The sequence below is a fragment of the Lycorma delicatula genome, chromosome 3, assembly GCF_047948215.1.
Source record: "Lycorma delicatula isolate Av1 chromosome 3, ASM4794821v1, whole genome shotgun sequence".
In the NCBI taxonomy this organism is placed as follows: Eukaryota; Metazoa; Arthropoda; class Insecta; order Hemiptera; family Fulgoridae; genus Lycorma; species Lycorma delicatula.
Genome location: NC_134457.1, coordinates 95870444 through 95931391, shown reverse-complemented (window position 1 = coordinate 95931391; position 60948 = coordinate 95870444). Strand labels below are relative to the sequence as shown.

The following is a 60948-nucleotide window of genomic DNA, read 5'->3' as shown; positions in this document are numbered from 1 at the left end:
AGGTAAGCATACATAATACATATACATATGCATCTTCAATGAAAATAATAGCTTGTTTTGGAGAGGGTCAAAACTGCATTACTACCGAATTTCACCCGTTTTCTAAAAAACTAGAGAAGGTACAGTTCTCGGACTCATTTTTTTCAATTTGTCAGATTGAATTTCATATGAAACCATCAAATTAGCTTACATTTTTGCGCTACAAGAATTTCTGTATGGCTTTATTTTACTGGTGGAGATGAAATGTGGGTGAAACTTTTCGCCAGCCGTAACTCATTAACGAAGCTTTACCAGACAGACCTTTGTTTAACTGTACTTTTTTCTTTATTTTTACATGTAGAATGAACTACTAAAATATCTGCATAACCTGGTAAATCACTCTGTATTATAGATAAAAAATATCAGATCCTTACTAAAAATTGAATCTGTTGCTGTACAGGAAAATAAAGGCAGCATAATGAGGATTTTTGTAGATAAAACCTACGGATATGGTTATATATATATGAGCCTGTTTGTATATATATGTATATATACAAACATGCTCTCTTTTCCTCTCTCACCCACCACCCACATGCACACACACACACACACACACAGGGAGAGAGAGGAGTACTCTTTAGTTGAGTGGAAGATTGGTCTTACAGTAGTAGGAAGCATATCTTCCGTTTCTTGATATGATTTATACAAAGTATTATTATTTACTGATCAAATATAAGATAAAAGATTTATCAATTTATTTATTTATTAAAATTAATTTGGAGACTAATTTCTTTCACTTGAATTTGAACATCCATAGATGTTAATTTCAGTACAATTATCTGGAGTTGTTCTGTTCTGAATATTGGATTCAGTAACATTAAATAAGTGAATAAGTTGCTTTAATATCTGATTTAAAAGCATATAAATTATTATTAATGCATTACTTTTTATTAGATATGTCAGATACTGAAAATGATTTTACCTGGTATAAAAAACAAAAATTTTCTGAAAATAACTGCTGTTTTGATTAGTAATGAGTATCACATGCAAGAATTATCAGGAAAAGTGAGGAATGAAATGTTTTTCTATTGCCTTCTAAGCATACCTATCTAGGCTTACCAAAATTTTGGTGGTATTCAGCCAGAGAAGAGAACACCTTCATTGTGTTCATAACAATCATTGGCTTTTTAATGAAACATTATCATTGTCAGAGAAAACAACTTTAACTAATATTATTTGTTCCTCTGGTGTTTCACATTTGTTAGCTTAAGATTATTTAAAACAATATCTTATATTTATTTATTACATTGTTATTAAAAGATCCATTATGTGCTCATATTTTATTTTATGTAATATTTATTATTATTATTGATTTGTGAGAGAATTTATTTAAATTATAAAATAAATTTTTATAATTGAATTAATTATTACTGATTATTGTGCTTATATGCGTTATGATGCTCAGTTATGCTGTAATTTATATTCTGTAGTAGTCATATATGCTGTTGAAGGACATCAATTCATTTTTGAATTTATTTTTTTCTTATTGTGCAGTAATACTTATTCTGAATTTTAAATTATTTCATACATTTTTTTTTTAAATAAACCAAAAATGCTGTGCACATCCTAATTGAATGCTTTTAAGCTAAGAGAAATATAAAAGATTAAGGAAAGAATGTTATACAATATTTTTAATATTTAATGACAATTTGAACTAGATTTTCTTATAATGAATGTTTTTTTTTTTTACATCATAAAACTGCTTCTTGATTTGCTCATTGAAATTTCACTGAGCAACAGTGAAATTAAAACAATCAAGCAAAACAGCACCACAGAAAACAAATAGAATTTTACTCTATTGTTTCGGCTGAAGTTATTGCTATTAGTTCTTCTGGAGAAGGGCTTAGGGAGTAGAAGGGCTTATATGTAGAGTGAGGTCACAAAATGTATTAGATATTTAAACGTTCTGTGTATTAGTTTGTATTTTTATTTGTGTAATCCATAATGATGAAATGTGTTGTTAAGATGTGATTTTTTTGTATATATGAGGTGCGACAATAACGTAATGACACTGATTTTTCTTTGCAAGATGTGGCAACCCTGCAGCTTGCGTAGGGACACCATCTTTGACCTTGGTCTATAAGCTATTTCTAGTCCAAGCGGCACATTGATGCAACTGCTCAGTCGTGAGTTGTGCTATAATAAGTGAACACGTGTTTGTGTCTCTCGTCACAGAAATGAAACCGCAAAATATTGCGCAATGGTATACCATTTCTTTTTGCGTTAAATTGGGTGAAAACGCGACGACAACTTATGGTAAGCTTCAGAAGGCTTTTGGAGAGGAGGTTATGTCAAGAGCTCAAGTTTTTTGGTGGCATAAAATTTTTAGTGACGGCAGAACGAATGTTGAAACTGAAGACCGCAGTGGATGACCATCAACCTCACGGACAGATGTCAACTTGACCAGGGTGCGTGAAATCGTACGATCTGATCGAAGATTATCTGTGAAAATGATTGCAGAAGAACTCAACATCATTCGAGAAATGGTTTGTCTAATATTAACTGAAGATCTTGGTATGAGAAAGATTTGTGCAAAAATGGTCCCCAAAAATCTCACACAACATGGAAAAATGTGGCAGCCGATCTGTTAGAGCAGACGAAAATCAATCCAGATTTGTTGAGCCGTGTTATCACTGGTAATGGTCCAATACGATCCAGAGACAAAACGCCAAAGTTCAAAGTGGTGCTCAAAGGGATCACCCAGACCAAAAAAAGCTCACATGTTAAAGTCAAAAGTGAAATGCATGCTTGTGTGCTTCTTCGATTCCAAGGGAATTGTTCATAAAGAGTGGGTGTCTCCTGGACAAACAGTTAACCAATATTTCTACAAAGAAATTTTAGAAAGACTTCGTAAACGAGTTCTTCATGTGTATGCCAACATTGCTGATAATTGGATTCTGCATCACGATAATGCGCCATCCCATACTGCTCTGTCAGTACAGCAATTTTTAACCTCAAAACAAATTTCACTACTACCACAGCCACCTTATTCACCAGATATCGCTCCGTGCGACTTATTTCTATTTCCAAGAGTCAAAATGGCGGTCAAGGGACACCATTTTCAAACAACACAAGATGTCCAAAAAGCTGTTACGAGGGTCTTGGAGGATATTACAGAAGATGAGTTCCAGAAATGTTACCATCAATGGCAGAAACGCTGGAATAAGTGTGTGCAATCAGAGGGGAACTACTTTGAAGGAGACAACACTAAACATGACTAAAACGGTAAGCAACATTTTTTTTCACATCAGTCTCATTACTTTATTGTTGCACCTCGTGTGTTGTATATCAAGATTGTTTTTAATGACTATGTATTTGTTTCTTTGAAGTAGTTGGCAAATGCTGATTGTTGTTATTATGGAGTACTTTTATGTGTTCATTGTATTTATGTTTGAGTCTGTATCCCATTTATTGAATAAAAAAAACTATACAGTTATAAAAAAGTGTACTGACTGTTGATTAGTGCATTCTACAAATCAAAATGAACTAAAGGTTTTCTATAAAAATATATAGATTTCTCATTTTCCTTCTGACTGCATTTTGTGATTTTTAAAAGAAAAACTTATATCTCAAGATTGGATTGACCAATCATTATAATATAGTACAGACATTTTCATTAACTTTCTGTAATAAATAAAAAAAACTTTAACTTTCTGTAATAAAAGGTGTAAAGATGTTCATATATTTCAAAAAGGCGGCCACATCATTTTTCTCATCTTTTATATTTCAGTAATTATTATTTTTTTTTTTTATCATTAACTAAAATATTAAGCCTTTCATGGTAAAATTAAATGAAATCTAATTTTTAATATAAGTATTTTTAATTAGCCATTAGTATCAAAAATATTTTAAAAAATTCAAGGTTATTTAAATTAATTAATTTATAGGAGTTATATGAAATCTGGCTGAAAATTATTTCATCAATTTTCTTCTATAACTTTGAAGTTTGTTAACCGATTTCCAGATTAAGATAATTATGTAATGATTAATCTGATATATCAGAACCAAGTTATAGATTGGGAGATGTGTATGAAGGAATACATATTATTCTGAACACAGTTAATTAATGGTAAAGTGTAGTTAGAAATATAAGAAATAAAAAAAAATAAAAAACAAAGGGATTAGATACAGAAAGAATAAAAAAGAATGATGCAAATTTAAAATTTTAACAAATCATAGGTTGAGCCCTAGAAGTTTGTAACAGAAGATTTAGTTGAAAATTAACGATTGAAGTTAAAATAGGAAATAATTAAGGTAGGAGAGAAGACATTATATATAATGTCTCCTCTCCTGGTGGAGACATTAAAAATAGTATTAGGCAAAAACTATAGTAAAACAAGTGAATGAATGCATAAAGTACGAGTATAAAAATTCTAAAGATGATGGGAGGCAGAAAATTTTATTAACATATAAAAAATTTAATTAGTTGGAAGGGTAAAGTAGGTTTGAAGATAAACAAGAATAGAAACAATATGTATGACAGAAAGAAGAATAATGAAGAAATAAATATCAATAAATGGAAACAAAATATATCAAAAGTGGAAAAATTGTATTGTTTTTTTAATAAAAATAAAGGATGGAAATTGGCACATGCAATACAGGAGATTTTTTGCAAAAAGTTAGTCTTCAAGTATCAACTATATATATTAAGAAAAAAATTGGAATAAATAAAAGATAGATATTAATAATAAATAATTTAAAAATTAAGATTACTGAATTAGAGATAATTGAAGATGCAAGAAATTCTTTGTAATTAAAAGATAGTGCAGAACAAAATTGAATAGAAATAATGTAAAAACAGTTAACTACCTGATAACTGTAGAAAACTCTACAGACTTCAAGTTTTCAATTTGAATTTGATCAGATGGCTAATAACATTTAGCATTTATCATTTGTATAAGAAAGCATAGAAATATTGGATTAGAAATAACTAAACTTACCTGCTCAATTTGTGAAATTTACAATAACAATTACTTTAATCATTTATACTGACTCTTATTAGTTGTTTTACAATTAAGTGTTTTAATTCATGTGTAGATGTAAATGGAGGATATGTAAGAATTGTTCTGTATTGGAGACCTAATTTCATTATTTCTTTTATTAACTACCATTTCATTAGGAGGAGGTAATAGAAAATGTATTGTAAAATATGCTTACATGACTTCTGTCATATCATTCTGATACCCCTATATGTGTGTATTCATAAAAAGATTTCAAATACTTAAATCGTATGATGAGTAGGGTTGTCATAATCTTGCAGAGTCATCCGTAACTAAGAAGTGCAACTTACAACAAAATATGTCTGATCGTACAACTATTTTTCTGAAAATGACCATTTTGTTATTACAGGTATCCTATTTTCTAAAAAAGTCCTCTATTTCACTTTGAATGAATATTTACAAATAAAATATACTAGTTCTGTTCATTCAAATAAAACATACTGTTTCTTTATCAAAAGTACCAGATCCTCAAAATTTTTCAGGTTTTGGTAAAAGGATCAGTCCCTATACATTATTCAAGCTAACATGCTATGTGTAAAATTGTACTTTTAGTTCTTTCTGAGAATGTACATTTAATTATAAATTTTATTTTCAATAAAAATTTCATTTGAATATGTATTTAGATAAAAAGAATATATTAGTTAATAATTATGCTAATAAAAAAGAAAATAACAGCACTAGTATTTTACTTCATAAGCACTAATTTTTTGTGTTATAATAAAATATTATTAAAAAATATTAGTTCTGCTCATAGTGTTCAAGATATGATGAATAATAAAAGTGTATTATTTTTACCTGTATATATTTTATTCGTTCTTTAACTACGTGATATTAAATGCTTAAAAGCAGTCTTTAGTTTATATTTACTTTCTATGAAAGTGTAGTTAAAAGTTAGGAATAAACTTTTTCACTAAGTCAGTCAAGCAATTTCTGGTACACCTGTCTTTCATTAACGAAAAAAATACTTGATTTATCTTTAGTAGCATTCAACATTTCTACTTCATAATATCACAATATCTCAACATCTACTAATAATCAAAAGACAATATATATATATATACTGAAATTTATTGTCAAAATATACATTTTACAACAAAATTAAATTAAATTAAAATGTTGTAAACATTTAAATTATAAATTCATTAAAAATTACTTATTATAAATTAAGAAAGTAATTAAAATTAACATTAGTGTTAACATACATATAACTAATATTATATTAATGTTAATTTAATACGTTGCTTTTTTCTCTAAATCTAAGTTGACTTTGGCTTATCTTGGGTACAATTGTTCATAATAAAATACAAGATAAATAAATGCTTTAAAAAAATAAATACATTTTCATCTAATTATAATTGTTATGTTAATAATACAAACTTGATCACAAAAATAATAATTTTGTAATATATTACAATTACTTGCACAAATTATAGTGGCTTGATAAACAAATAAAAGGAATATTCAGAATAATAATAATTAATTGTTAAATTATAATTCTTTATCCTGAAATTAAAATTATAATAAAATTAGAATTGATCAACAGTACATCTGAGTAGCAATTGTCTAAATTGAAATGTAATTTTAACAATTTTTGTAATAAAAAAACAATATTTAAATTAAAATTTTTTTTCTTTAAATTTTTGTTTCACAAAAAGTCACTTGTGGAAAATTTTGCTGTAGTTAGTTGCCTATAAATTATCATATACTTCTTTGTTTATATTGTGTTTTGATTGCATTGAAATGTTTTTATTATTTTGTTATACTTAGTAAAGTTTTATTTACCTAATTAATCATTAATTTATCTGATTATTTTCTCTTGAAAATTGTAGATGTAGCAAGAACATGTAGCTGTTTCCTACTTTAGAACTTGAACTGATGGCAATTAATTATCTATTGCATTTTATAATTAAGTTGGTGGAATGGTTTTAAAATGTGCAATAATAGAATATGTGAATATTATATTACCTATGCTTTTCGAACTGTAGAAACGGCATAGTTGAGGCAAAAAGTAATTTTTCCCTCCTTGTTTAATCCACAATGATTAACAATGAAAGTTATTTAATAATAATGCTATCAAGATTACTTATAATAAGTATATTAAAATTAAATTAATTACCAAAACAGAAAATTTTAAATAATTAATGAACAGAAAATAACACCTAATGAATGTTGAGATACTTTTTATTCCCCTGATTATTACATCAGTGTAAAGTGTGTAAGTTTTTTTTCATTTTCACTTCTGGGAAGAATTTTTTCATTCAGAAAACTGTAGTGCATACCTATGTATATGTCTTGTACCTCATACTATTAATAACCTTGTTTATATTTTAGGATCTAAACAAATAACTATTTATTTGTAATTCAAACAGCTGCTGATTTTATAATAATAGAAATAAACTGCATATTTCAAAATTGATTACACATTACCATTAAATTTATTTCATAACATTTTTACTCTATATGAATGGTAGGCTGGCAACCATTATTGCATTCTATCTTTCATATTCTTTATTAGTGTGTTAATAAATAAACTTGCTGTAGCAGATTTTACCAATAAAAATAGTCTCCCATTCCAGCCACTTTAACTGGAAAAAAAATCAACCATTAGCTTCATAAACAGAAAAAAAATTCTTGCATAATGTGTGAATTGTAGTATTCTGGTCAGTGGCAGCTTGTAGCTAAAATTAGTCGGGGTGCTTTCCCAGAAAATTTTTTTCTGGGCCTTTTCAAGGCTATGGTTAAATTTTTTTTGTAAAATAAAAGAACTTAAAAAAATGAATCAAATAGAATAGCTGGAAGTAGGATAATAATCTAATTCTACACTTTATCACATTCAAGAATATTCTACACAGTTTTTAAATACAATGTACTTAAAAACTGCATTCGGTTTAATTGAGTAATAAAATGTCAATACAGATAATATTTTTTAATATTATTAGATAATAACTTAATAAAATGTCTGCTTAAAAATACTGTTGTCCAATGGTGCTTAATTTAAATTTCTATGTACACAGAAATAATTAAATAATTAGTTTTTACTAATTATCTTCCCGTTTGCCCTTCCAGCATGTTTTTGGACAGATTTGGCAATCAAAAAGCCCTTGATTTCTGCCATCTTCTTATCACTACTGAAAAAAAAAACTAAACCACTTTCATATTCCTTCCACCGACTAAACTAAAAAAGGGAAAGAACAAGGAACATTCCATATACAGGTAGAGTAAAAAAAAAACTGTAACTGAAAACGCAAAACTGTAAGTAAAATGTTACTGCAATAACATTTTACAATATTATTATTAATTTGAAATTAAAATTTTTGTAATGACGCGCCAAACAAATTGTATAATTCTTAAAAAATTACTTCAAAATGTTTTCTGATATCTTTGTGACCATCCACTAATGTTGCTGTTTTCACAATCATCAGCTGATGTTACTGTTGGTAATATATTTTTGAATGAGACAGCCACATATTATGTATATGATTAAAAGGTGTGAGGAGATTTGAATTGTTTCTGTTTATTTAATATATAGGGTGTTTTTATATAATGGATTTGTGATAATTGAAAAAATAGATAATTAAAACTTATAAAGTGTGAAAACAGTAGCCTCAGTCACTGAGGAAGGTTGCTAAGTAAAAATGTTTTGATGTAAGCTTTTTAAGAATACTTTATTATATAATTTAGTTCAATGTGTTGTTACAAAATCTAAATTTCAAAATAATCTCATCACCAAATGTCATAAACTAGATCATAGAAAAAAATTGTTGTTATTATTTAATCATTTCTAAAACATGAGCTCTTTTTTTACAACTTATTGCTTTATATTAATAAACTTATACTTGTTAGATATGTGCTTGTTTAGATCCATATATTTGTTTCTTTGTAAGTATATTTAATTAGAATGATAAATCATACATTTTATATATTTCATTACATTTCCCTGAGGCATTACATCTTTTCCTTTAATTACAAATATTGTATACTATGAAGATATTTTAAGATTCCTTACACCTTCTTTAACTACCTTTAACCTTCAACCTTAAACCTTAAACCTTTACCACCTTCTTTTACCTTCTTTAACTGTAGAATATACAATAGTAAAAGTTGGCATGATGTAGCATAGCCGATATTTATTCTTAGCCATCGGTTATGCCAACATCTTGCCTGCTCTATACTGTTGTAAATAAATTCTTGATTAGTTGCACTAGGTGTTTAAATTTAATTACAGTAATGTTGTAGTCCAGTTTCTTGAATTCTTCATAGCAGTCAAGTTTTTTCTTAATTTTTTAATGTGATCATTATTTTTATCATTCTTATTTGATATCTGAATAAGTATTTTTTTACAGTACAGTATGAATACATTTTTTGAAAATTCAATTAATTCATTAACATACTGACCACTATGCTAATAAAATTTAATATTAAATGAAATATAAACCACCAAAACAGAGTAAATAGAAAAGTTAAACTTCAGATATTAATTTTAAAAATTGATTTTCGCAGGATACCGCAGATTCAATTGTTATTAAATTCTATCATTATATTAAAACATTTATTTATGATTTGTTAATTTGACAAATTTTTTTTACAAAAAAAAACAGACTTTAATAACAACTGAAGATGCAGAATCCCACAAAAATTAATTCTTTGAATTAATATGTATTTAACTTTATCTATATACTGTGTTTTGGTGGGTTATATTTAATTTAATTATATATATATATATATATATATATATATATATATATAACATTTTAAATACCATAAGCTAGTTTTCTAAATTGCATAAATGTTTGTAATATAATTATTTAAAATTATAAGAAGAAGTCAACTACTTATGTTTTCTAATTTGTAATTAATGATTAAAAAACCCACTTACCAGCAATTATTTGATGTATAAATTCTAGTGCTTTCAGATAATGGTGGAAACATTCATAATGACAGGACATTAAGTCAACATAATTTTAAACATTTGACAACCACTGTTATATTACGTTACGTATTCAAATTTACATGACAAAGAAGTTTTAGTTTTATTAAGATTATAACATACATTTTTTAAGTTCCTGATGATGGAATTTTATTCTGGAAGCGTTAGAATGTATATATAAAAGAATTGTTGGTAAGTGGGTTTTTTAATAATTAATTATATAATCATACCAATGGGCCATGTTTGATCAAATTAAAATAATTCCATTTATATCTAAAATTTAAGTAAAACATATATAAGTAGTAAAACCTACAGAACGTAAAAAAAAAAAACTAAACTAAATTTCTAACCAATAAAAAGTTTTCATTTATGAAATGTTATACAGAACACCATTAACAAAAAAAAAATATTAGACTGCATGAAAAATAAATTAGGGATTTATGATTTTAGCAACAGAGATCCCATTAAAACATGCTGTAAGCCGAATTTTATTATAAATTATGTTTAATTAGGAAACATACAAAGTAGCAGATAAAATAATATTACATCATGAAATATAAAAAAAATTATGTAAACTGTAGGTTTTGTACAAAATAAGGTTGTAAGCTATAGACAAAAAAAAAAAACAAGTAATATTTTTCAGTGAGAGTTTTCTTAAAAAAAACACAATAATTTATGGAAAAAAGCAATATTATATGAATATATGTAAAGTTATTAAGATAAAATTCTTAATAAGATTATGAAACATACATTCACAGTCTGTATAAGAAATTAAGTAATCCCACAAGTATTGATACACTAAAGTACAGAACCAGCAAGGAACTTACTTTTACAGTATCAAATTCTTGTTATAAAATATTAAATTCAGTTTTTTTATATGTTTAGAACAGTGTTAATTTTATAACAGTGAATGTTGTTAAATATATCTTTGATGAGAATGGTGAGTTTATACAGATAATGAAAGATCATTTTTTTGTCAGATTTTCAAGTACATTGGTTTGCAATAGACATAGTGTAAAAGTACTAATTGAGAAATTTAGGAAAATGGGATTTGAAGAATTATAAGTGAAAGTTTAGGAAGTAAGGAAAGTTTGAAGAAATATATGTGAAAGTTGGCCTGAAGAATAAAATTAGACAGACACATGGCAACTCATAAGAAGCTCAGTCATTTCATATAAAGTAAAAGTAAAAAATTATTGGCTATAGGCTGTAGAAAGCAAATTCAGTTCTGTGAATGGTTTCAACAGTTTCTAGTGAATAAGTCTGATGATATTTTGACTATGTTTTCTTATTGAAGAGACATGGTTCCATTCATTATGGTATATGCATGCACAAACTTCATGTTTATGGACTGCCAACAACCCATATGCTGTATATGAAATTCCTCTAGACGACCAGAAGATAGGGATGTCAGTAGCAATATCCAGAAGAAGAATAGTCGGCCCAGTATTCTTTACAAAAACAACAAATTATGAAGTTATTTGCTCGTAATTATGAAGTTATTTACCAGTTCGTAGGAGTGCTAACCAAGGATGAAATTAATAATGATTGAATTCAGCCAGGTAGCATGACTGCACATATAGCCAGGCTGTCCATGAAGTTAGTGCAAGAGATTTTCAGAGATTGAATCACTTCTAAGGGCTTCTGGCCACCATGTTCTTTAGACTTAAGCCCACTGGACTTTTACTTCCATGGTTATGAGAAAAGTAATGTTTATTGAGGAAACTCCCACCGCTCCAAGAACTTCAAATTGCTACTGATGATTTCACCAAAAACATTACACATGAACATCTTGAACATCTTATGAGAGTCTCGAGAATAAGAAGAAATGTGTGTATGATGTTCATAGGGACTATTTTGAACAACTAATGTAATCAATATTATGTATTGTTACACAAGTACAGGATAGATATATAACTTCTTTTTGAATCCACATGCTTCATTTTTTTCTCTACTTTCCCATTTAGTGGGAAAAGTTCAGAGCATTTTCTCCGGCATTATTGAATTATGCTTTTCTTTTTTTTACGTGTCTCTTCAAAATTCTGATTTGTTATACTGTTTCCTTAGACAAAAAAATTCTAAATTCATTGTCAGAAGATAGAAAATTCAACAGTAACTGATACTGATAAAGTTTAATTTATATGTAATTCCTTAAAAGAACAAACTAAATAAATTAAATTGTTTTGGAAGAAACATGATTTTAAATTTCTCATCATTTGACATAAACAAAGTTGCTGGAGGATTTGCTGGATTATCTAAGAGTAACAATATTTAAATTAATTTTTAAGTTTCATATCATAGGAAAATTGTCAGGTAAACAATGTTGTCAGTTATCCATGCTATACAAAAGTTTTTATATAAATTTATATGAACTATTACTGTCTGATTTGCTAACTTCTGAAAATGAAGTTACCAATTTTTCAAAAATCATGATACTGGTTGGAAAGTAAATTTTTTTGATACGTACTTCAAAAATTATTCTGTCTTTAGTTAAAAAAATGAACAATGATAATCAGCTAATAACCATTAGTTTTAATTGCTTTTGTTTATTAAAAAAGCAATAGAAAACTCAATCTACAATTGTGTAATATAGCATATTACACTATTGCTATGTTCATTGAATGGAAAATGAAATGTTGCTGAAGATAATGGTTGGAGATAGTGAAAAGTAAAACATGGAATGAGGGTGGAATAGCAGGAAGTGCATTGATGATTAAGCATGTGTGAGATTTGTGAAACTACATTTGATAACAAGAAGAATACTTTTGTAATATAGGTCATTAATTTCTGCCACTGAAAGAGGTTACTTAAAGTCAAGAAGAATAAAATAAATATTTTAAGATGCAAAATTACTTTAAAATTGATATTTACTTTTATGTTTAAATTTACATATCACTGCTATTCAGGTCGTAGATGGCAGTTTTAAATTTAGCTGCTTTTTTTTATTTTTTCTGCAGTAAGTTGTGGTGAGCGGAAGTAGCCAACATAGGTGAGCATGGTTAAGAATCGATAACGTATAATATATTCCATTAGATTTGTATTCAAGATGTATTTATTAATATGTTACCATAGTAGGAGATAATATTATTTGTTCATAATGTTTTATTATTTTTAATAATACTACTGTAAATGGTTACAATATTTTTCATTTAGTTTGCCGTCATGTCATATAAGTTATAACCTAAAATATTAATGATTCTATATGATATACACAATAGATTCATGTTAAGAATTTAAAATTATATAAGAATATACTGTTGTGGCTGGTGTTTATTTTGAATAATCTATGACAGTCTACTACTGTAATACCAGAAATGGTTCATTTTATTTTTTTATGGAATAAAAATTACCAATTTTTTGCTGTAAAATGAGAGTGTATGATTAAGAGGCTCCAATTAATTATGAAGGCTATAGTGGAAGCAATACTTGGTTTAAATTTTAATTATGGGCCCCTGTAATTTGTTTAATAATTCTCATATTATGATTATTTTAGAAACTAAAGTTTTTTATAATATAAAAAATTTTAGAATTGACTTGAAAAACTGGTGTTTCCCTAAGATAAATTTTTCAAAATGAGAATATTTTATTTTTAATATTATGTACTTAGATAATATAGCCAACTCGGAAGATTGATCTGCAAAAAATTATAATTAATTTCCTAAAACATAGTAAATCTTCCATAATTTATTATTTTTTTGGAGAATGACAGAATGTATACTTTTAGAAAGTAATATTTATTTTAGAAGTAATTTATTTTTTATATATCAAAGAATGAAAAACAAATATTACAACAGAAAAACAAACTGAGTAAGTTGAGGAAAGTTAACGATTAAGTAGTTTTATACAAGTCAGAAAAAGTGAGTGAGGTATGTAAAATCGTAATATCATTTCTTCCTTACTGACATATACAAAACTTAAATATTAAAAAAAAAATTATTATTTCTCTTTAATACTGACTTCTTAAAATTGGAAAAATTAAAACAATTACTACTTATTAATCTTTAATATAATGGAACAACTTCAATAAGTATTCAAAATTTAAATAACTGAAAAAGTAGTTGTGTACTCTTTAGCGTATGTATATATCTCAAAGAAGAGAAACATGCAAAAATATTGTAAAACATGTAGAGAATTATTGTAATATTATTGGTCACAGTTTATGATGAGGTAATTGTAAAAATAATAAAGATTAAAAATTACTTTGAAGGTAAACAATACTTCAGTTAAATTCAAAACTTCAGTTAAATTTCAAAACTTCAGTTAAAATTCGTATAATTTTGAATTTCAGCTGAAATTCTTACAGTAAATTTTATTTTACATTTAAAAATTTTTATTTAAAATATATATAGGACTATAATGAACTTATGAAACCCTAATGACAAGTAGACTGCTGCTACTGTGCATTAATTACTCTGGAATGCAAGAACATGTGTATATTTTTTATATCATAAGCTTTCTGATTAATTTTCTTCAATCTTTGTGAGAAAATTATTAGAATATCATAATGGCATCTGCCACTATATCATTTTGCTACAACAGTTCCATAGTAAACTCTGTCTAAAAGAAAGTTAAGTATTTTTAATTGTCTATGAAGACAATGAAAGTTTCCATACTAAATATGTGGAAATTTGCTTCCTTTAGGTCTTTTAGGAGAGTCTGTCCAGCTTCTATATTAGTAGTGTCAATGATAGTTGACTGATTAAGTTTGTTTATTGTTAGGAACTGAAATACCTATCACAACATATACAGATGTATATATAACAAATACATATCATTCATTTATTGAATGTAATGAATTCATCAATGAAGTTCATTGATTAGAATGATGAAATATGATAATTTAGAAAAAAAATATTAATATTTACTTCAAAAATTTTGCGAAGATATTTTCAGAGCTAATTTTACCTTGTTAAGTAGAGTACTCCTCAATTCTGAGAATTTTAATATTAAAAATAAATGAATAAGAAATGTTTAACAAGAAAGAATAGAAAACATAAACTTACTTAAAATAGCACAAGCCAAATCGCATCTCAGGTTTAAAAAAGTAAATAAAACATGAATAAAAAATATAAAATAAAATAAAAGTAGAAAAAGTAAAGTAAGTAATTAAAAACTAAATAATTAATTTGAATAAATAAATAAACTATTAATATCATCTTTATAGAGTTTAATACTTCAATTCTCACATTTTAAATTGGGTAAACTAAATACCAAATGATGAAACTGAACAAAGAACATATCCAAGCAGTACACAAAGCTACAGAATTAACTTTTGAAATCATCTTATTAAATCAGGATACACTTACAAAATAAGCAAATCTCACACAGCATAAAAAATAAGTTTTGTACACATAATACATTTGATCTGTATAAAATTTACAAACACAATACAATTTGACAAAAACAAGCATGAAATTATCGAAGACAATAATAATCAAATTTAATTTTTTTAACTACATATTATATAGGGAATCCCTAACAACTGAAAACATACAATTAACAAACACACAAATTGGGCATACTCCAATGATGAAAAGTTGAATAAAGCTTCAAAATCCATCATGAAAAATACTTTTTTCCTACTCAGAAATTGAGTCATTTAATAGATTTTCTTTTTGTTTAAAATCTTATAAAAAGTTGCTGAAGAAAATGCCTCACAAAAGAAAAGAAGGAAAGAAATCAAGAGGTACTTACAGAGAAAAACAGTTTATATCAGTAACTGAAAATGTGTTTATGTAGTTTTCGTGTGTGAAGTAACTCGTCTACACGTTTTTGATCATTTTATCTCTATTTGTTTTTTGTCTCATCATTTAGCAGTGGGCAAAAGAAAATGAGTGTTTAATGTTAACCTTCAACAGGAATACAAATTTTTGAAATTATGTAACGGCTGTAACAATGAACGTGTTTACTACATACTATATACTGGAAAATTTTCTGTTACACAAAAAGGAAAGGGTGATATTGAAGACCACGTGAAAACAGCTAAATATAGGAGTGCTATTAATGCTACTGCTTCAACAAACATAAGAGCTTTTTTTAAAGCCAAAGATGAGAATAAGAATAACAGTGATCCAGAGTATGCTGCTAAAGAAGCTATATTTTCATACCACACTGCTAGATATGAACTCAGTTTCAAAACATCAGACTGCATATCTAAACAGGCTAATAGTAATATGACCTTAAATTCTCATCTGCTAGAACCAAAACTAAGGCAATTAAATTATTGTTAAGGTTATTTTGCCATTTATATTTGATAATGTGTTGCGTTCTTTGGAAAACATTAATTATGTAACAGTAACGATGCATAGCTCAAATAGAAGTGAAGTAAAACTTGTTCCGATTGTTGTAAGATATTTCAGTCTGGAGGAGGGAATTCAAATTAAATTTTTAAATTTTGATGAAATGTCAGGAGAAACTACTCAAAAACTTGAAAAAAAACTCAAAAACTACCCAATAACTTGGTTTGTTATACTGCTGATAACACTAACATGATTTTGGTGGTGTGAAGAGAAAAGAGAATGAAAATGTGATCAGAAAAGTTCAAAGTGATTTAGATAGACCTATTTTAGGAATTCATTGTTCAGCCCACATTTTACACAATTCAGTACAAACATCATATGATTCTCTACCCCTGGACATAGAAGTTATTGTTATAAAAATTTATAAATATTTTCACATATATAAAGTAAAAGTAACAAAACTTAAAGAGTTCTGTGATTTGTGGAAACAGATTACAAAAATGTATTATCTCATAGCAGCACAAGGTTCCTTAGTTTGTTACCTGCAATAGAAAGAACTCTTTCCATTTTTGATGGCCTAAATTTATACTTCTTATCTTGTGACAAATGGCCAAAATTATTGTTTGATTTTTTGAAAATCTAGAAAGTGAGCAGTTTTTGAAATTTTTATTTGGTATAAATTTTATGCAGTTATTTAATAATATACTTCTGAAATTGGAAGCTGATTCTATTACAGCAACAGAAGCATTTTGGACATATTCTAAATTTATTTATCAACTTCTGGAAAGAAAAACGCACAGATTTATACCATCTTCTGCCAAAGAATTGCTGTGTACTCTAAAAGAAAGTAATGATGTTCAGGAACAAAAATTCTTCTCAAGCGTAATCAATTTTTGTAATTCTAGTATTGAATATTTAGAGCTGTGGAAAACCAGATTAGATAAAGTTAGTAAGTTTCAGTAGATAAATTTACAAAGTGAAATTGCATGGTCTGATTTAGAAGAGAGTCCACAAGTTGTTAATGAAATTATAAAAGATTCCATAGATGTTGATGACCTATTTGCTGAATGTACATTGTTGAACCAGGTAATTCAAAACCAAAGGGTAAGATGTGGTTCAAATTCTGAAAAAGTACCAGATACTATTGAAGAGAAGTGGAAAGCAATTTTTATGGCGTTTCAAAAGATGATATTTCATGTTGCAATTTATAAAATGGTTGAGTTTGCAATGTCTTTGCTTGAGAAATTTACTCCAGTTGAGAGAGTTTTTTCAATTATGGAGAACATTTGGTTTACAGAAAGAGGTAGACTTTCAGCATCTACTGTTAAACATCTACTAAATTTAAAAATTAATTCAGATCTTTCTTGTAGTGAAAGAAACAGCAAGAAATCTTGAAATCTCATTGATCAAAAAACTTATTTGTTATATTTGTATATATATGTAGACATATATTTGTGCCAAATTTCTACTTTTGTCCACCAGCCTGCTCTAGTGGTTAACTCGTCTTTGCAAATCAGTTGTTTAACAGCTGATTTTCAAAGTTGAAAGTTCTGAGATTCAAATCCTAGTAAAAGTTAGTTGCCTTTATATGGATTTGAATTCTAAACAATGGATACTGGTGTACTTTGGTGGTTAGGATTCAATTAACCTCACGTCTCAGGAATGGTCAGCCTGAGTCTGTACAAGACTAAACCTCATTTCCATGTCATAATATCATCCTCATCTCATTAGGCCATGGGCGGGTTACTTATTGTTCACTAGTTAACCCAGATTGCATCATACTCATTACGAAAAAAATTACTACCTTTATACAGAGATAAAAACATGCATATAAATTTTTTTTCTTAAACTATAATATTTTAGCCTTGTTGAGAAACATTGCACCAGACTGGGTCAACCTATTGAAATAAATAATTACACCAATAAATAAACTTTTAAGCCAGACAAAACAAGGGAATGAATGGGACCTGAACTTAAAATACCAGTCGTTTTATACTTTAATTTTTAAGATTGAAAATCCAACTATATATAATATTAATGGAGATAACATAGGTATTTTTTTAAAAAAGGGGTCCCAGGACTTAGGATTAAAAATCTTTTTGAATTTTTATAATTTCTGATCTGTTTTTCAAGTTGTAACTGTTATTTAGAATATTAAATGTGGTAGCTGTCAAGCAGGGAATCAAATCAAACCCAAATGGTTTACTAAATATTTTGATTTTCGTTCATAATTTTGTATTCTAAATAATATAATTTTGATAAAATCTTCATTTTACAGCCAACATTTTTTACTAGAAATTTTGATTTTCTTCTCAATTATCCTTAATACGTCATAATTTTAAGTTAAAAAGGTCATTTTATCAAGGGGAACAAATCAGGTCCAAATTTTTAAGTGCATCTTTTTGATGTTTTAAAAATCTTTTTTGTAATTGTACTCTTTCTTAATATTGCATAATTAATCATTAATATTTAAAAATCCTGTAGAAATAAAAATTTATCAAGGACAAAGGCAGGAAAGTTATGCAACCCGTTAGCAAATCTATTATATTAAGTAAGACTACAAAAATTCTGTCTGACTTGAAAAATTTTAGATTATGAAACAGCAAATGTTACAGTATGTTTTTTATTAAAAGCTAGTAAATATTTCTAGTTTCTAATGAAAGAAGAAATCTGAATTTTACTTGTAATTTTTGTAAGTAACGGTATAAAAAAATCATGTTAAAATCTAGTTTTTTTAAATTTTTTCTATTAAGAAATCATTTGAGGAAAAACTTCATTTATTAAATTTTCAGAAATAAGTTTTTTCATCCTGTATGCGATTTCCAAGCTCCGTAAGACGATAAGAAAGAATTAAAAAAAAATTTTGTTATATATTAAAATGTAGAATTTATCTTTGGTCTTCATTATTTAGATCGATTTTAATGATTCTGTCTTTATTTTGTAGAGAAAGTTCTCCTGGTGGTGATCGCATTATAATTTTTTTTCATATATTAACATTTTATCATTTAAAAATTGTTTTATGGAAGAAATCTTATAAAAAAAATTAATAATATTTTTAGAAAACATTTTAATGGAAAGACTACACATTGACGCTATAGACAATTTAAAAAAAATATTTTTCAACTTTTTTCATGAATATGTAGTATACTATACATTGTATATACGTTATACTATGGTATAACGTATACTATATACGATAGTTATTTTAACTATAGTTATAGTTATTGTATAACGTAATGATATACAGCCTGAAGTAATTTTGATGCCCAAACAATTCTGTCGTGAAAAAAATGAACTACAGAAAAATACATAATTCTGCAAAATCCATAAAATAATTCACTCTCAGTAGCAAAATCTTTGTATGGCTTTTCTTATTTTTAATTAATACTCAGATTTGTTTTCCTTTATATTTTTCAAAGGGCTTTTTAATAGAAATTTTTTTTCAGGCCTGTATATCTTCAAAAAGAAAATAATATTATAAAATCATAAAATAAAATAAAACTGACTTAGAAAACCACTAAAACGTATTAAAAAAATGGTTAGTTATTCTTTAAATATCTGTTTTTTTAAGTCAACACCAAATTACGAAACTGTTAAATTTTTTCTAATCTAACGGTAAATTTAAAAAGTTGAAATTTAAAGAAGATTTGAAAAAAATTCTATTTATATTTTTTGTGCGGTTTTATCTTTTTTAAAGTTTTATTTATACATTCTTTTTATGCTTTATTTTAATAATTATATTTATTATTTCTAAAATACAGCTCGAGTTTGTAAGTTCATATAACTCTTCAATCTAGATTAGTGTTGAATCCTCTGTAGTAAATATTTTAAATTTAAACAGCTTAAATTTAAATTAATATCAACTCATCTGGTAAATATTGTTAAAATAGTTTTGGTCATTCTCGTGTAATGCGGTAACAAAAATATAAACGAAATGGCAATGATAGTCCAACTAATATTGGTTAATTAAAAAAAAAGCAAACAAAGTGAAAAAAGAAAGAATTTTGAATTTATAGACGTTGTTTTATTTATAAATATTTACAATATATTTAGTAATACATTGTAAGTGCGTTATTTTTAATAAAAATTGTCAATACGAAAAATATACTTGAATGATTAAACGTTATGCTGCGACAATTATGACTGATAATTAATTTGTTGTAATTCTGTATCATAAGCAAATATTGCTGAAGTCTACATAGACTTTTATAGTATATAGTTTGTCAATCGTTTGCCAGGTACGGGGGGTCCAGGTAGACCGTAGTTCTTTGACATGTAGTTCACGTTCACTGGTTGGCACGTAGGTGAAGCCGTCGTCATCTCCTGCATATCAACGGCCGGAAGTCATCCTCCGTGCTTGGGAGGGGTAGATAGCCCTTAAAAAAATTATTCATCCTGGAATTGTTTCTTATGATCCGGCTTGAATTTAATATTTTGAAATGTAGATATAAAAACTGGCAATTATTTATTTGCCTCTTAATTCTCGTAAATCATTTTATCGGTTCGATTTCGTTTTTTGGCTTCAATAAAGTTACCAAGAAAATAAAATTTATAAAATTGATTATAAAATAAGTTCTATCTGTGAATAATGTAATACTTAATAGAAACAATCAATAGAAATAATTTATACTTTACTAGCAGAAAAATTGTTCTAAACAATCTCTCTAATTGATAAACTATGTATAGATGGTTGTTATAAATTCATAAAAATAAACATAAAGCAGATTGCTTTTTAAATTACGAGTGTATCAGTACTTCTACTGAAAATGTAAGTAAAACATTATTATCAAGGACGAGGTAACATTAAGTTGTAAAATCTGTAATCCAAGATTCTCTACCAACAACAGTTTTATAAACACTAAATATACATTTTATATTTATTTTTAACGTAAAACTACGCACTTTGGTTACGAAAAATGAGAAAAGAAAATTTGTAATAAAGTTATGTAATGAAAAAATGATAGTATGAAAAATTAATATGAAACTTCTAGACTCCCTAGAAACTTTAAACTTGATAGGCAGACTTGTTGATACCGTAAAGATTTCTAAAAAAAAAAATCCTTAAAAACAACTTGAAATAACGGAGCGGGCGGTTCAAAATAGCTTAGAAGAAATAGGGATTCGTTCATAATTTCACCTGATCTAAAGTCCAATTTTAATGAAATAAAATATTTTTTAAAGTTTCTAATTAATCGAAACAAAGCACAAGAAATTAGTCTAAAAAAAGAATGGTTGAAGTATATCTTGGATGTCTAGCAGCTATATTATGGGTTTAGTTCGTTAACTATGATTATAATTTAAATCACATAAATAAAATAATTTACTCATTACTTATATCAGCTGGCAATATTTTTAATTTACTTCAACTGCAACATGAATACATAGTATATACACAAAAAAAAGACAGAAGTGATTCATTACAATGCATTACATAAAATATAAAGCACTCAATTAATTTAACACGCCCTGATACTTAATAAATTTACTATGTCAATAAATTAGTCCCCTGTTGTTGATAAAGATAATACTGTAGTTGGATGTGAAAATATACTACCTACAAATCAAAATCTTGACCATAGGTAGGATTACCAGATCAACACTGTAACTCTCAACACACACACAAATCTCTAAGCCCATAACACAATATTGACACTGTCCAGGTATGAATGTATATTTTGGGGGGTCCAGGTATGTATGTATGTATATTAAGATACCACTGAAATTTAGAATTGATATCTGTTTTATGAACACTGAACACAATGCTTCCACCTCATCAATTGTTCCCCGACGGATAGTCTCTTTAAGACTTTGAGAGTTGGCGTCCCCACGGCCCTAGCCTATGCACCTTATCTCTGCATACTGAGCTGCTGAACCTTTTACATTATACACAAACACCACATCACAAACACTACACAAATTACAACATACTCTTTAAATAGCAACACAGCATCATCTTATACTATTTCTTCTTACACTAACACTTAGTGTTGTTGCGACACCTTACGAAACGTAACAGTTACCCAACCGCAACCGTAAGGTGGAAAATATCGTACCGATGGGTGGATACGTAGTGAGTCTCAAACGACGTCCTCTTGGTACCAGGGTCAACTCAGTTGTATGCAGTCCTAGGTTCATGATGCGCGCGCTCTACTGGAGTGGTCTTTTAAATCACCGCTAGTCGGAGAACCACATATCTGTCCTATTAAATATTTCTTCGGTGGTTGTTGGTCCACTTGAAAAAACCAACAAATCCGGACGCTTAAAAAAACTTCGACCGATCTTGTCAGCCGAAGATGTGTCTGGTGATAATGAAACGAGAGATAAAACAGCTAAATTATCAATAATATTATTTATTATAGACAAGTACAAGGAAGAACGAAAATCATTTACAAAGATTTCACTTTTCTGAATTCACAAGTGCGCTGTTACAGCGTGTGGTTCTGCGAAGTCAATAAAAACTTAGGAGTTACGCCCTGTTGATTATGGTGAGTAATGACGAACAGAGTCGTAAGCGACTGGCCCTTAGGTTCATAGGGAAGAACAAAGTGAGGGTGGAACCACATAGTACCCTAAATTCCAACAAGGGAGCAGATCACTCACGATCTTCTGCCGTAAGTTGGGTACTATCGGATATCAAGGATATCAGAACTGTCCCAGCAGTCAGTTATTTCTGTTCAGAGGATAGTGGTGTTGATGTGCCAACATCCTCACTTATTATAATCTTTTCTACTCCGACGGACCCTGAGCGAATAAAGATAGGCTACCTCTTTTACCATGTACATACTAAATCACAGACGCTGCTTTCAGTGTCGGGGTTTTGGTCACATCAAAATTGGTTGCACAAAGGAACAAGTTTGTTGGCGTTGCAGCTATACGGAACATGATCATATCGAATGACCTGAAGCTGAAAGTGTATAAATTGTAAGGGTTCACATTCACCAAGATCTCGAGAATGTCCCCTTTAAAAGGAAAAACAGGCAATATTAAGGATTACTACTGAACAGAAACTGTCCTTTGCTGTGAGACTAAAGAAAATACCTCAACATGAGGAATGCTGTACAACTCGCTGTTAGTTTTTTCAGGCTGTTTTTAACAATGTGCAAAAGGAGAAAGAGTGCTCATCGTACAAAGAACTGACCAAATAGGTCCAAGCATTGTCAAACCAGGTAAAAGCCCTTATTTCTACTATTACATCATTGAGTACAGGTAAAAAGAAGGATATTTTTGGCGGAAAGTCCGACAGGGGTTCATTGAAAACCACTTCAGTTGGTACACCACCTCATAAAATTCCCGCTGTACGAATTTTGCGGAAAACTGCGAAGATCCCAATGAAGGGATCTACAAAACCATCGTCGCCTGTTACGATATCTCAGCCTCTCAGGCTTCCAAATCCCCATCATCACCACCTTGAGATATTTTCGAGGATATGTGGTAGATGAAGTGCCCGAAAAAACAAAGTACCTCCTTAAAGTCTTAAATATTAAAAAGAAAAATCGGATAATATTTGATAAATAATCTGCATGCAGTATGTTTCATATAACGGTAAAAAACTAATGTTATGTGTACAAATAAAATTCACTGAAATGTTTGCGGTTTCCGACTTCGTTTGAGGATGTCGAAAATATTGATTTTCGTCAAAGCCATGATGATGGGTGGTTCGGAAAGCGGATTGGATTGGAAATAAGGATTCCATTGATCAGTACGATAAGAGTGATTGCGCGATCCACCAACTTGTCAAGTACAAACCTGATACTCGATAGCGCAAATGAATTGATGGAAACAACTCCATAATCAATTGTATGGATAAACGTTCGGGCCATGTGTGGATCGGGACAATTTCCGCTGCCGAATGTACTGAAAGCAACGGCAACCTCGTCACCAAGCCAGATGATGTGGCGAATACGTTTGGAAACTAGGTTAAGTCAGTTTCACCTACATCATCATATTGTCGTGAGTTTATGAGGTATAAGTTGCAGATATAAATTATCCCATTTGTTAATGGAGATTACGAAATGAATTAAAGATTCCATTTTCTTTTGATAAGCTATACTACCTTAGCTTTGAATAAATCCCACTTACCACGGAAATGATATCAAGCTCAGTATGTTATCTCACCTCCCTCCTACTGCATTACATCATCCTTTGTCTATCCATAATAAAATATTCTCTAATTATAATTTTCCAGTTCCTTGGTCAGAAGCAGTGGTAATTCTTATACTGAAACCTAGTAAAGATAAATCGTGTCCTTCAAGTTACCGTCCTGTATCCTTGACCAGTATTATGTGCAAGGTGATGGATTCGATCTAATACTCGTTGGAAAGCTGATCGAGTATGCATATTGAGCTTCTATCGAACTTTGTTCCATTCCCGCTTAAACTACGGATGCGTGACTTATTCGTCCGCACGGACTACCACCCTAAAAATGCTCATCCCAACCCACATGCTGAAGACACCACCTGTAACGATTCCAGTCGCTATACCAACACCCCGTCCTTTTCCAAGCCCTGATGGGCTTTAACGGAGATCGTCTTTTTAAATGATTACATTTCACAGTAATTAGCCAGGCCTCGTTGAAATGCTACCAATGTAAATACCTCTGTAGACATTTACATCAGTGAATTTTGACTCAGCTTTTGCCTTCGCTGTTCTAAAAATACTCACTGTCCATCATTCCTTTATCCGTCTTGGTACAGGTGCGTTTCACTCAAGCCCAGTGGTAAGTCTACTAGTTGACAGCAATGAGCCATCTCTTTGGAATAAACGAAACCAAATGATCCGCTCCAATGAAGCTCGCATTAAAGCGCAACCAAATCATTCTTTCTACCTTTGAAGCGGTGTTTTCCAACCTGTATGTTAATCGATATGAGGAACAGCTATCATTTGTTGTTCAGCTAGGCACCAGAGATCAGCCCCATTTCTTAGCTCTCAGTAAACAATTACCACCAGTTCATACTGTTGTTCAATGTTATTTCTCCTCCTTGACAGCCTTCTCTCATAAATCACTGCTTTGGTCTTTGTTAATATGCTGGCATTTTGGTCATAAAAAGAATACAAATCCGATTAAATTAAAAAAATTCTATAATCTTATAAATAGTGTGAATCCTAATGCTGTAGTTTATATGGACAACTCTAAAAACGTTAATTCTGTTGGTTGTGCTTTTGTAATTCACAAAAGAACATACATATTTGGCCTTCCCAGCATTGTCAGTATTTTTGTTGCATAGCTGTATGCTGTTAATAAGGCCTTAAATATAATTAGCCCAACATTTCGACATCTACTTGTTTGCTCAGATTCCATAAGTGCTTTACATGTGATTAGTGACATGTACTCCAGACACCCTATTGTCTGTGAGATTCAGTGTGTTATTTCTCAAATGAGTCAACAGCAAACAACAGTGAGCTTCTGCTGAATATCCAGCCATATTGAAATTTCAGGCAATGAGCACACTGATAGTATGAAAAAAAAAGGCTTGTTTCCAGCCTTCTTTCATTAATTACGTTATTTACAATGGTCTTGTCTGTTTCCTGAAGAGGTGGTCTGTGATGAGTGGCCAAGTAAATGGCATGTTACAATAAATATTAGACTTCATCCTGTTAAGAACAGGATGTATCATCATTGATCTAATCATGCAGGAATAACTGTCGAGAGGAGGTTATTATTTGCCTTTTGTGAATAGGCCCACTCATGGATATGTCATGACTCAAACAGATGAACCCATCTGTGTTTGCTGAGACTGCCACCTAACAGTACACCACATCTTTGTGGACTGTGTCTGTTATGCGGCATTAGTCAGAATTTTAAGAAGTTTAATATCAAAAATTAATTTAAATGTCAGGAAAAGATTTTTGAAAGTATATGTTTGGAGCGTCGCTTTATATGGAAGTGAAACTTGAACGATTGGAGTACCTGAGAAGAAAAGATTAGAAGCTTTTGAAATGTGGTGCTAAAGGAGAATGTTAAAAATCAGATGGGTGGATAAAGTGACAAATGAAGAGGTGTTGCGGCAAATCGATGAAGAAAGAAGCATTTGGGAAAATATAGTTAAAAGAAGAGACAGACTTATAGGCCACATATTAAGACATCCTGGAATAGTCGCTTTAATATTAGCGGGTCAGGTAGAATTGTGCAGGCAGGCAATGTTTGGAATATGTAAAAAAATTATTAGGGATGTAGGATGTAGGGGGTATACCAACGACTGGTACTAGATAGGGAATCATGGAGAGCTGCATCAAACCAGTCAAATGACTGAAGACAAAAAAAAATAATAATTACAATAATTTCTCAACAGTAATTATAAATTATCTACACATTTTTCATTCAGCAGAAATTTTAGTTATTAGAAGCATGTGCACAGAGACTATTTTCTTTTATCAGTAGCCCTTGGAACATATAAAAAAACATTCTTCAAATATCACTTGCCAACATTAACAGTTTCTATTCTATAAGAATATTGAACAAAGCTTTTGAAAAGTATTGAAGTTTTTTTTTTTTTATTTATAAAATTTACTTAATTAAATTATTTAACATATTTTTTCAGATATATCTTTTTTTAGAATAACAGACAACAATTTTATTTTTAATAAAAATAAAAACTAAAAGATTTTTAGAGTTTGATAAAAGATTGTCGGCAATGTTCTCAATTCAGTTCATATTTTATGTTTGTTTTAAATCTTACTCATAACCAAATAAATGCATTTTATTAATTTTCTTTTTTTAATCATAAAGAGAAATATCCTCTGGTGGTTTCATTGTAAATTTCTTCCAGAAAACAAAATCAAAGATTTTTTAAAACAAAAATTACATTGTTTATATAGATGATAAAAAGATAACTTTTTTCTTCATTATTACTTGATATTTCATTGTTATAAGGTAATGGATAAATATAATTAAATAAGAATGATATTTAAATTTTTTTCTTGTAAAATTTCAAGAAAATTAGTGTTTAAACTAGTACTTCAAAATTAATACATATCTCATATTCTTAAGATCCTTAGTTTACGTTCTGTTCTTCTTATTTTAATGTTAACAAAACACGAGTTTTTCACCATTTAATTTTTTACTTTTCTGTCTAGATGGTGCTTTCTAGAAGTAATCGGTCCAATTTAGGCATATGCAGTTTTCATTAGATCTTGGCATTTTGATCCCTAACACTAAATTCAAGCAGCCACCAATCTCTTTCCTGCCATTGAAGACGGCTTGTAGGTGGGCCTGTGACAAAAGCCAAAAGGCCAAGTTGTTCACTGAGCACTAGGGGAAGGTGTTTCAGTCGTATGAGATGCACAGTGGTATGGCTGTAGAAGTTTAGTGAGTTCTTAATTAGCCTGATACCTTTGTGTCTTCATTTGAGGCCTTTCTTGAAGGTGAAGATAAGACAAGAGGTGAAGAGGGTAGGGTGCAAATGGAAGGCTTCAGGGTTTGACTGCATTAAGGTATTGAAGATATCGTCACTACCGTCGGGTTGTTTCTTACATATCGGACCTCTTTAATATGATTCTTAGGACAACTCACTACCCTTTGGAATGGAAGGTGTCACAAATAACGATGGTCTTGAAACCTGGAAAGCCTTTGCAGGAGGTGTCTTCGTATAGACCTGTAAGCCTGCTACTGGTTTAATCCAAATTCTTTAATTACAGTCAAGAGATGTCAGCATTCTTCGATAACAACTCAGGAGTTTCGCAGAGCTCAGTTCTGGGGGCAGTTCTCTACCTGATCTACATTTCTGACCTGCCTACTCCACCCAATGTCACGGTTGCATCGTACGTGGATGACTCGAGGATCTTGATGGTTGACGATAACCCGGCTACTGCCTAGGAGAAATTGCAATCTGCAGTGAATGCCATCAATGTTTGGTTGCGTACATGGAAAATAAAGGTTAATCCGGCAAAGTCCAGCCACGTGACGATCACGATGAGGAAGGAAGATTCCCTGTGGTTCGATTAAACGGTGTCAGGATACCTGAAGTCAGTATGGTACGGTACCTGGGCTTTTACCATAATCGCCGTTTGACGTGGAGAGATCATATTAGGGAGAAGAGAAAGTTGCTTGAGATTAAGCTTAAGAAGATGTACTGGGTGTTGGGTATGATATCACTACTTTCTTTGTCCAGCAAGGTTCTGCTCTACAAGGCTTTCTTGAAACCGATATGGACGTACGGGTTTAAAATCTGGGAAACGGCTAGTAACAGCAATGTTGAGGTTATTCAACGGTTTCAGAGCAAACTTCTACAGAACATAACCCACGCGCCCTAGGTCGCGAGAAATGCTGAGATCCACGATTACGTAGATATTCAATACGTTCAAGAGGAAGTTGGACGTCTACTTTCAAGAACATGTGTATGTGGCAAGGTTGGATAAGCATATTAACCATCTCGTTCTGGATCTGCTAGACAACAGCGAGGACGTTAGGAGACTAAAATGACTCCATGTGCTTAATTTTGTTGATGGCCCGTTATGATGATCCGGTTTGGCGTCTTGTGCTCACGTTTATTGTTTCTTGGCTGTTTCAAAGTTACTATTTCGTTTACAAAGAAGGCACTATCAAATGTTGTATTATTTATGTTATGCTATTGCTTGTTTGTTATGTTATATTATTGTTTTTGTTTACTTGAGGATTATTATTGAGTGGTTCTCTTTCACGTGATGGTCAGTCATACAACTTACAACTTCATTGCAGAAGCTGATTATAAGTAAATAAAGGAATTCAGCAAAAAAATAAATAAAAATAAAAATATTTTTCTTCAGCACATTTGTTAACAGTTAAAGAATAATAATATTTGGAAAACAAAATAGTTTTTCAAAATCGCACCCTCACCCCAAAATGTGCTCTAAACTACTGCTATGTTGTGACATCACAGGTGAGCGGAAGAATTAAATAAATTAATAATATGTAAAGTATAAAAAACTAACTCGGTCTGGCTGGGTCTCGAAGTCGATCGCCCGGTTGACTCAGGTAGGAGGTACTTGGTGCGTTAAGCCTCTTGGCTACATCAGTCTGCCGACCGTATAAACGAAATTTGTTATCTGTAAGTTGTGAAATCAATTAGTTTAGTTAGTGCCGACCTTCGCCGCTAGTACCGCCACACCTGTGCGATTTAATGCAGTATGAGCGCGCGCGCTTTAGTTAGAATCACTGAATTAAATAATTATTTAACTTTAATGAATTAAATATTGTATTTAAATAAAATTATAAATATTTTCAATTAAGTTGTGTTTGTTAAGCCTTGCATCAGAAACAACCGACAGTTGTATGACTTTTCCGGAACGCGACTCTAGCCGCGTGATGGGAGTGTCCTGTAACTGTGCTGTCAGTTTTTTACAAACCTTTTTCTAATAGTAGTCTTTTTTAACAGAGAATTTTTCCAATATATTTTCGTATTTTCTACTTTTATTTTAAATAACTAACTAGTATATAAAATAATAAATTAAAAAACAATGCATGATGAAGTAAAAAAAAAATAATTCATATTTTTTCAATTCTTTTAATTTGAATTTTTTTAAATCTGAATTAAATTTAAACATTTTAATGGTATTTCTATCAGTTTAATTTTTTACAATAGTAATGTGTAATTTAAAAAAAAAATAGACTTCTACAAAAGTCGTAACAGTTTGATTTTAATTATTTAAAATCACGTACAAAATCAAAGTAGACATATATATATATGTATATATACGTCTATAAGAAAATAAAAACTGTATTGATGTAGATACTACAATTTTGGAAAAAATACTGGCGTAATAACGGAGCATTTTTTCTAATACAGACTAAAACAAATAGTTTAATAACCAAATAGACTAAATTAAATTATTAAAAATTTTTCTTAACTTTAATAGGATTTCATACAACTTGACTTGAAAAACAATGGAAAATCATCATGAGAGAAAATCCATAATATTGTATTAAATCGAATTTTTTTCCTTCAAATTGTGAGTAATAATTTGGTAAACTATAATTTTTTAATTTATTTTAATTATCAGGATATTTAATTTAAAAATACATCTAAATATTATTATTCTTTATAGAATTTCACTGTTATACGATTGTAGTTTTCATTCGTAGTTGTATATATTTCTGATAAAAAGTTTTTGAACTCTTAAACATATATCTCATTAAGGGGTTTTGTCAGGTATCGTATTGTTCAGTCGCTTTGTTAAACTAACGTCACAGTCAGCTGCCGCTCCCATCTGTAGTTTAGTCATATTTTTCTTTTAGCCCTGCTCTGTTTCCTGTTACTTTAGGTAACAATTAGTTTTGGACACTGTACTGTATATGAATTCTATTATTGTTATAATAAAGAGTATGGCTAATTATATGCAATTCATAGTGAATTAATTATTACCATTACACTGATATCGGTTAATTATATTTATTTTTATTTAGTTAATGTTTTAAAAGAATTTTAAGTAATTTTATAAATTCCGTTGTCTATTTTTCAAACATTTATTTTTTTGATTTTGGCTAGCAAGTAGACCCGAGTATTAACTTTCATTTAATTTTTTTTCTCTTAAAGTCTTTCCACATTTTTTCATTCTTTCTCAATTTTTTCTCTTTTATCTTGTGTCTATTTTCCTTCTCCATTTTTGGGAGAAGAGTTTTGCCGGAACCCTTTCATATTTTTTAACATTTTTCCAATTTTTCCCCCCATTTTTTAATATCTTCTGTAGTTGTTTGTTTTTATCTTAAATTTATTTATTAAATCTTATTATATAATCATAAATAAATTTACTTTTCTGTATAGTTATTTTGAAGGTTTTCATTATATTTGAATCTTTTTTACAGATTTCCATAGCCCATCCATTGTTATTATTAGAATCAAAACGAAGACCACCTTTATTTTGATAGTAATATGATGCAGCCGCTTATTTATGAAGTTTCAAAGAGAAATTAAAAAAAAAAAACAAATCAACAAATTTCGTACCACCAACTAGAACATTAAAATACTAATGTATATGTATATGCGCGAATTATGAAAGGTTTGAAAGATTAATAAACTTAGAAGTAAAGGAAGAAAAACATTTATCTAGAATTGTTGTATAAAAAAAAAAAAAACAAAAACAAAAAAACAGTACTTCGTTGATTCTTCTGGTCGATACTTCTACATGTTTGTTAAAATTTCATTTTATCAAATTTATCACTATGTTAGAATCGATGTAAAGAATTACTGTTGAACGGAATTTAGTGTATTTGTTTGAAGTTCTTTATTTGTAATTTTATGTTAAATAACAGCAATTAACATTGTCTGTATTTGTCAACATCATGAATGGATTGTCAGTAAGTCTAATAAAATTTACCTCTTTGAAAAGAGTAAATAATAATAATAATATATTTTTCATTATCGAGCTAAAATGTTAAAATAAGAAATGCCCTTAGTTTATTATACAAAATTTCTTGAATTAAAAAGATCAGTATAAAATTGTGTAGCTCTTGTTATTTCCACAATCAATTTTTCTTATCATAATTTTAAATTCCTACTGGTTATGTTAATTAGAGAAAAATTAATCACACTTTTACATTTTATACTGAAATAAAACTAACAAAAGATTTGTATTGTTGTTAGTATTAACTCCCGCCTAATCTTTTCTCATGGTACTCACCAAATTTGGGAGGTTTACGACCGACAATTTTTCAATTACTGATATTTTTTCAAGTAATACATTTGTCTCAATCAGAAGTAATAAAAAAATTAATTATTTACGATTGGAGTATATTTGAAAATAAAAAATATAATTAAATTTAAATATCTTTGTAAACAACACAATAATGAAAATTATTTTTCACCGTCAAATTTCTTCAAATAATTATTTCAGGTAGGGTTTTATTGAATACTAATTACAGGGAATCCTAAAACTTTAAGCTTAAAATATTTATTATTTAATTAACAAGAGTACCTACCAATTTTAGGTCATTTTTTCATATTTATTCCCCACATTAAACTCACTATTGAAGTATGTTTTAAAATGAGTAAATTAGCAAATGATTAAATACAAATAATATTTATCACCTTTCTTATAGTTGTCTATTACTCTCTATAGCTTTCTTAGCAGTTCTCTATTTGGAGAAAGTACATAAAAATAGTTATATTGTTTCTTAAACTAATAAATATGTACTGTTGGTTAACATCCTAAAAAGCAAACAATGAGTATACGCAATGTTATTGTTTTCAATAATGGATTAAAAGTAGTATTATTATTTTATTAATATTTACTTTCTATTTTTTTTTTTTAATCTGATAACTTATCCAAAATGACAATTCAATCCTCATAAAAGACCCGCATAAAAATAAACGATTACTTTTGTTTACACCATTCTTAAATATCTGACTTTTTTTCATGGGTGTTATAGGTATTTTGGTATTGTTACTGTACTATTTTTTTTTTCCGTCAAAGAGAATAGTGTTATAATTATCTTAAAATATTTCTTAATTTTAAATACAATTCTGTCCCTATCGTAATAATGGCTCATACATAAACTTTCTTATTCAGCTTATAAAAACGAACTTACTAGTTTTTCCTTGTTAATTTCTGAAAATAATAATTTCTTGGTAGCTATTATTTGAAAAATGACTTGTGATCGAAAAATGTAGCTCCAAAAGCTCCAAAATTTGATGAGGAAAACGAAAAAAGGATTAATAATTGCCGTTAAAAGGTATTTTTAACATTTAAAAAATTGTTTTGAAAGATTTATGTGGCCGTAATATAAAATAAGGTTAATAATAGTATAAAAACGAAAAGGGATAATTTTCTTTAACGTAATTAATAGGAAAATTATTTAGGAATAATGTCACTAAGTTTATTTCCATTATAACAATACGATTTATTATCTTTCAAACTTGTTGGAAAAAATCTATTACGATTAAGTATTTTGATATTTCCATACAATTTTGACCTTATGGTTTATTGATATATTATTATATGTTTTTATAACATTGGTTACACGGGACTTAGCACGTACGCCACTACTTTAAGGTTATTGATCTAGCTTTAAGACAAACGGTCATTATGTAACGGTCTTTCAAGTTATTCGGTTATCCATAAGATATATGGAAATTTCTATTTCTTCTGAATATTTTAAATATCAGGCTAGAATTATCAGTTATAGCATCTACAAGAAATGCATCTAGATTATGAACTTCGTAAGTCAAATAAATCATATAAATATGTGCTCTTATTTATTTATACGTTATTGTTTATACGCATGATCTGTGTAAAATTGAATATGGATTATTTTTTTAATAAATACAGTACATTTATTTTTTCCTTCACAAGAATATAAATAGTATTTTTTATTGATATGAATCTAAAATATGAAAACTCTGTAATACTATTTCTAACGTAATAATGACAACTAAATTTGTAATAGTACTTCTAACGTAAGTAATTAAAAAAAAAAACAATAATCTAGCAATGATTTTCATTAACTTTTGGCATTTGCAAAGAGATTAAAAAAACATTATATTTACCTGAAGATAAAGTTAAGAATTATTATTAGTATTATTATCTAAATATTAATTTATTTTATTATTTTTGTTTTTAGAAAAAATAATAACAGTGGGAAACATTAATTCTCCTTAATAAACGTTTAATCTGTAAAATTAACCAATTGTAAAATGTCTATTGACTCAATCCTTTTCTAAGGTAAGTTACTTGATAAAACGTAGTTAATAAATCTTAAATGATAGTATTTCAAAATATTTAATATAATTTTGATTGCAATATTGCTGAATGAATTGCAAAAAATCAATATTTTTTTATGAACTCTGATAACAGTTCTAAATTTTTCCTGCTGTAATATTATGGATAATTTATAAAATAAATGTAAGAAAATCAAAATTCCAGTTAAGCAGAAACAAAATATAAAGTAATGAAATAATAAATAAAATATTTACCTTCCCATCAGTTAGTTTAATCCTTATTCTTTCATAATTATAGAAAATTGTTCCAATCCTGAAAAATATAAATTTACAGAAAAGTACAAAAAACATTCAAGTCAATAGTCAAAAGTTAGAAAAATTTATAAAAATAACCTTTTTGTGGTTGATATGTCTATTTCCTTTTAAACTAATTGTTAGGGTTATTTCCCCAAGTAGTATTTTAATGATATTCTTTTTTGATAATCTAAAATACGTAAGAGTTATCAAATAATTCAATCTCTTTCAAAATATAAAATTTCTCAATACCTTCCCAACCCCTCATTTGTTTTTCTAAAAAAAATTATTACCCTTAATATAAAAGCTTTTATTAATAATTGAACATAATAAGTACACGCAAATTTAGTGTGAGAAACACTAATTTTTTTGAGTGAACGTTTAACTACTCTCTTAGTATTTTTTATAGGTATTTAAATGTGACTTATATAAAGCAACTTTACAAATGAAGAATAAAAAATCGACTGGAGTAGATGAACTTCCTATAAAATTTTATAAATGTTTAAAGGAAGAAGTGGAAGAAATAGCTTAACTGTGTAATAGGATATATAGTACGGAAGAATGGCATGACGACTTTCTGAAAACAGTAATGATATCAATTCCGAAGGAAACGGTACAAAAAAGTACAGAACACAAAACAATTAGTTTAATAGTCCATGCCGCCAAAATATTGTTTAGTCCCAAACCGGAGGTTGGTAAGAATAATGAAAGAGAATGCAGGAGAGGAAGAGTTTGATTTCAACAAAGGGAAAGGAGAAAGAGGTACCATCGGGATACTAAGGATAGTTGGAAAGAGATATTTAGAGAGAGGAAAAGGAATGTCTGTTTTTCATAGATTTAGACAAGACATTTTATACAGTTAAATGGGAGAAAGTGATGAATTTTCTTAAGGAGAAAAGCGTAGATGGAAAGAAACAAAGTTAATTAAACAATTATACAAGAGATAAACAGCAGTAATGAAAGTAAATAGGAATATGATTGACTGGGTGAATTTAGGTTGAGGATTTAGAAAAGGATACTGCCTCTTACCGCTACTGTTCATCATTTACATTGAACATATGATAAGGATGTATTAGAAGAAAAGAAGTAGGAATAAATAAAGGAACATGAAAAATAAGATGCATAAAATCTGCTAATGGATCAAAACTGATGGCAAACACGTAATTCAAAATTTTTAACATTCCCGAAGGAATGAAAGCGTATTGGGTAAAAATAAATATGGGAAAAACTAAAGAAATGAAAGTAAATAACAAAGAGGTAAGGACACGTGAAGGAAGAATAGAAAAATAAAATAAAATACAGATATTTGGGTAGTATGGTGACGGAGGACTAGAAGAGCGCAATAGAAATGGAAGTAAGATAACGATGGCAAAGGAAGCCTTCAGTAAGAAGAGGAAATTACTGTGTAGTAAAAATCTGGACTTAGAATTAAGGAAGAGGTTAGCCGAATGCTATGCAGTGGAGTGTCCTGAATCGGGATGAAACATGGATGATGAGGGAGATGGACTGGATTGAGGTTTTTTGAATATTTAGATATTGAGAAAAATGGAAAAAAGATGCATGAATAAAGTGAGGAATGTGGTAATAATGAACAGTATTAAATAAGAAAAAACAATTATGCGGGTAGTACCCAAAAGAAAAGAAAACTGGTTAGGACAAGTGTTTAGAGGAAGTGAATCTTGGCAACTGCATTGAAAGGGTGAGTAGAAGGAGAAAGAAAGCGAGGAAAAAGAAAGATGAAGTTAATAATTGAGATGAAGATTAAAAGCTACAAGGAAACAAATGAGAACGCTTGGGATAGAAATGGATGGAGAAAGCGGGAGTTTAAGGGACCTGTCGCCAGTCAGAATACCAGTTAATGGTGATTGAAAAGAAATGTTAAAGATAAGAACTATTTAAAAATAAAAAGATTAATCAACGATTAAAAATGAAATGACATGTTCAAGAAAAAATTTTAATTAAAAAATTTGCATCAAACAGAAAGTAATAGAAAGTATATTAAACCAGTCACATGATTGACGACAAAAAAGGTTTTAAAAATGATTTAAAAGCAGATTGTAAAGATGCTAAAATTATTTAAAAAAATAATATCCAAACACCAATAAAACAATTAAAAATTTAATCATTCATGCAAAACGTTTTTTTTTTTGTGATATAAACTTTTGAAATTTTATAAACTTACGATATTGTATAAAGAGTAAAAATAAAATTGATTGGTGAAGGTGATGGATGGTCTATATTTATTCTACTGGAAAAGAATCAGTTTCATTACGCTGTTTCTTTCCTTTCTTTTTCTGTTTCTTTTTTTAACAAATAAGAAAAATTACCCAAAAACCAAGCAAAGAAGATCATTTCATATAATATTTTTAAGGGCTGTAAAAATATCCACACGGAAAGCACACATTGATAAAAAGTGTAAATGTCCATTATTCATTACTCAAAAACAGGAAACTAAATTTAAAAATAAAAATATATTTCTTGACTTCCACGGTAGAGTAGAAACGTCTTTCCCTTTCATCCAAGAGACAGTGGATTTTTCATGTACTAAAAAGTACATATCTCATTATTATCTTAGAATTTCATGCACTGGACATCAAAATGCAGGCAAGTCAGTTGTTAATATATTCTATAAAAAGTAATAATAAAATATAACAGATACACACGCGCGCGCACACACACACACATACAAACACACGAATACACACTTAATTGCTGCTACATATACATCACTTCAGTGCTACTTTAACTTTGTCTAAATAAGTCGGTTGATTTGGTAAAGTACTTATCCCCCATAAGCAATTAAATGTCTGCGTTTAATATGAAATTGACCATCAGTAATTTTATTAAAGTATTTGAAGTAAGGTACATCAATTCTGTTTTGGATAATCGGTGTGATGGTTAGTATTCTAGCTTTTAAATAAGTAGATCTCCATTTCAATTCGTAGTAATAATCTGGAATATTTTCACCTATCATTTTATTCATCTCATCTTCCTTGTTTTATGTCTTTTTACCCTTAGAAGCGTGGGTAAAATCACATTATTATTGATAGTAATAATGTGGGACAAATTTACTGGGAACTGGAAAAAAATCAGAAATAAAAATTAGAAGCTAACAAACGCCAATGAGTTCAAAAACTGGAATGAATTCTCTTCTGCACCGTTTACTATGTTTTTAATTGTGAATTTTGACGTTATCCCTATTACAGAATAAAACATAAAAGAAATTATTGATGATATTCAACATAGGGAAGAAACAAAACCCATGAAGGAGTAAAGAGAACGGAAAATCCAGTACTCAATCGTAATCAGGCGAAAAAACTATTTAATAATCCAAAATTGATCTTGGAGTCCACAAAAATACCAATAAAAAATATATTAGGTAGATTTCATAAGAAAGCTACATATTGTAATGGGTACCATGATTCCATTCCCGAAAATTTCGACAATCTTCGCGTTTCACATCCTCCAGACCCCAAAACCACCGTCAGTCCAAAAGTTTATATATATATATATATATATATTATTTCACTTTCTTGTGGACACGATAACTGCCGTAATTTTGCGCCAATCAATTCCAAATTGATACATAAAATATAACGACCAAAAATCTCGGTCGAATTCTTTATTGGGAAAAATCGGACGAGGGGGGGGCTTTTTCGAAAAAAAAATATCGCTATAACTTTCTTAAGTAAAATATCGAATTTGTTTAAAGTTCCTACTATTCTTTGGATAAGGACCTAAAACTTATCTAATTAAAGTTTTTTGATATCGCCAACCACTGGCCCAGAGGGTGGAAAAAATGGGGTTTCGTAAACAAAAAACATTATATCTCCCTTAATAGGCACAGTATCGAATCGGTTTAAAGTGTTCGTTAGTCCTGTAAACATTAGCTAAAAATTTGTCTGAAACAATTTTTCATATGAGCAATAATTACGGCAAGGAATGACCAAAAAAAAAAAAAAACAGTAAAAACAAAATATCGCTATAACTTTCATATTAAGTAAAATATCGAATTCGTTTAAAGTTCCTACTATTCTTTGGATAAGGGCTAAGGGGTGAAAAAAATGGGGTTTCAATGACAAAAAAAAATCATAGCTCCCGTAATAGACGCAGGATAGAATTCGTTTAAAGTGGTCGTCCTCTAAATATTGCCTAATAAGGCATCTTCTCAACATCACTGTTGTTATATGATTTTTAAATACATGTTTTTAAATAAAAATTTCTGAAAACATTGTCTTTTTTTATCAATACAAAGAAACAAACCTAGAATTTCCCACTAATCCTCAAATAAGTGTGTTATCAAGCAGTTCAGGAAAAATCATAAGTAAGTCTTGATAAATTTAGCAATAGCTTGTAGTGTAATGAGAAAACGTAGTGTCCGTAAAACACACAAAGTAATGTTTGATGTGAGCTCTTACAATCCGAGTTCACCTACCCCTATTTTGCACCGGTGAAATCTACCTTCGCCTTCCGGCGTGCGAAAGGAATTTTTTTTCAAGTACATTGGAGAAGAAAATGCTTGACAAAGAAAGTGTTATTTTAAACAACAGCAAAAAGTTTAGTAGAAAAAAATTGTACATTATAGTGAAAGAAACGTTACTTTCAATATCTAACGAAAATACTGTAATTGAAAGATTTATTAATTTGAGTTTGTTTAGTATTATCTTGTGCTTCGATTTGGTGTTATTTCTCTAAAGTTTTCCTTTTCTGTAAGTGTTTACTGAATTCAACTTGTGGTTGATTATATTTTTAAGCCGGGCATTATGGTTTTACTTAGCAAAAATATTTCAGGTAGGCTATAAAAAAAAATCCTTAACTTGAAAGGAGTTTTTGCATTCACATCATTATGATTTTATTGTTTAAATACTATGAATAATAAATTATCAAAACATAACTTTATTAACGTTTGTTAACTAAGTATTTATCTAAATCATTTTTAGAGATATTACATTCTCACCAAAGAAATAATTATTTTAATAATTAACGTATTAAAATTACGGATTAAAAAGTAAGTACATAAAACCGAAAATTAAACAATAAAGTAATTGTTGATATGTTTATTTTTAGAATTTTTATGTTCTTAATAAGACGTAGTATTTTTAAATAGTCTCGACAGATATTTAGTTGACATATCATTTACAACTTCTGTTTTGATGATTCTTTTATTAAAATTTTAACTAAAGAAAAATGTTGAATAAAATGATTTTTATTATTTATTTTATAATAAAATTATGCCAAATAACTTAGAAATTAAAAACGTTGGACTTATTCATACGTTTTATTTTTTTATTAATAATTATTTTTTAATTAGAGTCTTAAATTGTGAAATCACAAATATTAATTTCACTACGTCAGCATATTATACATTAAGTACCACAGAAGAAAATATAATAGTTGATAGAAAAAAATTGTTTTAGATTTCTCGCGCTTTTTGTGGTCTTTTAGGAAATTCATAAATCTTAAGAACGATAAATTCGTACTTTATAAACAGGTATACGAGTATACAGAAATATATGTATTTAGTAAGCAAATGTATGTTCTTTTTTTGTTTTTTGAGTTTTATTGATATCAATCGTTACGGTCATTAGGTCATAAGTGTTTTATCCAAGACGAAGTGAGTACTTGGTTTCAAAATACCAATTGAAAACATGTCCACAAATGAATCAATTCTTATCTGAAAATATTATAGATATATTATAGATTAGAATTTTACAAAAATTACATTATCTTAAAAAATACATTTAAATTATTTAATATTCTTTGAGCCCATCTGTTGACAAATAGTATGTAGTCCGAATTTTTAATTTCGCTTTCGTTTTTGCTTGTAGAGAAAAGAGCCAAATTTGTTCTAAAAACAGTAAAGATTCATTATTTTTTATTTTTCTAATATCTTCTGTAATTCTTTAAATTCTTTCTATATATATCCTTTAGTTTTTAAAACAATACTGAATAAAGTTTGTCAATAACTAAAAGTAAAATTACAAAATTTATTGTTATATAGCCTATCCGATTTTTTAGTTTTTAAAGAGAGATTTTTTTAAAGAATGTTCAATATATAATAGTGTTTTTTTCGTTCAATACTAAAAAACAGTAAAATTTTTGGTTTATGAATATTTATTCTAGTTAGTATTCAGAATATTTGTATGTTATCAAAGTGAAAAAAAACTGACCGTCTTTATTTCATCTTTATGAAGTAGATTATTTAAAGAATGTACTACATAATATATGAGTAGTTTAACAGTTCATTTAATTTTTACTTAAAATAAAAATGTGTTAATTCATTATTTATAAACTGTATCAATTTTATATATATATATATATATATTAAAAAGTAATAAGTACATTGATTATTAAGATTTTAAACTACTCCTACTTAACGAGAAAAAAAAACTTACATATTTTCTTCGGTATTCTACATAAAAATTCATAACGACCAGTTATCTAGTTAATTATTAGAAATTTAAAAAAATGTTTACTTTGAAATATTACACAAATGTTTAAATCCATAGCTGTTTTTATATTTCTGTAAAATAATATAGAGTATAATTTTAAGATTAAACAGTATAATAATCTAATATGCTAAAAATTTACAAAAAAAAGTATTATTCATAAGTAATTTTTGTGCTTATTACTTTTTTAAGTGAATAACAACATTAGGGACAATTTTTAATTTATAAAATGTTAAAAATTTTATAAAAGGTTATAATGAAAGAAAAGCGCTTACCTTATTGTTCGTTAAAGAATACGTAACGAAGTACGTATCTCCATCGCCGCCGGCAGTTGACTGTCAACCTGGGAAGGTCCTACCGTTCCACTGGACGCCATCTTGTAGTATGTCATTTGTCCCTCTGTGTCATGAATGTATATCTATATATGAATACGGTTGTAAGGAAAACCATTCTTCCGCTGTCCGTCTGTCATATATTTAACCGATAAATACAGTTTGTGCATTTAAATTGTTATAAAAATAATAATTATTACGTAAAAAATTCGAGTTACTGAGGAAGTCCAAATTTTTTTCTGCGAAGTTATTTTGTATCGTACTCATGAGTTATTCATTATCGTAACTAAATAAGCAAATATTGTAATTTTTAATTTATTATTTACCGTCCATTTAATTTAGCATAAAATAATGTTTAGAATAAATCATATTTTTCCGTTAAATATAATAGAATATTTATTTAAATTACTACGGTAATTAATAATGTATTTATTTATGGCATAAAAATATGAAATTGTAATAACCTGGCTAAATAAGGCAACTTAGTAGTGGATTCTTATTTTTTAAATGTTACGCTGCCAGGTAAAGTGATTCGTTAAGAAGCATGAAAAGAATTTCCTGACTGAAAAACTGTCTACCTCTGACAAGCACAGGCAGATGAAGTTTAAAACGGAAAGCCAGTATTCAACGTCCCAAAGGGACAGATATTTAAAAAAATGTATAAATTTTAAATATAGATCTGAATACTAGGGAAAAAAACTCAATCGCTTTAATAAAATCAGCTCTGTTCAGTGACTTCAATGAAAGTTATTTGCGTTAAGAAAGTGGCGCTAAGACAAAATTTCCCGACTTCGATTCAAAATTTCCAAAATTTTATACGTCCTACTAGGCTACGACTGTCAAATTTTAGACGAAATGAAGTAAATATAAATATGTATTTATCAGGAGGCCCTGTTTTACCCATGAAGCAGCTCATTCTCAGTATGAATTTCATGAATTATTTCTATTTAGAAAATAGAGTCTCTAGATAGATAAATCGACAGAACCATCTCCTTGAACCACAAAAATATAAAAAATTCAGCAATAATGCAGGTTCTTGGGTAATGTACTTAGTAAGGATGTAGAGGATATCCATCCAGAATCCATAGAATACCCTGGGGAAGATCCTTCTTTTTATTATTGGAGGATCTTTCGTGGTCCTCAAGGAAGCATGAGACAAACAAATCTTTCCAAAAATCCTTCGTGTGGTGAATCCACCCTGTGTACACAATTCACGGAAAATTAATGAAAGACCAGTTTATAGTCCAAAAAATATAAACAGAGTTTTAAAACAATATTCTTTTAAAATTCTTTGAAAATTTCTTTTTTGTCTACCATTCAGATTTAAGCAAGGTATCAATCACAAAAAAAAATTTTTGCGTAAAAACAAGCATCATGCTGAAAAAAAAAGAAAATATATATATTTTTATTTTTATTTTTATTTAACAGGCTTTACATAATAGAAAATCGGCGAGAAAATCTCGGAAAACCATTTTTTTTTTTTCACGAGAAGAGTGAAGGATCCCTAGTTTGTGATAAAAAATAAAATAAAACTAAACTTTCAAATCTTTTTCAGTTTTAATTTTTGATTTAAAAGTTTTAACAGACAGCAACAGTTATGGAGACTTTTAAAAGTCAACAGCCCTTCTCAGGACTACCATAAGATTATAAATTACAACGAGCCGTCGAAGCCGATCGACAACAAAAACGGCCCTTTTCAGGGCTACCACGAGGTTATTAGTTATAACGAGCCGTTGAAGCCAATCGACGACAACAGCCCTTCTCAGGGTTACTACAAGGTTATTAGGTGCCACGTGCCGTCGAAGGCAACCGGCGACAATTCATACATATCATTCTCATTCATCCTATGAAGTAGGATGAATGAGAATGATATGTATGGTTGTTCCGGAGGCTAAACAGATAAAGAGAGCTCTCATAGATTACTGAAGTTAAGTGTTTATGTAGTTTCACTGCATACTGTGGGTGTTTATTACTAACCATTAAAAACTAGTGATAGACACCACTTTTGTTTCTACCATTATGCAGTGATGAAAAAGTTATTCATATATATCATGATAAATGTTCTATGTATAATAAAAAAAATTACAACAAAATGAATTGAAGCAGAAAGGTAGAAAGTTTTATTAATTTTTATTTTTTTATTACGGTCCAGGGATCCTTCAATCTCTTCGTGAAAAAATGGTTTTCTAAGATTTTCTTCCCGATTTTCTATTATGTAAAGCCTGTTAAATAAAAACAGTCTTTCTTAAAACTGTGAAAAAATGCCCGTAAAAGGACAAAAAACTGGAGTAATCTTGTGCACTAAAATAACTGGAGAAAATAGTATAGTTCGTTCATCGGTAGATGAAAATTATCCATACTATGACGAATAGTTTGGTTTATGTTAAGTTTTAAAATTCATTGTATGTATGGTACCATTAAGAGAAATAAGTTTGGATTTCCATAAATGTATGGTATAAATTTCCTAATTCTTTTTTATTAAAAAAATAAAAATATTGTACTTTAAAAATTTAATCTCTTAAGTTAAATCACGGTGTCGACATTCAGTAACTTAATTAAGATGCTGATGAAAAATAAATTATGAAGTTGAGTACCAATTATTTTCTAGAATTAACCCACATCTTTATGTTTAATATATTTTAAAATTATTTTTGTATATAAAAATTTATATTTTCGCTAATGTTAAGATATTTTTAAGAAAATAATACTGACATACAGTCAGGCTAAACTCAGTTGCAAATTGTAATAAAGCTATCTTTAAGTTAATATTGAAAAACCAAATATTTTAACAACAAAAACTTCTGAACAAGTCGATATGTAGAAAAGTTAAAAATAACCACAGTGGGCTAGAACCACTTTTTAATTCGACTGACATAAGACCTCTGATTTTTTTGTTGGATATAATATAACTCATTAGAAGTAATTTAAAAAAAAAAAAATTAAAATCCTTTCTTGGAAACTTTAAAAAAAAATCGTTTTGAAATTTGTTAACGTGAATTATGCACTTCTTATTTTTCATTTCAATTATGCCCTACAATATAAGATGTTATAATATTTTAATAACGGGTATTATGTAAACCTGTTAATTATTAAATTAATTTTTCAACAATTAATCCAAATACTAATTGTTTAAAAATTCAATCTCTTAACTTAAATAAAGGTGTTATAACAGAGTTCAATTAATTATTGATGTTAATTGTTCCACAAATAAAATTTCCTGTTGCAAATAAAGGACATGTTGCAACATGCGCTTTAAATGTATCCTTTAAAATTCATCTGGTTTAGGAATTATCAACAAACTTTGGCAGAAGAAATGAATAAATCAGTAGAAATTATGAAAGAGCAGAAGAAAATTCTAACTTTATTTATAACGTAGTTTTTCCGATGAAGTAAACTTTGTGCTTAATGGAACTATTTATAACCGCAGATATAAATTAATTCTGAATATTGTTATATGTATATTTTTTACACTCCTTAATCTGATTGCTCTTAAGAGAACATAAAATGACACTCAAGTTAGCGCCCTAAGTTTCGTTCATAATTTAAGATTTTTAAGTGCATCACATTCAACAATCCATTGTTTTTGACTGGAAAACAGAGATTAAAATAGGCATTACCCTATCACCAAATCCTTTCTATTCCCAGTACTAAAATCATCTGTAAACGTACACATTACCCTTCCTAATGTCTTTATTTCTCTCCACCAGAGACAAAGAAAAAGCAAATATTTGTTGTAATAACGTAGTTTTATTATGAAATATTAACTTAAACTCTCTATGAAAATTCAAATTCAACAGTATCTTCTGAATACTAATGTATATATTAGTCGTATAAAAAGCAGGTTGTAACAAAAGTAATGTTTTCAGTAAAAAATTTTTGAAAGAATGATACTTTGATGTAAAATTATGAAACTTATCATAAAGCTGGATTTGAAACTACCTACAAAAATGCAGGTGTACAACCTCATATTATTGTAAAAGCTGTAATAATAATTTCAGTAATTAAGTTAAGATAATGAATCCAACTTTACATCTTTAATAATAATAATAATAATATATATATATATATATATATATAAAAGAGAGTTTATTATGTTTAATAATTACATAATAATTTTAAAGTTAATTTTCAATGTACATTTCCCTTCTATTAGTCGAAGAAAAAGCAACAGTTGAAGGCCAGAATGTTATAATGGATGCTAATTAGCAGACTGATTTACATGAAAGTAAGAACAGTGTGAATGAAGTAAATTTGTAGTAAGGAGAGGGAGACTAATGATAAATTTGGGAGAAAAAGAGTAGGGAGTAAGAGAAAAAATGAGAGAGGTGATAAGTAAGGTGCGAGTAAACGAAAGACCATCACCGGTTTTAAGAGTCCACTCATTCGTAACTGAAATAGGAAGCAATTTAATTTTAGTTAGCCTATTGTATTTCTAATAAGGATTCGATATTAATCAGCGACAAATTAAATGGTTGCATATTTAATTAATTATTTACATTTAAACATGTAAATATTTTTCATTTATAAATGTTTTGATGTTTTACTATTAATTGATACGGAATAACTAATAAACAATTTTGAAAAAAATGAATAGCAATTTTTGAAAGAGAATTCAAGCTGGTTTATTAGACAGCTCTTTATTTTAAGAAATATCTATTCAAATTAAAAAAAAGGCGGAAGAAAAGTCAAAATTCACATATGTTTAAAACAGTTAGCGACGATGTTGCTGAACATTCCCAACGTTAAATAGAGCCGACAATTATTAGAACTCTTATCATAGTAGTTGAATTGAAAATTATTACTTTTTCGGAAATACTAGTTATACTCGTATAGCCTTTTGTAATTCATTTAGACGCTTTTACTTGACTCTCATTACTGGCAGTAGGTGACGTACTTTGGTAAACATGTATTATTTCAAACTGAACTTTAACTTCTGGTGAAATTTTTTTTAATGTAACAGTTTCTAGGGGAAACATTCTATGTTTCTACATGTATAGAAGTGGTTAGCTTAAAATCAAGGGAATATTAAGGTTCCTTCAAGGATGGATTATTCTTTCTTTACCTCGATCTCCTAGTCCTTGTCTTTGATTAATTCTTCCCTCTTTTCTCAACTCTGTAGATCTAGAACTGTCTCTGCTAGGTTCACGGAGAGAATGCAGGCATAGTGCGTACAATGAAAATAAAAGCTTGTGTTGGAGAGTGTCGTGACTGCATTATTACTCAACCTGAATACATTTACATCCACCTAATAGGACAACAACAACAATAATAATAATAATAATAATCGTACTACTTTTATTTATACACATTTAATTTATTACATATTTTATTAGTTATAATTCATTATTATATAATTACTATTAATAATTAAATAAGTAAAGATTGCAAAAACAAAATTTTTAATTCAGATGTATTTTTAACCTAAAAAAAAAATCTTCACTAGTGATGGAATGTATGTTGTATCCGTAATTCCATTAAATTAGATGTATAATTATTATTATACAATATTTAGAATTTTCAAATTCTTTTTATTTATACGATTGCTTTCATTGATGATTGTATTTATTAACATTATTGATTATTATTAAGACTTACTTGAAATTTGTATTATATGTCCAGATCCTGTGTAAGCTCACCATCTCAGCCTTCATGGGAACAGTCACTTTCACTACCACTGTCTAGATGTATGATAAATTTTCTGTTATTTCGTTGATTAACGGTTCTATTTTCTTAAACTCAGTTTCAAATTTTTTTACATGATTGCAATATGGTTTTTTGATCCTCATTCATTCATTTTTCATCAGCGAATGTTTTAATATTTGACATTAAAAATGTTATGTTATTACTACCAACATTTATTTTGAGAGCCGACCATACCATCTCGATTAGATTTAAATCGTAATGGTAAGGTGGACTGATGCCCTTGTTTTTTTAATAATTCATCAAAATGTTACTTTATTTTGTTATTTCTATGTAATTTAATTATGTTATACAACTGTAGTTTTAACATTGCTTTATTAAACGGAATTTTGTTCTTTTCTAACCAATTAATCACGCCACTTTTCCTATCATTTGAATTCGGAGGCTTGCTAGAAGTGAATTGTGATATGGCACATTATCGATAATAACCACTGCCTTTGGGGAGGGGGAAGAAGACTAGGAATTATTTTTTCAGATGCCCACTTCGTGAAGTTCTTGTTGACACTATCGTAATAGTCGAACATCGAGTTCGTTATGAACCTCATTTCTCCTCCCGCGTGGATTACGATTAACCGATTACCTTTATTAATCGGCGCTTTTAATCCTGCACACTGTCATCCGACCACGATTTTGTTGTCGAATGGAACGTTAAAATATTCGATTCTTCCAAGTAAACAATCGAAGAATTTTCTTTTCTTTTCTAAAATCAGTTATTTTTCTTAAATACTCTACCCTCTTCCACCGGATGTCTTCTTACTCAAGCAAAGATTTCCTATCATTATCAATTTTACATCACTTTAACCCTAACTCTTCAAGGATAGTTGCTAGTATAGTTCTACAACCTTTAAATTGAATACTCTTTTGAAGTTTTTCACGTAATGTATTTAATGTAGCCAGTTCATTATGTTTTGTTTGAAACGCATTAACTGTTTTTCTTACAACGCTATAATCAAAACTGTCTAATATTGTTACCGGTTTTGACCGTTGTTTGTACTTTATAGGTGTGCCGAATGAACATGACTACGATTTAGATTTAAGAAGATCCTGCTTTTATTTTCGGAGTTCCGATTTAAAAATTCCACAAGCTGAAATTCAAATTTTTGAATTCCACAAACTGTAGTAGTTCTTTCTTCACATTTTTGAATACTTATTAAATGTTTGTGATCTAATTTTTCTAACCTTTTAGCTTCTTTCATCATAAAATCTTTTACTATTAACTATTTCACGAGCTTAAGTAAAGAGCTTTTTACTCTTAACTATTTATTTAAATTCTGCCATTGCAAAAAAAAATTCACTAGCAAAAAATGAATTCAAAAAATACGAATTAATACACTCAAAATATTAACTAACATGCCACACGTTTCAGAAGGAAACAATTATACCATTCATACCGAGTCATACCAAGAACTGAACTAAATCAGCTTAGTGAAAATGAAAAAAAAATAAATATAGTATTGAATATTTGTTAACAAGCGATACAAAAATTACTTAGATATTCTATGAATATGTATAAAATGACTAAGCTATAAAAACATTTTTATAATTTGTAGGGTATAGGCCTGTTATTTAATGATGATGTTTATTACTATAAACATCATCAACAATAGTAATATCCAAAACAAGTGCATAAAACTATAAGATAATGGAATATTTTGATAACCTCTATTTGTAAAAAGTGGCAATTCATTTTATGAATCGCTAGGAGAGAATTAATAATATATAAATAAAAGTATAAAATATTATTTTTTGTACTATATACAGTGATAAATACTTAAAGTACGATAAATACTTTGAAAGAAATTAATTATTGTTTGAAATTAATCAAAATGATAATAAATTTTCGCTATCTATGAAAATAGTTAAACGCACAGTATTGCAGAATACTCGCTTTCTGAATTAACCTAATGTTACGACAAAAGCACAGCGATTTTTGTCTGCCTCGTGTAAGCAAGGTTTTATATTCATTGGACGCACTGTACCTCTACAGCCATGATTTGGTGGAAGGGATTCCACCAAATCCATTCCTACATAGTTGTTTTTCAATAAGTTTAATAACTGAAGTTATTTTTGTTTAAAGCTGAGAAAACTGACACTTCCCAAAATAGAAGTTCATAGTTCCCTTTTATTTAATTGAAGTATAAAAAAAAGTTCTAAAATGATTTGTTAAACCAGTAAAAAACTTGAGCACAACTCGATTTCGTGTTAAGGTAAAACATTAAAAATGGTGTTAAATATATGAAATGACATTTCATTTCTTTTTGGAATGTGTGAAGAAAAGATTATTTTCAGATAATTAGTTTTTGACTTTCAACAAGACTGAAAAATATTTCCGTAATTTTAATGATTTAAAAAAAAGCCGATTTAATTGAAGAAGCAAATTTAAGAGGAATTTGTTGTTAATTTTACATAATAATCATTTTGAAAAAATTACAGAACTCAAACTTTTAGTTAAGCTATAGGAATGATGTTTATTTATTAAGCATAGTTTTGTTTTCATTTTATTATTTCATATTTCAAAATTTACATGAGTGACCAACCATGGGCGCTGAGTAGGCCCTGTCAAGAAAACTCAATATTCAGTACGATGTACATATTTCATTTAAAAATAAAAAGCATTATAAAAAGAGGTGTCAGTGAAAAATTGTAAAATCATGTTGAAATTATTCAATTCTCGAAACAAATACATGATTTTTATCAAAGACTAGATAGAAGAGAAGCTAACCTCTATATATGTATATACAGATGTTTCCAAAATGGTGGGCTGGCTATACTTTTTCGGATTTTAATTGTAAAACTAAACAAAAAATATCCTTAGAAAAAAATTGCAATTTCTCCATATTAAGGCTTTTGAACAAAATAACATTTTATTTTTTTTAAATTGGTTAACAAATAGCCGAGTTATGGAAGAAACTTTATGTAATTTGTGTCTATTTTCATCTCCTCCACTTTACGTTCAATTCGATTAAATGTTTTTATTTATAATTTTATGCTAATTCTAGCATTGAAAATGATTATCAAATTATGTAATAACTTTCTCACAATAATACCCCTAATAATTATGACACAAAATTACAACATCAATTTTGTCCTATAACTCGACTATTTGTCAACCGATTTAAAAAAATAAAGTTGTCATTTTGTTCAAAATAATGGGCTTAATATTTTAGCATAACATAAATTTTGATAAAACTAATATTTATGGAGATATAGCGGATTGGAAAATAAACATGACTGCCATTTTATAATTTGCAAAGATATTTAAGTTCTAAATTTTTGCTAATTTTAAAGCTTTGTTACCAAGACGCTTACCAAATAATAATATTCGTTTATCTGAACTTGAGATATACATTTTTATATAAAAATAACAAAATAGCGGATAGGGGTAGAACGAAGTAGAAATTTCCATTTTTTAAAAGAATATTTTTGTTTAGTTTTACAAGTAAAATCCGAAAAAGTAAAGCCAACCCACCATTTTAGAAACACTCTATATATATATATATATATAGTGTTCCACAAAGAGGTATACGCTTTTGATTTAGTATCCATTCCCCCACCAACTCTATTGAAACTTTACAGACTTTTTAACGAAGGTTCTAAAAATGTTCTGTGAAAATTTCAACCTTCTAGGAATTATAGAAACAAAATGGCGGCTTTCAATATCAATTTAAAATAAACCAAATTTATGATTACAGTGACCTAATCAGGTTTTGCTGCTTGTGTAGAAAATGATTTAAATTATTGCATTTTCTACTTTAAGATAATTAGGATTCATATTTTTTGTACTTTCTTTAATTTCTTGTTTTCTTCATTTATTAATTCGTGCTATTTTAAGTTTTTCCTTTTTTTATGTTCTGGATTTTTTATTTATTGTTTTTTTTTTTTTGTAGTTTTCCCACCTTCCTATCCGTCATAATTAATATGGACAATCCCTCTTATATATAAGCTACCTAGTGAAATTTTCACAGTTTTGTGAATTCACCAAGAAGGTGGGTGGTATTTTATGAATTTATACTATAAATTTTACCAAATATGAAGATTAGACTTCGGTGAAGTAAAAACATACGTTTATATTCCATTGAATTTTATACTTATAATTTAGTAAATTATCAATTAAACGGAATTTCACTAAAGAATTTTTCCCCTTAAATCAAAAAGAGATTTAACTGTATTTTACATTATTAATTTATTAGTTAATATTTTTTAGTAGTATACTTGTTTAAATGTTTAATCTTCAAAACAATTAATTTTTATTTAAAAGTAAATCCAGTCAATTTTTTTTTTTTTTAAAGACGACGGAAATAATTTTATTAGTCATATGCGGGTTTTCCTTTAGAATAAACAAGGAAATAGATAAAAATCTATTTCCTTGTTTAAATCATCTCCCATGCTTTATACAGTTTGTACGGCATTCCAAGTAACAGGTGAACACTGGCCGAAGAAAATAATTATAATTAACAAAACTTGGTAATCACATATGTAATTCCCATTCATTCTACTTAAAAGGGCACTACATTAATACTAAACGTAAAACCAATACAAACGGTAATTTAAAATTTTTAAGTCACTTTCTGGTAGCAATAATTACCTTGGAACGGCGTATCCTCTTTCCGTAATGCCGTATCACATCATTCATTTGGTAAATGTATGATATGATTTCCGTTCGGTCGGGATAATTCCTGCCTAACTGAGCTTCATATTTGAAAATATATACACAAAACACAGTGCTATCTCTGTAGATAAGCTACTCAATTGTATAAAAGGAAATTACTAAACTAAGTTAATGTTAGTAGTACTTAAGAATCTCTAACTAGTATATAAACCAAAATAAATCATAAAATACCACCACGTCTTCGGAGACAAAAGACAGGGTGGTTGAATTCGAGATACACCGACCTCAAGGGTCGGTTCTGGGCCCCCTCTTGTGAAATTTGGCATACGACGATCTCCTTAGGTTGGAATTTCCTGAGAACACACAGGCGATCGCGTACGCCGGAATTAGCATTCCTGGTGGCGGGCAAAATGGAGGATGAAATGGAAGACAGCAAACGAGGCCATATCCGAGGTGAGTAGATATCTGGGTGAGAGGAGGCCAAGCCTCGCCCCTCACAAGACGGTTATAGTCCCAACGTCGGATCACGGAGTTGTCAATCAGAGTCAACGATGTCATCATGCATGCATCAAAGTGTGCCCAATACCTTGGTGTCTGGCTGGACAGGTCAACCCCATTCACCACGCACTTGATGGAGGTGTCCAGTAGGGCAGAGTCTGTGTTGAATACCTTAGGACGACTCATGACCAACACGAAGGGACCCCGGGCGAGCAAAAGACGTTTGATTCTATCGGTAGTTTCTCTATTCTGTGATGCCGGTATGAAAGGATGCTCTGAACATCAAGAGGAATGTTGGATGTTGGCGTCGTTGCAATGATGGGTGGCCATTCGGATCACATCGGAGTATCGGACTGTTTCAGGAGTAGTAGTATAGGTGAGAGCCGATGTGCCTCCGATTCAGCTTCGAGCGGAACAACTAAGCAACAGATATGACGGTATGACAGAGGCAAAGGGGAGGGCGCTCCATGGCAGGCAACGTGGGATGGGTCGACCAAGGGTGTGTGGACCATGAGACTTATCCCACGGCTGGAGCCATCGCCCGGAGGAAGCATGGGGAGGTAAACTATTACTTGATTCAACTTCTCTCGGACACCGCGAATTGGGAAAGTACCTACATCGGTTCCATAGGAGAAGATCCCCAAGGTGCGTCTTCTCTGAGCAACAGGACTCCCCAAAGCACACCATCTATGTCTGTCATAAATGGGCTGATGTCAGGAGATGCTGACTAGAATGGCTAATGCCGTATGATACCATGGCATACATCGTGCGAGACAAGAGATAATGGGAGTTGGTGGGTAGGATGGTCGCTAGTATACTTAAGACTAAAGAGGAAGCCAGCAGAGAATGGAGTGAGGCCCTCTAGCTGGTAATAATCAAGCTGGATATTTTAGTAATATGTGTATTTACTTCTTTTATGTTTAGCATCATAAGTTATTTTTCATTGCGTGTTATATAGTGTATTGAACAAACAGATTAAAATTTATTTAAGAGCATTATTTTATTCATTCTGTGTTATTTTATTTTGTGATGCTTTGTAAAAATGGTTGCATGATACTCAAGTTAGTATTATGTCAACATGTGATCCATCATGTAATTACCAGCAGGAGATTGGTACAACCTCATGGTCAATCACTACGAGAGGAAGTTTAATATTGTAATTTGTAGAATTAAGTGTTCAATTTTATTTCATTTTCTACTAAGAGTGTTATTCTGTTACTTTTTATGCTGTATTGTTTTATATCATGATGTATTTGTAAAATGGATGGATGAAACTTGATGATTAGTGCATCACAAGCAAAGGGGCAGGGCTTTGATGGCACTGTTCCCCACACTGCATAGTGTATAATTATTATTAGATTTCTTTATATGTGTAACTTTGTATGTGTAATACAGGGGGGCAGAGACAACTGCCATGACTCCCTGAGATGACCAAGCATTGCCTAATGGCAGGGGCCGGTAGTCTTCGGGTAGTTTAAAAAGAAAAAAATCATAAAATACACGTTATTGGTGATGGCAATCAATTATATATATATATATATATATTTTTTTTTTTTTTCCTGATGTATACATTGCAATCTGTTCAACAAGTGAACAATAAGCACCCCATAAATCAATGATATGAGGATGATATATGTGACATGTAAATGAGGTGTAGTCCTTTACAGACTCAGGCTAAACATACCTGAGATGCATAGTTAATTGAACCCCAACCAACAAAGTACACTGTTTCCACGTATACACTGTCTAGTATTCAAATCCACATAAAAAGCAACTCACTTTACTACGACTTCAACCTCCAAATCATAGTAAAAACAGTTACTTTTACACAAATTCGAATCCTATATTATGAAAGCTAGTTTTCTTTGGTGGTTGTGTTTCAATTAACCACATATCTCAGGAATGGTTGACCTGAGACTGTATAAGACTAGACTTCATTTACATTCATACATATTATCTTCATTTATCCTCTTTAAGTAATACTTTGCAGTAGTTCCAGATGCTAAACAGAAAAAGAAAGAGTTGAACCGCAGAACTTTCCATTTCAAAAATCAGCTGTTAAACAACAGATTTGCAAAGATGAGTTAACCACTAGACCAGCATCATGGGCTAATCAAATATTTAACAGAAATTTTCATGAACTGTATCCTATACAAAATAATCTACAGAATCATTTTTTACCAAGGTGAAACTTCTGAAAAAGTAAAAATTTTGAGCTGTAGCTCAATCCTGAAAAAGCTAACTCATGAGTCTGGTTTGAAGATTAATCAAATATGTGAATAATTTTCATTAAGCATTTATGTATTCACATTGAAAGCCAAGAACTGATTCTGTAGCACTTAGAATCATATGATCTTAGTGTCTCCTTATCTTTAATCTTAATTTTCTGAATTTTTTCTTGCTGTTAATCATATTATGATATATCTATATTGAATATTGAACCAAATGATTATTTTTGAAGTTTTAATGACCTTAATTTTTCATTAAACAGAATAAAAGTTTATAAACAAAAAGCAGCAAATATTTTTTCTTCATAATTTTAAGCTTAATGTTTGTATACTGAAGATGGTTTATAAAAGAGAAACTTTTACAGTTAAAATAGTAAATTCAAAGTATTAATAGTAAAAGGTGAAATTATAACAAAATATTTGACGATTTTATTAACAAAGTTTTGAGGGTATGAGCATAATTTATTGATTCACTGAAATTTGTTTTGTTGCACAATTATTCAGGTCTGTGGTTAGGGATAGTATTTAATTACAAAAGTGCTCAGACTGCTTTTCAGCAGTAGTTAGTTATTGAATTTATTTTCTACATACATACTAAATATCTTGTTTGATATCTCTACTTGATTTATTCTTTTTCTGCCTACTGTATAACAAAGAATTTCAGTTTTTGGTTATGGGTCATAGACTACAAGCACTCATAAACTAATCTTGCCTTTGGTGAAGACTACAAGCACTCACAGACTAATCTTGCCTTTGGTGAAGACTACAATATTTGGATTATAGTTACGAGTGTAATAGGTTAATAAATTATCTAAATTTAAAACTTTTTTATCTTCTCTAAACTAATGCAAGTAATAGTTAGGGTTATTCAAGTTCATAATTTTATATAGGACAGGAGTTATTAAAAGAGGAAGACAATATTAAATTGAGGTAAAACATTGCTGTTATATATAATTTGTTTCACAATTTACCTCGTAAATCACTTCTCATGACCACCTATGCAGCATACAAGAAACATCAGAGTTTCTGAGCAATGAGAGTATGAGCTGGATATGAGTTATAGAATAGTATAAGTCACAAACAAAACTTCTTTGGTGCTTAGATTATATGTATTTTTCAATTTAATAATGGCTCAAAGACTTTCTACGGTACAGCACTGCTCCTGAATTAGATAAATCAAAATTGGTTGAACACAATAAGTTGTTAAAAAAATAGTGAAACCTAAATGTCTTTTGACAATTATTTATACTATCATACATTATGTTCACTGAAGAGAAATCTGCATTAAATATTATTGTAAAGAAGACATATTTTAGTTGGACAAATTTTATCACATTTATCTCTATATAAAACTACTACATATTTTAATAAATGTCTAATATTCAAATCCATATAAAAGTAACTAACGTTTACTATGATTTGAACCTCACAACCCTAGACTTCAAAAACTCAACGGTTATCTGCTTTGCAATATGTTAACTACTAAACAAGTCAGATTGGCTAGGCTGGTTGTATTTCAGATTAAAGCTTTTGAATGCCTTCAGTGATGTGGCATCATCAAAAGTGCCTTCATTATGCTTTTGAGAACATTAAATTTTTTAAAGACAGGGTGAATGAACAAAAACTTGTGTAAAAATATATATTTTTAATATATTATACAGTTTAATCATATATAGTGCATCTTCCTTATAAGTTTGTATTTGGTTAATACCTTGAGATTGGTTAAATCAAAACTATTTTGATTTAGCATGAACATGATCAACTTGTATTACACAGTGATATTAAAATAATGTAGGGTGATTCAAAGAAACAGGACATTTAAAAAACTAATAACGTTAATGAAAAATTTTTTTTTAGAAAATGAATTTTATTTCATTAAATTGTACAAACAAATGTTGCCATTTTAGGATACATACATTTTAGTTTATTTTTTAAAGATGACATCTTGCAAGTGACCTCCTCTTCTACGTAAACACTCACGAAGTCTCTTCATTAAATTGTTCATGGTTTGACGTAACATCTCAACTGGAATTTCCGCAATTGCTTCTCGGATCTTTGCCTTCAGTTCTTCTGTTGTAGCAGGTCTACTGTGGAACACTGCTTTTAAGGTGACCCCCACAAAAAGTAATCGCAAGCTGAGAGATCAGGCGATCTGGAAGGCCATCTAATGTCACCATTTCGTGAAATGAAACGTTGTCCAAACAATCTGCGTACAGCTGCCATCGATATTCGTGCAGTATGTGACATTGCTGTCTTGTTGAAACCAGGCTGTGTTAAGAATCTGTGGAAATTTCTTTTGTTGTTCCACAACAAAGGTTTCAAGCATGGCTATGTAATGAGCCTACGTCACTGTAATCGCAAGACCGTTGTCTTCTTTAAAAAAAATAAGGGCCTATAACACCTTAAGATGCTTTGGTGTAGGATACGCAGCTGGTGTAGCTGCGTAGGATTTTCTTGTGCCCAGTATCTGAAATTTTGCTTGTTAACAAATCCATTGAGATGGAAATGCACTTCGTCTGACATCCACCGTTCATGAACAAACTCTTCGTTATCATTTATCTTCTGAAGCATTACATTACAGAATTGTGCTCGTACAACTGCATCGTTCGGTTTCAGTTCCTGGACTATCTGCAACTTGTATGGATTGTATTGCAAGTCCTTCACTAACATTCTTCGAACACTTGAACTATGCAATTATAAAGATGCTGAGAGATGACGGATTGACCGATGTGGACTTCGTGTAACAGCATCTTGTAAAACTTGAACATTCTGTGGTGTACGGACGGTTCACTCACGGCCTGGAGGTTTCTTTTTCATTGCCAAACCAGTTTCCTCAAAATTAGATATCCATGTTTTAATTGCATGTGCTGATGGAACACGGTCGTGCCGTCCCAGATTAAAATGATGAAATTCTCTACGCGCTCCCTCCACACTGTCATTGTTTTTGTAAAACGCTTTGATAGCAAATTCACATTGCCCATCACTCCAAGGATCCATGACAACTAAATGGCAGGTTAGGTTAGAGAGGCTGGTGCCACTTTCAAGTGGTACCAATCGGCCACAGCTACAACTTTCAAAATTTCCCGTTTCTTTGAATCACCTGTATTAGGATGTCTTAAGTAATGAGAATTATGTAAGAGGGTCCAACTGGGACTGGAAGTAATAAAACATTTGCTCATAGGAGTTCTTTAAAAAGATGATTTTTTCAATTAATGACTCCCCAAACTAAAAAAAAAATTAGTCAAAATTTTAAACTTCAGGAGATTTGTTTTACATAAACATTGTTCATTATGTTTACCGGTATATAAGCTGATATATAAGCTTTCTGGATTCCAGAAAGGGTAGATAGTTGGAATGTTTAATAAAAATCCACGCATTGTATATTTTTTAACAAAACAATTTTTTATAAAAAATTATAAATTGACACTTAAGACTAATCCAAGTAATAATTATAACTTTATTGCAACTGTAGTTATGATACTTGAGTAAAGTTGTTGCAATACATTTTATTATTCAGTCAGATGCTGTTTTAATGTCTTTTGTTGAAAGAATTTTGAATAATTTGTGATTACTAAAGTATTTTGTTATATTAATGCAGTGTAGCTTTAATTTGTTTAATTTTAGTTTTATATCCATATTTAATATTCTGAGAGCCACAAAAAAAGACATACCTTCTAAAACATTATTCAGTATAATACATGTGAGATTGGGTGAATATTTAAATCGAAGTTAAAAATTATTTATTTATAAAATGTTAATTTATGTTCTCTGGTAAGCAGAAAGAATTAAAGTAATTTTGTATATCATATGCAGGTAGTAAAATATAGAGTTGTCAAAAACAATTTTTCTTTAGAGAGCTTTTATTTTAAATTCAAATTAATAATTTAATTTTTAATTATTAAATTTTACCTTACTTAATTAACTACATATAATTTAACTTTTTAGTTTGACTAATAACCCTTAATGAAGAGATATTTTGTTACATTTAATACACTTTTCAACATATTTATTTCTAAGTAAGAGCAGAAAATAAAACTAGTCTACATTTGCTCACTTTTTATTTTTAGTGGAGCAAAATGAAAGTATTTAATGATCTTATGAAGTTATTACAATATAATAAAATTTGAAGGATCTCAATGAATGAATGATAAGGTTTAGTGTTGCAATTATGTTAAAATTATTAGTCATATTAACAGAATTGTTTTTTCTTATGAAATTGTAGACCTTTGTAGGTCATATTATTTAACTACACTGATGAGCATATTTAAAGAATATATGCTGTACCAGCATCCTATACCCTCTTAACATTTAACAAGATAGAAATAAAGTTTCACATCCATTAAAACATAATAGATTTGAAGTTACAAATTAACAAATACAACTAGTTTTGTGTTAAAGTTAATCAATTACAATTAAGAATACTGACTAAACTATGATACTCAAAGAACTTGCAAAACTTTGTAAATTACAGAAACATGGAAGCTTTTTTTACATTAATACACTTTTCAGTTATGGTGCTCTATTTTAAAAACATTATTTCTAATCAAATTAATTTCTAAAACATTACTTTGAATTAGTAACAACATTTTGAAATATTATTTATAGTAGGAGTACAAAATAAAAATCTAGAATGATTATTAAGAGTTATGCTACTAAAGAACATATACCTTTTAAGTCCATTTTAACATAAAACTAACTGTAACCTAAATTAACAACATTAAAAGTTTCTGCAACATTTGTAAGTTACAGATAAATACTACTGATTAAGCACGATGAATCAAAACAGAACTGAATTAATAATAGAAAATAAAGTGAAAAAACAAAAAGTAGCAAATACTAAGGTACACTAATATCATAAAAGTTAGTCTGTAATGTTTTGTTGATAACTTCCTACCAATACATTAAATTAGATACACACTGTAGCCTGATGTGATTATATTTCAAAATTGAGATAGGTAAATATTTTTAACACTACTGTAAACATTTCACAAATCTGTTATAGGTTCTTCCATATGTTGATTTGTCGTATACATTTCATCTACATTTAAAGTTTTTATATCATGTTTATTTGCATCTTCAATATCTTCCTTTAAAATTTCTTTATTCTCTTGATATTCATGGTAATCAAGATGGTCATTCAACATTTCAACAGAATTAAACTCTTCTTTACAAATATTGGATCCAACATTTTTCTCCTCATGTGTCATTGCTTCAACGATTTCTGGATCATTAGTATTGTATGTCGAACAAGAATGATTACCTTTTTTGGAATGGCTTTTTAAATGTTCTTGTAACAACTTTTTTAATTTAAATTTACTAGAACAATACTGGCAGGCGAGTTCATAATTAGGATCATGTTTTAATTTATGGGTTTCACAAGCAATAACTGATATATATTCCTTTCCACAGATATCACAAATAAAAAGATTTTTTCTCCTTTTTGATAAATGGATTACTACATGTTTTCTGATGTTAACTTTACTACTAAATATCTTATTGCAATCATTACACTGAAAAATACATTTTTGTTTTTCTTTCTTCTTGTTCATAAATAGATTTTTGACTGGATTATTTATCTTTAGACAAGTACTGAATCCTGTATTTGTATCAAAATTCTTATCACATACCTGGATATTTTCTTCTGATTTACCTTCATTTTCTTTCTGGGTTGTTTCATTATTTATATTATTATTATTATAAACTACATTTTTTTCTTTTTTAAGTTTTATGCATTTCTTCTTTTCCTCATTTTTTATTAGAGGGTATTTAAGTGAATTATCTGTTTCACAATGACGTTGTATATGTTTACTGAGCTGAGCTTTAGAAGCAAATACTGCAGGACATAATTGACACTGATTAAAGAATGGTTCACCTAAATTTGTGCTATCAATTCCATTTTCAGAAATAATTTTTGAAACAATGTCTTGTATATCATCTTCCGCACATAAACCATTTAAATAGTTTTGAAACAGCTCCTTATGATTTAATAATTTATTAGAATGTTTCTTCATGTGTGAATAAATTGCATTTTTATTTTTGAAAACGCAGTAGCATATTTGGCATTCGTATATACTACTGTCAGCAGCAGTCCGCCTTACTTTTCGAGGCGGCTCATTAATTTGAACTTCAAAAGCATCTTTTGTTACACTGTCAGCCAGATTGTTTGTAGATGTTTGTGGATAAACATTGCCAACTTCCTAAAAAATGAAGAAAAAATTAAAACCCTGTATTATATAATATATTTCAGTAATCATAAAAATAAGTTTTTATCAGCACTGAAACAAAATTAAAACATTTTAGAAGAAAAAATATACATCAGGATTAAAGGGATTATGCATCAAGGACAAGTATTGTTAAGCAATTTGATTTTTGAACTTTGATTGAACTTCTTGGTCTTTTTTGGCACAACTCTGATGTATAATCCCAGAATCAAAATACTTCAAAATTTTAAAACCTTATTTTTATTTTGACTGCTTAGATCATTAGTGATGACCTAAACTTAGCTTCCTTCAAAATTAGATAACGTTATTTTTAATATTATCATTCATCATTAGAATTACTACTTTTAAATTGTGATTTGTTAGAATGCCAAGTATCTTATGAGATAGCTGGCATAAACCCTGCCTCCAGTGTTTCTGTTTTTCATACATTTTTACTGACATAATTTGATTTTGCATTAAGTTTAGTTTCAAGGGATCAATTGTTTTATTGACATGTACTTATTGGAATTTCATATTTTCCATTTAAAAAATTTTTTTTAGCACTCAAATCATTTGTGCTATGATTTATTTTATTAAGCAGCCTGCTAAATATTAAAATAATGGTTATTCTAGTAGCAACATTGACACTTCATAGAATATAATTAAATATATTTGGAATATTTTTATGTAAATCTTTGAAGTTTTAATACACATGATATTACTATCTTCTATGAGAATGATTCATTCAGTAATGATGAACTGGATGATGATGATAATTATGACTTCGTCTACACTGGACGTACACT

The 60948-nt window shown here is 29.1% G+C and overlaps 1 protein-coding gene and 1 long non-coding RNA gene across 2 annotated transcripts in view; both read right to left on the bottom strand.

The window, feature by feature from the left end:
* Positions 1 to 6706: 6706 nt before the first annotated feature.
* Positions 6707 to 40966, bottom strand: LOC142320934 (uncharacterized). The gene is made up of 3 exons (XR_012755515.1): positions 40851 to 40966; positions 34088 to 34145; positions 6707 to 7624 (listed from the first exon to the last, which is right to left on the bottom strand). It is a non-coding gene; the product is annotated as an uncharacterized LOC142320934 (long non-coding RNA).
* A 17569-nt stretch (positions 40967 to 58535) lies between these two features.
* The window catches only part of LOC142321797 (uncharacterized), a 21715-nt gene continuing 19302 nt past the window's right edge, over positions 58536 to 60948 (bottom strand). Inside the window, exon 6 of the mRNA XM_075360195.1 lies at positions 58536 to 60139. Within this exon, the coding sequence (XP_075216310.1) occupies positions 58928 to 60139 (1212 nt within the window). The 3' untranslated portion in view covers positions 58536 to 58927. The remainder of the gene's footprint in view (positions 60140 to 60948) is intronic.